At 37.7% G+C, this 70,589-nt stretch overlaps 6 protein-coding genes, 2 long non-coding RNA genes and 1 pseudogene across 16 annotated transcripts in view; 6 read left to right on the top strand and 3 right to left on the bottom strand.

The window, feature by feature from the left end:
* Window positions 1-462, top strand: part of LOC131311959 (ABC transporter A family member 7-like) — a 13,255-nt gene extending 12,793 nt beyond the window's left edge. Inside the window, exon 18 of the mRNA XM_058339628.1 lies at window positions 1-462. This exon is cut by the window's left edge and continues 113 nt beyond it. Within this exon, the coding sequence (XP_058195611.1) occupies window positions 1-187 (187 nt within the window). The 3' untranslated portion in view covers window positions 188-462.
* A 1,369-nt stretch (window positions 463-1,831) lies between these two features.
* Window positions 1,832-10,150, bottom strand: LOC131311956 (ABC transporter A family member 2-like). Of its 6 annotated transcripts, XM_058339624.1 has the most exons (15): window positions 9,567-10,145; window positions 7,042-7,273; window positions 6,752-6,921; window positions 6,485-6,670; window positions 5,985-6,359; window positions 5,670-5,829; window positions 5,351-5,577; window positions 4,967-5,084; window positions 4,794-4,870; window positions 4,595-4,684; window positions 4,359-4,502; window positions 3,978-4,280; window positions 3,816-3,896; window positions 2,937-3,113; window positions 1,832-2,518 (listed from the first exon to the last, which is right to left on the bottom strand). In XM_058339624.1, exons 1-15 carry the CDS (start codon window positions 9,933-9,935, stop codon window positions 2,243-2,245), a joined length of 2,985 nt encoding a protein of 994 aa, XP_058195607.1. In that variant the 5' UTR covers window positions 9,936-10,145; the 3' UTR covers window positions 1,832-2,242. The 6 variants fall into 6 exon arrangements, with proteins under 6 accessions (XP_058195607.1, XP_058195605.1, XP_058195604.1 ...); XM_058339622.1 differs by having other exon boundaries at window positions 3,978-4,502; window positions 9,567-10,147; XM_058339621.1 differs by having other exon boundaries at window positions 6,485-6,921; window positions 9,567-10,146.
* Window positions 10,151-21,301: 11,151 nt separating this feature from the next.
* On the top strand, window positions 21,302-31,124 carry LOC131311958 (ABC transporter A family member 7-like). Its single transcript, XM_058339626.1, has 18 exons — window positions 21,302-21,472; window positions 22,284-22,674; window positions 22,784-22,863; window positions 23,003-23,144; window positions 23,658-23,777; window positions 23,860-23,984; window positions 24,535-24,690; window positions 25,598-25,760; window positions 25,840-25,965; window positions 26,073-26,156; window positions 26,791-27,164; window positions 27,636-27,836; window positions 28,614-28,723; window positions 28,848-28,932; window positions 29,257-29,385; window positions 29,488-29,593; window positions 29,729-29,817; window positions 30,606-31,124. The coding sequence occupies exons 1-18, from the start codon at window positions 21,395-21,397 to the stop codon at window positions 30,903-30,905; spliced, it is 2,859 nt and encodes a 952-aa protein (XP_058195609.1). The 5' UTR covers window positions 21,302-21,394; the 3' UTR covers window positions 30,906-31,124.
* A 1,419-nt stretch (window positions 31,125-32,543) lies between these two features.
* LOC131309624 (ABC transporter A family member 7-like) lies at window positions 32,544-39,457 on the top strand (annotated as a pseudogene).
* A 59-nt stretch (window positions 39,458-39,516) lies between these two features.
* Window positions 39,517-41,030, bottom strand: LOC131311960 (leucine-rich repeat receptor protein kinase EMS1-like). Its single transcript, XM_058339629.1, has one exon. It carries the CDS (start codon window positions 40,952-40,954, stop codon window positions 39,878-39,880), a length of 1,077 nt encoding a protein of 358 aa, XP_058195612.1. The 5' UTR covers window positions 40,955-41,030; the 3' UTR covers window positions 39,517-39,877.
* A 6,204-nt stretch (window positions 41,031-47,234) lies between these two features.
* On the bottom strand, window positions 47,235-48,827 carry LOC131310665 (leucine-rich repeat receptor protein kinase EMS1-like). The gene has a single exon (XM_058337819.1). The coding sequence runs from the start codon at window positions 48,762-48,764 to the stop codon at window positions 47,685-47,687; it is 1,080 nt and encodes a 359-aa protein (XP_058193802.1). The 5' UTR covers window positions 48,765-48,827; the 3' UTR covers window positions 47,235-47,684.
* A 6,478-nt stretch (window positions 48,828-55,305) lies between these two features.
* Window positions 55,306-59,662, top strand: LOC131310942 (uncharacterized). 4 transcript variants are annotated; one of them, XR_009195348.1, is made up of 6 exons: window positions 55,306-55,401; window positions 55,669-55,761; window positions 56,516-56,576; window positions 57,905-57,947; window positions 58,039-58,133; window positions 58,909-59,345. It is a non-coding gene; the product is annotated as an uncharacterized LOC131310942 (long non-coding RNA). The 4 variants fall into 4 exon arrangements; XR_009195349.1 differs by having other exon boundaries at window positions 55,331-55,437; XR_009195347.1 differs by lacking the exon at window positions 55,306-55,401 and adding an exon at window positions 59,356-59,662 and having other exon boundaries at window positions 55,444-55,761; window positions 58,909-59,026.
* Window positions 59,663-59,854: 192 nt separating this feature from the next.
* LOC131311030 (uncharacterized) lies at window positions 59,855-61,785 on the top strand. The gene is made up of 2 exons (XR_009195374.1): window positions 59,855-60,099; window positions 61,421-61,785. It is a non-coding gene; the product is annotated as an uncharacterized LOC131311030 (long non-coding RNA).
* Window positions 61,786-64,514: 2,729 nt separating this feature from the next.
* LOC131311004 (uncharacterized) lies at window positions 64,515-68,136 on the top strand. Its single transcript, XM_058338304.1, has 6 exons — window positions 64,515-64,775; window positions 64,921-64,970; window positions 66,030-66,153; window positions 66,319-66,417; window positions 67,032-67,396; window positions 67,615-68,136. The coding sequence occupies exons 1-6, from the start codon at window positions 64,592-64,594 to the stop codon at window positions 67,870-67,872; spliced, it is 1,080 nt and encodes a 359-aa protein (XP_058194287.1). The 5' UTR covers window positions 64,515-64,591; the 3' UTR covers window positions 67,873-68,136.
* The last annotated feature ends 2,453 nt before the right edge of the window (window positions 68,137-70,589 follow it).

Raw genomic sequence — 70,589 nt, 5'->3', positions numbered from 1 at the left:
CCACTTGTCTGGAACCCAAAAGTTTGAGCTGCCAAAACAAGAAGTCAGAATTGCAGATGTTTTCCAGGCAGTTGAGAAGGCAAAGAGCAGGTTCACAGTTCACGCGTGGGGTCTGGCGGATACAACTTTAGAGGATGTATTTATCAAGGTTGCTCGCGGCGCCCAAGCGTCCAATGTGCTCTCTTAATTGGAAAATTTCAAGGTTAGATTGTACTGGTGGTATCTTTCCGTGTACCCTGATGATTTAATGGTGAAGAAAATGGGAGTATGTAGGCATACGTATCGATAGCTTTTCTTAACACGTTTGTAGAGCACTCCTCTTGATTTGTATAGTGTATGTTGTAAATTCCATTAGATATTGTAAGCTTGTTTCTTTAATGTCATCATAATAGCATGTTTTTATTGTCATCAGTGACTAATTGAATCTCATTTATGAAATAAATATGCAATTTTTTTTTTCAATTTTGACCTTTGTTGTCATTTCCATGGCTGGGTTTCGGAACCCTGAAACAAAGCATCTCCTTTAAGGAGATTGGATGATCTTTTCTCCTAAACCCCTGTCCACATTCTGGGCATACACGATTTGACATGTTTCAAACTACTAGTTTTTAAAATTTTTTTTTTTACGGATCAAAAAAAAAAAAAAATCTAGAATTGTTTTTTTCCAGAATTTTCGTAAATTAGAGATAAAAGTATACTGCACAACTTTATTTGGAATTACTTTCAAGTAGAAAAACGGGAAATTCCCTTGCTTCAGAAGTCCAAACTTGCTGCCAAATCTTCCTTGCACAGTGCAACAGTTCTTATTCCAGCTTTGACGTTGGTTCGAGTCATGGGAGGAGTTGCTTTCTTTTCTTGATATATAGTGGCATGAAAGTCATTCAATGGTAACCAAGGTGGTGGCGGTGGGTCTTTTGATAGGCCGCTTAGCGGTAGCAGGGATAAGATTGGTGCTGCTGTGGATTGAACAAGAAATAAGAACAATGGAGAAGAAAGGAAGAGTTTATTGATAGATCTGGAATAAGTGAAATAAGTTGACTTATTTTGCTAAAAAATGGTTATTTGTCAAAATACTTGGATAAAAGTAAAAAAATTTACTTTTCCAATTCATCTTGACGAGATGAATAATAATCCACAAAAGTTTGGCGCAAAATTAACAAATGCGAAAAAAATTCAAATAAAGACAAAACCTACTTAATTTTTTTTAAGTTTATGAGAACGCACCCCAACTAACCAACGGGCTTAACTAATTAATTTAGATTTATCTTTATCTTTAATTAAAAAGACCCAACTACATCAGCCCAACTCCTCGCACCTTAGCTACATGGCCCCACTTTAGTCCAATTGAGCCCAAAGCAGTGGATGTAGTTGTTATCTTGGTGAAGTCCAGGCCCAATGCTCGGTACCATATCAAGCGGTACAGGGAGGAAGCCGGTGGCTGCTGGGGGATCTCTTAGGGTTTGGGTGTTTTTGAGCTTTAAATGTTGGGCTTACCCCTTATATTTGGACTTTTAGACCTCACAGGTGTTTAGACTGCATTCCATTTACTCTTATTGTTCTATTTGAACTTTTAGGTCTCTTAGGTGTTGGGTTCTGCGTTTTACTATTGTTTTATATGAGCATTTAAGCCTCTTGGGGTGTCTCATTGGTTGGCATCTTGCCAACGGGGTTGGGTCTCGGATGGACACCTGTTGCCTTTCTCCTTGCTCCCGTTGGTCTTTGTTTTCTCTTTCAAAGATTAATAAAATTTTCTTTTTGCTGTTCCAAAAAAAAAAAACACCCAACCGGCAACAACATAATTATTTAAGAAATGGATCTTCTCCACCCAAAGTTTAGACGGTTGAAACTTATGTTGTATACAGAAATAATGAAGAGGTACAATTTCTTCTTACATGTAATTTCCTTCATGCTACGATCTCTCTCTTTTTGTTTATGAATATATACAGCCTTTCATTGCAAAAATAGGAAAATATCATCTGAATGATGATAATAAAAGAAAGAGAAAGAGAAAGAAACAATATACAACTCTATCTAGAAGCCAAAATCTGTATACCTTTGACGCTACAGGTGTGAGATAGCCGCAACATAATGATATCCAACTTGGTTAAACTGTTCAAAACCTATATATACCTCTTTGATTCTGAAAGCAAACTCTAACTCTCGATACCAATTTGATTAGGAACAGTATCGATTCCTAAATCCGGTTCAGGTTGACCCATGATATTTGTAGTTGAAGCAGCGGTTAATCGAAGAATTCGTTAGGTGAAAACAAGCCGGATCTGGAGAAGCTGAGGGCACCAGAATCATGTTGCTCCCAGCATACTTCCACCATAACACCTTGCTCCCAGCATACTTCCACCATAGCACCTTTAGCGTTCTCTGCAGACTCGGTTCCTGGAATCTCTGCAGACTCGGTTCCTGGAATCTCTACGTACCTCACTCCCATGGGTTTCTGCTTTAACCTTGTAAACGGAAGCAAGGGCTTCTGCGTAGACATTGCAAATGGAAGCAAGGGTTTCTGCATAAACGTTGCAAACAAAAGCAAAAACCCGAAATCAATTCATGACAACAAGTAGTTTCTGTTACAACTTCTCCAATGGCTTGCTATCTGGTTGCTACTGATATATTTGGCATGAAGTTACGAACTTTCATGCCAAACCAATATTATGCTTTTTGACCTTGTAAAGAACATTATGGTCCTACAAATATGCATTTGGTATGTCTAGGAAATAGAAAAAGTAGCATCACATCATTAGAGCAAGTTCACCTATCGCTACATTGGCTGCCAAAGCCAGTACTTTGGCAGTTTTTTTTTTTGAGGGGGGGGGGGTGCAAAACTCATGTCTACCCTTACTTGAACATGGACAAACAGATTTACTCAACTCCAACATCGGACATGCTCTTAGTACACAATTAAGATAGACCAAGCTACACACCTGAACTGAAGTTCTTGAAGTCAAAGTGAGAGTTTCTAAGGTCTCCTCAGCTGCAGCACTTTCCAGCTCTGCTTGCTTCGCTATATTCAGGAAAACTTCTTCGAGAGTTGTAAGACCGAGTTGGATGTCTTCTATGCCAAATTCTCTCTCTCTGTCTTGGAGCTCCGCGAAAAAGTTCTACAAGGATGTAATTGGCAAAAATGTGAATTGCGGATTTACATGTAAGTTCTAGGAGTGGATGTATTTTCTGACAAATAGGATTCATGTTTAACATGAACATGAAGCTCTCAATTTGAAGAAACGTGGCAATTATGAATTGCGTTGCCAATGGAATCATGAATTGCTATAAAGCAATGCCTCCCACCAGAAGAGAAGATAAGACCAAAGAGAAAATGAAAAGAAAGAGCACTAAAGAAAGAAGACGAAATCAATTTGTGAACCTTCTTTTCCCTTTTCCTCTTGTTGTTCTCTTGCCTCTGCGAATCCCGTCACAAATCCAAGACCCAACCACAACCGTAGGTCATTTTTGGATCTTGAATCCGTGGAGAGATTTGTGAAGGGAAAATTCAATGTAAAGGGCTTTTACTTAATTGTGTGTTACTTATGCAATGAAGAATGGTCCTTATCTTTTTCTTTTCCCTCAACAGATCCCTTGAAATTTCCAGATCCACATACAGCCTTAATGAATCGGGAAAGTGAGGACCAACATATGATTGGCTCAATCTGTTGAAGTTAAGTGTTGCATTAGGTTGTGTATGGTTAAACTCCATCGATTCATTTATACTCATGCAACAAAGAATCTTGAATTTCAAATAAAAGAATCTTGAATTTCAAATAAGTTGACATCGAAACTCTTAAACAGAAGTGACTAGCGTTTACCGTCAATAGCCCTTCCCTGTCATGGGGAATAACGTAGGTCAGGAATGACTTGTTTTCCTCTTTAGGTACCACATTCAATTGCTGTCAAAATGATATGCAGATCAAAACACATTTTTATGAGTCAAACAAAAATGTAAACAAAAGCTCTGTCATCGAACATACATCTTTAAAGAACTGTTTCACTGGCCTGTGATTCACGACAATCTCATCATCCCCTCTTAAAGGATTTCCATTTGTGGCTCCAGAGAAGCTTATATTGGCAACAAAACCTGTTCCGAACTTTGACTTCAACCTGATTGAGGTTCCAATACAGCGAAGCCTACCCTTTGCCATGATTCCTATGCGGTCACTTAAAATGTCAGCTTCTTCCATCGAATGGGTAGTTAAAATAATGGCACGTCCCTTCTTTGCATTCTCAATTATGTCCCAAACATGTCTTCGAGTTATTGGATCCATACCAGTTGTCTGCGAATTGAAGGAAACTTCTGGTGAGCAAATTATAAGGAGTGGACTCGTAATAAGAAGGAAGATTTTCTGACATACCGGTTCATCCAATATGACTAGCTTTGGATCACCAATAAGGGCTATTGCAACACTAAGTCGGCGTTTCATTCCTCCGCTGTAACTACCAGATGTAATTTTGGCTGCCTCAGTGAGCCTTACCTCTGCTAATGATTTCTGTGCAACCTGGCTCGGGAAAGAGGGACTCATGTTAGAAAAAAGAAAATCCAGTGATAAAACTATCAAGGAAATCAGTTCCATATTCTCATAGCATTCACCGATTCAATTAAAGCTGGGGGAAGGCCTTTGATGCTGGCAAAGAGGTGGAGGTGCTCTTGAGCAGACAAACCATCCCATAGAATATCAAACTGTGAGCAGTGAAAACACGGTCAATTTTGCTTTTGAGTTAATTGAAACAGTAGGATACTCATATCTACCAATATTGTAAAAGATTTAAAAGAATGAAGCAAGAATCACCTGGGGACAAACTCCTATGATTCTTCGAATATTTGTCATGCCAATAGAGCTCCGAACAGAATCTCCGTATATTAATGCTGTAAAAAGACATGTTATGCTTGGTAAACTTTCGTCGGCCTTTATCCAAATAAATCCAACTGATGAACATGGAAACCTGAAGCAGAAGTCATTACCATCTCCAGCCGTCACTGGTGTAATTCCAGTCAAACAGTTAATTGCAGTAGTTTTCCCAGCTCCATTGGGCCCAAGGAGACAAAATAGTTGATCTTTTGGGAAGTTAACCCATAAGCCCTGAAAGTAAGGTTCACATTATATTTGCGCAGAAGTAATTGTATGCCCACTTCTTTTAAAATTTCGTTGGAGGGGGAGGGGCTTCGTTTCAGAACCTATTAGTAGAAGCTCACAGCTCTAGCACAAAGGAGTTCTTATTTGAGCTATAAATCCTCTTCCCCATAAATGTAGCCTAAATATTTTTCAGCACATGTTTTAGAAAGACACTTTTACCTGGGGAGAACCCTAAAATAGACTAAGGACACAAGGTGAAAGGACACTGTTACCTTAAGAGCATGATAATGCGAGGTCTTTGTACATTTACAACAACCAATCTTTGTTGTACCGGGATACATCTTCACAAGACCACGTATTTGAACAGCAATATTCGTATCGACTACATCTTCACTTGCTGCTTGTTTCACAGTGTTTTCCTCTTCATATACGTCCTCGTCATCTGGAGTAACATCTTCTGGTGGGGGACCTGAACTTGTGCAACTACAAATGCCACCCTCTTAAAGAAGAACAAGAAGAAGCATTAGTTACACGAGTAACAGTCAACCAAGAAAATTAAGGAAAATAGGATTTTCGAACAAACTCAGTTACCTGCCACCTTGTTTCCACCTTTCCCTGTCCAATATCCAGGGTTTAAGAAGTAGAACACTGATTTTCTTACACCAGCAGAGTTTGGGATAATATTGTCGAAGTAGATTGCCAAAAAAAACCACACAAGGAATGTCGATATGAGCCATATATAAATATCATTCTGCCAAACACATGAAAAAATATTATAAGTGTTAACAGCAATGACCACTATTGAGCTTCGCTGGCGATGAACAAGAATGAGAAATACAGGCATGCTCATGCCCACACAATTAACGCAAACAGGAAAGGGACTTAAGTTGAAATTGTTGGACTTACTAGCGTCATAACGCACTGGGTATCGTTTGGTGCACATTTCCCTCTTTGGCTCCAACTGACTCCAGGATCGTTGGGAGTGGCAGTTGCAACAGAAAGCAATATAAGGCCTTCGGTGAGAAGGTTTGGTGGGAACAGAGACCAGACAAACCGGAAGGTACCAGAGAAGCTAGAACTGTAGGGAAATCCAACTTGTGTAACAACCTGCAAAGAAAAAGAAAAATCCATCATGCTGACTGGGTAAGTAACATTTGCTTCGAAATCCAAAAGTGGGTTACTTGCCTGAGTGAGAAAACCGATAATAAATATGGAGAAGCCCGCAACTGTCGATGACGATGACTTGCTAATAAAGGCTGAAAGCATGAAGGCATAGCTGATCTAGCGATAAGGACAGATCAGCCACCACAATTCTTAAGAATGAGGTTCCCTTTATGAGGACAAGAGGATATTGCCTAGGAAAAAATATATGTATTGAACTTTCGTATTGGTAGACAGAAGCTTACCATATTAAGTTGGAATAGAAAGAAAAGAAAAAACACAACCCCAAAGCTGTTGTGCAGGAAAAAATCAAATTGAAACATCATCCCGAAGAGAACTGTGAGAGTTGACGAAAGAACAGCGAGAATTCCTTCCCAAATGAGCCACGAGAACCAATAGGCAGTATCATAAAGACCCATCATAGACATTGCCTGTTGAGGAAACGTGACATGAGATGACTGAAAACTGTTTTGCGAGGACACGAAACTTGCACTTGAAATACAAATCAATACCTGGCGAAGTTTGAGTTCTTTCTCAGTGATCAACGAACTAATTTGAAAGACAAAGCCAAACATGGCAGTTGCAAGGAAAAAGGTTGGTCCTGCCAAACCGACAACAAGGATACTTTCCACTGCAGGGTGTGCAAATTCCTTCAGACTGACAACCCAGCTAAAGTTTGGATCTAAGGTGCAAGGAGTCAGAGTAAGTAATGCGTTTAATCAACAGGAAATATTGAGGTCACAGCACTTCAAATGCGCATTGAGATTTGCAAGGATAAAAAAAATGGTCATATATCTAATACCTCTAATCAAAGACCTTGCAATTTCACGCTCTGCTGCAAGTTGTAGAGGAATTTGGAATTTGAATGTGGGATCTTCATATTGCCCTCTTTTTTCAACACTTGTAGAATTAGTCTGTATACCATAAGTTATCACCGCAGCATTTCTCTCAGTAAAATGGAGAGCTCCAGGGCAAGTCATAGGATTGCTGAGAAGCCAGTCATCCACTTCACGTTTAGTTCTAAATGCCATAACCTGCACAAACAAGGTATAGAAGAGTGATCCTCTGATATTGTACACTTTGGAGATGTTAGGGTGCATCCAATGAGAACCTAATCCATAGGTTCGGTGGACTTTGCTTCCATTCAGACCATGTTGGCTGTGAGAGGGGTTTGTGGTGTAGGCACAGGCTCGGGGTCTTATTGAGCTGATAGAAGAAGCTCTTCTGTCAGTAGGAGACTTCGGACGAGGTTCATGGCAGAACGGAGACAGCTCTCAAAATGGCAGACAACAACAGATGTTTTGAATATCTGTGTTATGTTCGGAAAAATATCAAAGGGTGAAGAAGTTGGTACAACTTCAGGGGCTCTGGGGATACATATTTTTTTCTCACCTTTGTAGTCACTGTTTTATAGAGAATTATTTCTCCTGTCCATGAATATAAGCCGGTTTAGGCAGAACCATGCGAATTTTCTGTATGAAAACTGAAAAAATTGAAACTGGTAAGGCCTCTTTGTCTTTCAATCTCTCATTGTGTGATCAAACGCTTTCACAGTTTAAGTACCATTGCTAACATATGATCTTTGGACGCTGTTCATTGCCAGAATTTGGCTTTATCTACCCATTATGTCAAGTTAGCATTGGAGATTATCTAAGGTAATGAAATGGAACTAAATCTACCCCAAATTGAGTGAAACCCAAAAAGAAAGGTCTGACAAGCCATTCTTAATGGTTAACATATTAAGCAACCGATAACATGATTTCTTGAGCCTTAGCGTAAATTACAATTTGACTATAATCTTTCAGAGGTTACAGAACTGAAACAGTCATTCGGAGATACCAGATAAATGTTACTGTTCCAAAATTTCAGCCATTAAGTTTGGTACAGAAAAAATTTGTTGCAGAAAACTTTCTGAAAAACATTCCATGGAAGTGTTTGATAAATCGAAAGGTTAATGTCTTATTGAGTTTTTAAAGGTAACATACCAAGCAGAGTTCTACGTCTAAATCTTTAAAAAAAAGAATAAAATACTATAAAATTGAAGCCACAGAACCACAGTTAATGATTATATACATTCTTTCACATAAACTTGCAAATTTCAAAATCAACTAAAAATTCTGACTTATTTAAGGCTAAAATTAAGAAACTTAAAATTAAAGAATATTTTTTCCACCCACAGTTCAGGATGCCTAAAAAGCTTATTTTTTTCCTTTAAAATTTTTAGCCTTTAGTTGAAAACTAAGAAACTTAAAACAAATTGAACAAGGACCAAAAGAAGGCCAAACTAAAAGAAATGATATAGATATTGTACTTATATTGATCCTTTAAAGCTTAAAAAGGTAAGGAAAAACAAAAACAGAATATCCAAAAAAGCCAGTCTTTTAGCCCATCCAAAGTAAAAATTAATAAACTAAGCTTCGCAAACTCTACTATTATTCTCTTATATGACCCTCATGAGAGGCAAGACGGAACCCTCCACAATCCCGCTTGACGATTCAAATCGTGCAGTTGGAAGGCTAGATGTGCATATCATCCCTCTAAAAATTCAAGTTGATTGGCATCGTGAAGGGCTTGATTGAATCGTATATGTCGTATGAGAAATGGACAGCTAGACAAATCGACCATTCATTTCTCATGTAACAATTATGCTTTGTCTGTGGATCCACTAATGTCTGATCAATCTTATTTCTCGCATGGATGAGAAACACATTGAGACTAACAAAATGAATGGACGACTCAAATGGGAGACCGTCGTGGGTCTCATTTTGCATAACATGAATGTTACATGAGAGGGTCAAACATGAACCAAAATTGGAGTAACAATCTCCTAATTTCACCCAGTCATTGACTCAAAGTCATATGAGTTAATTACTTAAATTAAAGGAGTCTCAAATGGTCAATTTTTTTTAAGACTATCTATTCTCTCTCAAACTTACAATAAAACTATGAATCAGGCTTCAGCTCTAATTTATGCTTTAATTTTTGTTTCTCCGTTATAGTGCGCTTCGCAAATGAAACTTTTACTCAGCCAACTGGTGGCTAGTTCGGTTGGCCACCCTTTACACTTCCATAGGGGAGGTCAGGGTCGGGGTCAATCTTTGCCAAAAGCAAATGAAAGGGTTATTTGTTATGGCCTTATGGGCATTCAGTTGGTCTTAGTATGACTGTGGATTTATCTCCAATTTATGTTACCAAGATATTGATTTCTTCTACCGCTTGCAATAACAAAACAATTGAAACCACTCAAACTTGAGCGTAAGTTTGAGAAAAAACGTTACATTTCAAAAAAAAAAACAGAATCGAAACTTCAAGACCTAAAAACGTTACCTTGTCCGAAGGAATAGGCCGGCCAGGATTATTAGCCATAATCGAACTCACGATCGACGCGATCCTGGAGCTGTCATTGCCGCTCCAGACGAAGTCGAAGCAGGGGAGCTTCACGTAGAACTTGTCCTCGCACGGCGGGATCGGCGGCGACACGAGGGGCTTCGGATCGGGGACGTCGTCGTAGGTGGTGGTGGTGGCGAACTGGACCTTGAGGGACTTCTGGATGCAGAAGAGTCCGAAGATGAAGAAGAGAGAGGAGAACAGCTGGAGGAACGTGGACCGCTTGTTCCGCCATGCGAGGATGAGGTTTTTCCTGAACAGAGCTCTGAATTGCTGTGCCAGTAGTGGATATCCCCTCAACAACTCCATCAACTCTCTCTCTCTCTCTCTCTCTCTCTAGATTTTCGGAGAGAGTTGTTGCAGTTGTTTTTATTGAAACGGCTTTATATATGCTGGGGAATGAAAATCGCGCGGTTTAGTGCATGGGGATTCGCGAAATTCTATTCGCACGCTGGTATTTTCTCAGTACCCACGCATTCGAGCGGAGCCGTGAATAGTTTACGGAGTCAATCGCAACTGTTCTAAAGTATTCTCGACGGCTTGGATGTTAATAAAACTCTTCTGAGAAAAAGTTTTTTTGGAAAAAATTTATTAACATTTGAACCGTTCAGAATACTTTTAGACGATCGCGATTGATACTTTAAAAAATTTGTTTACGGCTTTCGTAAATAAGTTTCTCTCCTCTATATATAGGCACATACATAAATATACATATAGCTAGCGTGTACATACGGGTTTTGGATTCGTCTCGGATCCCACAAAAATAATCCGAGCCGCTCCTTTTATTCAAAATAGTTTGTTTAGAGTCCTTACGAAAAATCAACTCAATAGATCGTATCGGTAAAAGCGTTTACGGAACATCTAACTTTGCTTTAAAATCCAAACCAAATGAGTGAATTGGATTATTTTTGTTAGACCCAAAACAGGTCAAAAATCCGTACGTACGCGCTGTATGTAATATATGCACTCATATTCTTTCCGGAATCCTTATGTGCTCGTGAGAGCATTTTCAAGGAGAGTGGCAAAATTTTAAACCAAATGTAACTTTCTTTTTTTTTTTTGATCCGAACCAAATGTAACTTGATAGCAACTTTTTTTGTCATAGCTTCTTACTATATTTTATACATCAGAGGAGTTAGGGGGTTGAGAGTCAGTAAGTTAGTTCACCGGAGATTCAGAGGCTATCCATAGCTTTGAATCCCTCCCACGTCCCTCGCAGGGTTCGAACTCCCAACTCCAATAAGGAAGGCTTGGGATCACGCCAACTGAGCCAAGGCTCATTGGCATGTTAAATTCGAAAAAATTCTTAAATTCAACTGAGCCAAGGCTTAAATATATATATATTTTAAAAAATTCTTAAATTCGATTCTCTTTCGATAACGGCACATTTTGATCAACATAGCAGGATGAAATAAAGATTCGTTCGTATAAGAATGGTATTGCAGTGCATTTTGAGTAGTTCATGAATGAGTATTGCTGGCCACGATCAATAAAATGGATTTCGCATGATCAATAAAATGAAAACCATGGCAATGTAAATAATGTTTCACTCATCTTTTGGGTTGGCGAACGAAATTGCACTTCATTTTCTGAACGCGACACATACAAATTAAGAAGGGAATTTCTTAGCATTGTTTTTTTTTTTTACTCCCATGCATGTTTCCTCAAGTTGTACGTAAAACGGCTGCAACTCAGAGAGACTCGTCCAGATACAATGAACCAAAAAGAGGAACCTTCCGTTTGCCTCGATCGGTGGCCAACCAGTATGCCCCAGTTTCAATTCACCAATCGGTAAATTTTTCCAACAATATATTCTACTTTAAATTTGACAAGTCTCAACAAATTAAAAATCAGTATCAAGGACAACTAAATTATGCTACTCTATGTCACCAAATCAATGAAGATTTTTTTTTTTTAACTTTGAGAGTTGATTACATTATCTTAATTTGATATCCAAAGTGCAAATCTCTCAGCGCGCAAGTGATGACACACTTAGAGCATATTCCTGTTTTTTTTTTTTTGTTTTGTTTCGTAGTCGTTAGAGCATCTCCAAAGGAAGAAGTAGATTTTTAAGTCGTCAAATATCTCAAACTAACGTAGAATGTTACTCCCGTAGGAAGGATCGATCGAAATACTTATGGCCAATTCTATATATAATGCTATTATTATTGTCGCGAGAAGATTCCTTATTATTCCTTTTTGTTGACTACTGGCTCAATACTAGTTTAAATCGATTTGTATTAATATTATCATCGTACCGCTACTTATTTATTGGACTTAAAGGTCAGCACTTTATATTCTATTTAGCTAGACATGGATATATCTTGCAGACAAGTTATGTTCATAAAATAAAATAAAATTAGAATTTTTTCCCTAACAAAAGTGACATGTATAATTTGTCTCCCAATTTCATATAATTAGTGGGGGCTAAAACCTCGGTGGGAAAATTAAAAGATGTACGTCAGCCAAAAGCCTTAAGTATGGGAAAATTTTAATTTCTAACAAGCTAGCTTAGTGGATAAAATCCAACGCTATCTGGGTATGGCTTTTGGATTCGGTTGCCTACGGTGGTGGTTTTTGAGCTCTCCAATGGCGACGGTGAAATCTTCAAGGTGCCGATCTAGTGGCGATCCTCCACCTACTTCCACGAGCAAGAGGATGGGTTCAGAATCAGAGTTGCGTGGCTTTTCTTGTATTTTGTTTTTTTGTTTTTTTCCTTGCTGTGGTTGTAATTTTGTTCTTGTTTAATATATACGGGGTAATCTCCATTTCGAAATAAAAATAAAAATCTCTAAATTGGTTTGAGGAAGGGGAGTGATTTTGACACTTCTCAAATTGTTAACCACACTTCCAAAGGTAGTGCCAAAATCAACTCATATTGATTTTCTCACCCCCCAAAATTAACAATTTAGGGAGTGCAAAAATTAACCCATATTGATTTTGGCACTCCCCTGGAAATTGCAGTTAACAGTTTTTGGGGTGCCAAAATCACTTCCTTTGAGGAATTGATCCACATGATATTAGTGACCACCTAGTATGGCTGGCAATCGCATAAATAATAGCTGGTAAAAAAAAGATTGCATAAATAATAAATGTATCTCAATAATAATTTATTACTAGTGGTTATGATATCATAAGCAGCATTAATAAATTATTACTGAGATACATTTAGTATCAAAAATAATAATTTATTAAAGGTTCTAGGGTTCTATCCAACATGCCTCATCATCTACACGAGGAATAGTCCCGTCAAGAAATAAAACGTATACACGAGGCCACTCGTCAATATAATTTACATTTTTTGAGATAAATGTAGAGGATGTTTGATTGTTACTTCTTCGGAAATGGATATTGGAACAAAATTAGAATATTCGGTTATATAAATGTCAAAAAAAAGCAAACTATTCGGATTAATTAGTATAAATACGCTATTTTGTGCACGGCGATTGTGCACGGGTACATTTTAAAAGGGCGTAAAGATCAAACACAATCGTATCGAATGATTTGACCTTTGAACTCCTGCGCAATATTGATGTTTAGATATGAATACTTATAAAATAAATAAATTGACTAAACTATCAATTATTGTAACAATTTTTTATTTGATTTCTGTCAACTTGTGATCTTCTACTTTCACCCGCGATCAACTTCTATAGTATTTGACTTAATTACTATAGAGCTATAGTGACGAAACCTGGCGAGGAAAATAGATTTCGTACAAATTTATACTCTACGCAACCCAAAAAAAAAAATTATTGCCTAATGTTACACGTTTGCCCAAAAAAAATTAAAGTTGCATCACAGATGTACCCTTTCGGCAACGGAAATTGCTTGCAAAAAAAGGATATGGTCGCCAAAAGGGGTTTTTTTTTTTTTTTTTTTAAATTTTATATCAAAACACAAACATAAGATTACTATTACGTACTAAACTTGACAGATTACAAAAAAAACAAACACATTTCTTCGATCTCCACTAACTGTGTTTTATGTGGTCTTACACAGGATCTTTACTAACGGTTTGTTTTGGGCCGTTACTAGAAACATATATTAAGTTTACCAAATCGAAAATTTATTACATTCAAAAATGTATAGACCCAACGCCACATTCAGTGGTTAATCCACTAACAGTTTAATAAAAGCCGTCGCTGCAGTTCCGCTTCTAGTAACGCGTTAAACCTTATTACTTTCTGTACCGACGTTTTTTCCTCTGTGGCCAAAAAAAACCGACCGGAGGTCTTGATTAATTTTCTTGTATTTACCTTCTGGGGCAAAATATTGGGCAACGAAAACTCGCGATAATTATTTTCGTCTCCCAAGCTCATTGCGATGAAAACCAATGAATTTTCTTAATAGTGTATCTATCTCGTAGAGACATAACCGTTTCATCGCGGAAGACCCAATTTGTAACAGTGTATCTAGTAGACAAGTTGCGTGTATAAAATACGTAAATTGATTAAAATTCCAAAAACCAACTTCAATATTTTAGAGGGTGTTTCTACTAGTGAAAATCAGGGCAGAAAAATATTTGCGGTCGAAAAGCTGTTAGGTGCTTTCGGTAGTGAATAAATTGTTGAGAAATATTAAGTTATTTCCGGTAGTGAATAAGTTGTTGATTTGTGAGTAGAGTTACTGTAACAAAAATAATTTTTCTGACGGGAATGACTTCGGTGTCCCCGGTCATTTTGGGGACACCGTAACTTTTGGCATAACAAAACCATTATGAGTATAACCAAAACCTATTATGAGCATAACCAAAACCATTATAAGCATAACAGAACCATAGCAAAACATAACTTATTTGTTATGTCTTGGTTGGGTTTGGTTATGCCTTGGTTGATTTTTTGGATATTCCTTGGTTATACCTTATTTGGGTTCGGTTATGCTTGTAACAGGTTTTAGTTATGCTCATAATGGTGAAGTTATGCCAAAAATTACGGTGTCCCCAAAATGACCGGGGACACCATAGCATATATCATCATTGGGAATGACTTCGGTGTCCCCGGTCATTTTGGGGACACCGTAACTTTTGACATAACAAAACTATTATGAGTATAACCAAAACCCATTATGAGCGTAACTAAAACCATTATGAGTATAACAGAACCATAGCAAGGCATAACTTGTTTGTTATGCCTTGGTTGGGTTTTGTTATGCTTTGATTGGTTTTTTGGATATTCTTTGGTTATGCCTTGTTTGGGTTCTGTTATGCTTGTAATGGATTTTAGTTATGCTTATAATGGTAAAGTTATGCCAAAAATTACTGTAACGCCCCGAGCAGACCACTGACCCAGTACCCTGATTTTGATCCACAAGCCACACCACATGGCCCAAAAGCTTAAGCACAAGGTACTAGTAGTAGCCCACAAGGTTTGTTATATGCCCAAGATCATCCATGTAGACTTCTGATGTGGGACGGGGTATTACAATCTCCCCAACTTTATAGCCTCGCGCCCTCGCGAGGGGTTAAGGGCTATAATCACCGACACTAATCAAACCAATAACCAAATCCAACTAAACACCAAAGGCTCACACGGTCGTGTACATGGATGGCTCTGATACCAAGTTGTAATGCCCCGATTTTCGGACACGTTATTTAAATCATTTTCAACTGATTTAAAAACTCATAAAAACCGAGATATAAGAAAGGAAATTTTATTAAATAGAGTTTAGCAGCGGAAACCTCAAATACCAAATTCAAACCTACTTAATAGTCTTACAAACTAACAAAATGAAATAGAGTTTGACAAATGTGATACCACTTATGAAAAATTTAAATAAAAATACTTCAAATTAACAGAGCTTCTAAGGGTATGGCCTCCAAGGCTCAACAAACTCCCCTTCCTCAGTTGGGAGGTCCTCATTCTGGTACGGATCATCTTGCAGCGGATTCTGCTCTTCGGTCTCCTGATTACCTGGCATGAAACGCCAGCGCAACGGCACTATGATGAGTTTTGAAACTCAGTAGATAATCCCAACCCTACTACCCCCTTACCTTACAATTAGCAGATCAACAATATAATAATTCATAATATACAGAAAGTATGGAACAATAGCACATCGTCTTTTTCTTTACTATCCATCATCTTACATGAAATCTAAGGATCATCTCCACGTGACCCTTTCCTCCCACATCCACTAACTACAACCGTCTCATGGGTCCACCCTTCCTCTTGCTTATCCTGCACCAGGGTCCTAGGTGAGCGCATCTAAGTTATGTACCGAGTATGTTCTCACTTAAGACCATAACAGGAGGATCGAGTCATCCCATGACGTATCGTACATTAGGGTCGGACATCCACTACCCCACGCTAACTATAACCGTCTCATGGGACCCATTCTCTTTCTCCAAGAGAAACTTCCCATGACGTATCATACATTAACGTCTCACTAACTATAACCGTCTCATGGAACCCATTCTCTTCCTCAAAGAGAAACTTTCCATGACGTATCATACGTTAGCGTCACAACACCGGGCCCCGCAGGTAACCCATTTCAACACAGGGCCCCATAGGTTACCCTCGCCATCACCATGGCTCAAATCACAATTCACATACTCACACTTTCAACACTTTACCAATTTCCATTTACTTAACATTGTCTATGTGAGTCACTACTCGTAACCACCCTGTGAAACCTATTTGTCCAATCTACAACCACAACAATAATACTTCATAATAGCTTAATCAACAAACAACATGTATCTTAAAATGAAAGCAAGCATAGCAATTGGTATTGTGCAAGTATGTAAACACATAATATTTTATGATTGGCCGATGCCCTTAAGGTTCGTTGACAAGTAAATTGATATTAGTTTTTATTAATCTCTTTTTAGGGTTGTTAACAATAAAAATAATAATACCAAAAATAATTTTATTCTTTTCTAAACCTAATACTTTTAGTTACTAAATCCTTTCGAAGTTAACATATATCGCAGATCCCAAAGAAATAGTCATAGGTGTATCCTAAAAGTTTAAAACTTTAGCACAAGTGGTAAAATAATTAATTTCACATAATTTAGGATCATATTTTAGTACAAACCAAGACACAGGGGGTAAACTGTAATTCTGAGAGATGGAATTCATATTACGTCAGTGTCTTCCACCTGGTACTGTACGCACGCAGTTATATATATAACGTATATATATGGTTTAAATCCGGAATTTCAAACGGGTCGTGTGATCAATCCCGACATCGAAAATGGGCTTATTATACCTTTCCGGAATCGTCTCGACAAGACGAACAAGATGAACGGATCAGATTTTCCATTTGAATAGTTTCACAAAAAAAACAGATCTGAACAGAAAACGGGAATTTTCGATTTCTTCAACGCACAATGCATGGATTTGTTTCTTTTCAATTTCTATCATTACAACTAATATAATAGCACATTTATATACTTAGGAGAAAGTAGGGAAGCGATTATACTACCTTAAATCCGGCCGAAAAAGCAAGTAAAATGGAACTAACGAAGGCAGGAAAAAGGCAAACAGAAATTTAGAGAAGAAAAAGAAGAACAGCCTGGGAACCGAACTGTTGTGTTTTTTTTTTTGTTGTCTTTATAAGGAAGTGAGAGAGAGTGCAAGTGTAGAGATAGTAGGAGTGTAGGGGATAAGTACAGGAGTGATGGAATGAAATAGGATAGTAACGTACGGAAGAGATAAGAGCAGAAGCCATAATTTGTGGGTTACTGATGGCTTTCAAAAAAAAAAAGTCCCAGTGTACATGGACACGTTCGGGAATGATTAGTATGACAGCGCTGGTTAATCTCTTCTTGAGTTCTTGGAACGATTTCTCACATGCTTCGTTCCATTCGAACTTAACCCCTTTCTGGGTTAGTCGCGTCATTGGTTTTCCCAAAATCGAGAAATTTTATTGGCCCAAACCTTTGAACAAGAGTGCGATTTCATCAGATACCAACTGTCAACTGGAAAAGCATCAGCCGGATGGGCAATTCACTCCGACAAGAGTCTCCGTTTCCAAGAGCGAATTTTTGTACCTGACATTGGTACACTTCGAGAAGCCGTACTGAAGGAGTTTCACCATTCCAACTTTGCCGTACATCCAGGAAGTACAAAGATGTACCAAGATCTTCGTCGTCAGTACTGGTGGAGCGGAATCAAGAAGGATGTAGCAGCATATGTATCCACATGTCTCACTTGTCAGCAAGTTAAAGCTGAATACCAGAAACCTGGAGGAACACTTCAACCATTACCGATACCTGGATGGAAGTGGGAGCACATTACTATGGACTTTGTCACAGGACTACCTCGATCACCTAAATCCAACACCGCCATCTGGGTAATTGTGGACTGATTGACTAAGTCAGCACACTTCCTCCCTGTACGCATGACGGATACTATGGAGTCATTCAGTAGACTTTATATTCAAGAGATTGTACGACTGCATGGGGTACCGGTATCAATTGTATCCGATCGCGACCCGCGCTTCACGTCAAATTTCTGGCAAAGTCTACAGAAAGCATTGGGAATAGATCTTCGTTTGAATACAGCCTTTCACCCTCAAACAGACGGACAAACCGAAAGGACGATTCAGACCCTTGAGGATATGCTTCGTGCCTGTACTTTAGACTTTACGGGAAATTGGGAACGTCACTTACCGCTAGTCGAATTTGCTTACAACAACAGTTATCAGGCCAGCATTGAGATGGCTCCGTACGAAGCCCTATACGGATGACCCTGCCGATCCCCTATCTGTTGGACCGAGCTAGGAGAAGCAAGTCTATTGGGACCAGAACTTGTTAGAGAGACAACAGAAAAAGTCAGAATCATCCGCCAACGACTTTTGACTGCTCAGAGCCGACAGAAAAGCTACGCTGACAAGAGGACTAGACCACTATCCTTTCAAGCTGGGGAGCATGTATTTGTTAAAATCAAACCACGACGAGGAGTTATCCGGTTTGGAAAGAAGGGGAAGCTATCACCCCGGTATATCGGACCATTTGAGATTTTGGAGAAGATTGAAGAGGTGGCCTACCGCTTAGACCTGCCACCTCAAATTGACAGAGTTCACAACGTTTTTCATGTGTCCATGCTTCGCAAGTATATGTCACATCCCTCCCACATACTCAACTGGGAAGAGGTCACACTTAACGAAGATACGACTTTCGACGAACAACCTGTCGAGATACAAGATTATAGTGAGAAGAATATCAGGGGTAAGACAATCAAACTCGTCAGGATTTTATGGCGACATCGGGGTATAGAGGAGTCAACTTGGGAGAGAGCCGATACTATGCGCACCAACTACCCGTATCTGTTTCCACCAGAAGGTATACTTTAATTTTGAGGACGAAATTTTTTTTAAGGGGGATAGGTTGTAACACTCCTAAAATTTGTAAATAAAAAAAAAATTGGAAATGCTAATTTCTAATCCGATAATTAATTAACTAAGTTAATCAATCTAAATGTATGATTAGGTTTATAGTAGTAGTAGTAAAAAAAAAAAAAGAAAAGGAAGTCAGTGCTTAATTAATTGTGCATATACATTATGCATACCTTAAATATATATAAATAGGTGAAGAATATATCTTTACTTTTTCCCCTTTACCATACCTACCCGTCCATGTACACTGGGACTTTTTTTTTTTGAAAGCCATCAGTAACCCACAAATTATGGCTTCTGCTCTTATCTCTTCCGTACGTTACTATCCTATTTCATTCCATCACTCCTGTACTTATCCCCTACACTCCTACTATCTCTACACTTGCACTCTCTCTCACTTCCTTATAAAGACAACAAAAAAAAAAAAAAGTCCCAGTATACATGGACGGGTAGGTATGGTAAAGGGGAAAAAGTAAAGATATATTCTTCACCTATTTATATATATTTAAGGTATGCATAATGTATATGCACAATTAATTAAGCACTGACTTCCTTTTCTTTTTCTTTTTTTTACTACTACTACTATAAACCTAATCATACATTTAGATTGATTAACTTAGTTAATTAATTATCGGATTAGAAATTAGCATTTCCAATTTTTTTTTTATTTACAAATTTTAGGAGTGTTACAATTACGGTGTCTCCAAAATGACCGGGGACACTATAGCATCATCCTCTCCTTTACTGACAACTCTTTTGTTAGTGAAAACGAGATGATAAAATATAGAAACTTTTTGTTTGTGGAAATGAGATGCGTTGAGGTTTTTTTGTTTTGTTAGTGGAAACAGGGCCTAATCTTCTATCGTAGAGTACTCCCTCCATCCCATAATGTTTATTCGGTCCGCAAAATGAGGACATAAAAATTTTTGCAAGAAAAATTTAATTTTTTTCAACAATTCATTAGATATCGATGAGTACTTATAATTTATAAGAAAAACTTGAATTTTTTATTGAAAAAAATGCATTAATTTTGAGTTCTCATTTGCGGATCAGACAAATATTTTGGGACAGATGTAGTATTTGACAATTAAACCTTCTTCTTTTTTTGGCACTAAAACATAGTCGCATAACACATGCTCTTTTATATTGATTAGAATGTTGGAATATTCCTAGAAACTACGTTTTATGTGTCATTGTCAAAAGACTCAAAACCATTACATTAAAATAAAAAATGTGCTGACACAAATATGTAGATCTTCGCATCGCGCGAATGAATACTCAACGTTGGAGCTATTTCTAAATAATTCAAATCTTATTGACCGAACAATTTTCAATTTGTTAGAATTACAAGACTGAATGAAAATTTTATCGTGATACCGTGAATGAAACATCCCACTCACGGCTTTCGAAATGAACATCGTCATTGATAGTGAGTGTTGAGATAAACTAGGTTTGAGAAAGAATAAGCAAAATTATTTGAACTCTAGAATTTTTTGAGCAAAAATATGTCCACGTGGCATGCGCCAACTCCCTTCTCCACTACCACAGCGTTTGAAATCGAATTTGCTTTCATTGGTGCATCTTCATCAATTGCTAAGAAACCTTGCAATGGATCAAAGTTTTTAGGAGACAAACTTTCCATATATTGATTGGTTTTCCAATGAGAGAAATAAGGAAGGAAGAGGATTGAAGGATAAGAGTGGTTTGTATTGTAGGGCTTGCTGCGAGCGTAGATCATTTATGCAAAAAAATCAGCTTCATCGGTCATCAATAAGTATATCAAAAATTGAATTTTGTATTATAAAATAGATAGTCATGGACAGTTTAATTTTTAAAATCATTACCTTCCTTTATATAAAACAAAATTTAAGTTTTGATGTATCTATCGATATTCGATTAAGCTGATTTTTTAAAAGAATGATATATTCGGCGAGTCCTAAAACATGAACGGTCCAGATTACTTTAATAACTGCACCAAGGCCCATGATGGTCGCGACGCCGAAACGAATTTAGTATGTGAGTTCTAGGTAGAAATTATAGGGAAAGTATAGTCATTACACACTAGGACATATTTGTATGTGAATTGTCAAGAATTTTAATGGGTGTATGAAGTAAATTGTGGAATGCAAATAGAATTTGCCCATAGTTGTATGGAGTAAATTGTGTCATGCAAATAGAATTGCCCATTTCTAGTTCTGCATAAGAGAGAGAGAGAGAGAGAGAGAGAGAGAGAGAGAGAGAGAGAGAGAACCACCCGACGTTTGCTTGGAGAGAGAGAGAGAGAGAGAGAGAGAGAGAGAGAGAGAGAGAGAGAGAGAGAGAGAGAGAGAGAGAACCACCCGACGTTTGCTTGGCTCGAATTTTGGTTTCAACGGTCACATTTCAAGAGAGAGAGAGAGAGAGAGAGAGAGAGACTGAGAGTATCAATGGCGGATAAATCACGTGGTCGTGCGAGCTTCTGGACACGAGCCGACGCTTTGCTCAGGAAAAACTTGACCTTCCAGGTCTCTCTCTCTCTCTCTCTCTCTCTCTCTCTCTCTCTCTCTCTCTCTATATATATATATATATATATGTATGTATGTGTGTGTGTGTGTAGTCGATTTGTTGGTGACTGGATACTTGAGTCAGATGCCCGTTGTTGTATGTTTCGATGCTTGAACTCAGCAATTAAACTTGAACTTTGAATTTGATGCAAATTAAACTCAACTCAATTTGATCCATGTCCTCAGAGTCGTATCCTTTCCAATTTGGGAGAAAAGCTATATATGGTGCACATGGTGTCTACCGTAGCGGTGTTTTATATTTGCTTAGGAGAAAGCTATATATGGTGCATATGGTGGGTGGATGCAATGTGTGGTTAATGTATGCAATGTGTGTTGTGGATAAAAAAAGGTTTAGTTACCGGTACAACTTGATGAACCTACGGTTTCACATACATACACAACTTAACGAGGAACTCCTTGAGGATATGAGGTCTAGGAATAACAATTTTTCGAAGTTCAAATCTCTAAAAGAGGGTTTACTATTGCATATGTTTGAGAAGGCAGTATTGTGTATGTTGCCTAATTAATTACCTTAGATTAAAATTGCCTTGTTTATTGGAGCCGTGGATGTTTTCCTCGTTGATCTCGCATCAAATTTGGGCCTGATGGAAAATTACCTATGTTCAATGTAGTTATTGCTTGTACAGCTATTGGATGTAGAATTTAATTTCTTGCAAATGGAATTTCTGGGCTTCAGAAGTATTTCTTTTAGACTTCTGCAGTGATATTCTCGTGCTTACTATTTTTTTTTGTTTTTCTTTCGCTTTTGCAGAAACGGAATATACAGACAAATATTAGGCTCATCTTATTCCCAATTTTACTTTGCTTGATACTTATTTTCGTGCAAATATTGATTAACCATGTACTGGATAGTGACAAATTCAAGTGTGGCTGCACTTGTCTTGATAGTAATGGTAATGGTCAATGTGATAGCACTGAGAAGGTTTGTGGGATTCAGTACTCAACCTTGGATCAAGCGAGCAGCTGTCCCGTTCCTAGTCCCCCAGAGTGGCCTCCCCTTTTGCAAATACCAGCTCCTGAGTATCGTGCTGTAAGAACTGATTTTCTTTCATTCACAGACTTACCGGATCAGTCATGCAGGAATACTGGTTCCTGCCCTGCAAGTATTCTTCTTACTGGGAATAACCAAACTCTCGGAGAAAGTACTCTCTCTCTCTCTCTCTCTCTCTCTCTCTCTCTCTCTCTCTCCTTTTTTGTTTTATCTAATTTTTGCATTACTAAATGGTTTATTTGTTGTTTAAATGTTAATAGGGCTGGCTGGGAATTTGTTCACTAGCTCTTCCACTTTGAATTCCTCCGATATTTTGGATAGCTTAGCCTATTATGCCTTAGTAAGTTGCCTTCCTTCTTTTGGTGTTCCTGTTCTTCCGAAGCCATAACATTTAGTTATGACGATATCTGACATTATCCTCCTTGATTTTCATGTCTTTGTTTTCTTTTTGCTGCTAATGTAGTTTTGAAACTTCTCAGGGATCAGACACAGAGACTGCAGATACCAATTTTCTTGAACCAGCTTTCTTTTCAAATCAACCACTCTATCGTCTCCAATCTCAGTGCTCTGCAAATTCTGCGATTCCTGTTTCCATCCAGTTTGCTCCCGGTGCTACACAGGGTATTGTTCAAGCAATATGAGCTGTAATTTAATTGGTCTTATTATAATTTTTGTAGCTCAAATCAGGTTTGCATCACATGTATACTGAACCCGTTTAGAAGTTAAGAGTCACACTGAACTGCATATTCAGAGTGTATAGAACAAGAACTAAGCTAACCTTCACATAGTAGGGAAAGCTTTCCATTCTATGGGCCCTACGTTGAGGTCTCTATTCATGGTTCCATCCTTCCCTTTTGAATGCCCAACTATTCCAAAATCTTCTAGATGACTGACATACCTCTGGGAGGCACAAATTAAAAAAAAATATTAAAAAGCAAAAATACCACTTTTTATTGATTTCTATAACCTACCTGTGGAACTCATCTGATCTATGGACTATGTCACATAGGAGAGTACATCTTGTTCATCAAAGTTTTGTCCTATTGATGATCCCTTTTCTCTTTGATTGTATTGTTGAGTATAATCTTCATAACATTTTCTTTGCTTATTATTATTTTTTTGTCTTCAATCTAGAGGCTATATGTGTTCAAGGTCAAAATCTGTGGCGCAATAGTTCTTCTGAAGTTAATGATGAGCTATATAAGGGCTACCGGAAAGGGAATTCAGAAGGGAAGACAAATGAGATTGTAGCAGGTTCGTCTACTAGATATTTCTTACTAAATGGTTTTAGGGTTTTATACAAGTGAACTACATGCAGTTTTATTTATTTTTGCAGCTTATGATTTCTTGAACTCCGATTTTAATAACTTCAACTTGAGTATATGGTACAATTCTACATATAACAATAACACTGGCAATGCCCCTCTTGCATTGATGCGGGTTCCTCGCTCAGTGAATTTGGTATGTATTCTGAACTTCATAACTGTGCTACTTTCGACTACTTTGTAATCCTTGCCTTAGTATATATATCGTTTTTATCTCCACTTGACCAGTCTAAACTTCTGTACTTGATATGACCATTACATATCGGAAATTTTGAAGGAACAAAGTTCAGGAAGCACCAAGCGGAAGGCTAGTACAATACATATGTAATGAATAATGATATGAATAATAGTGATACTCTTATGATTGAGATGCAACAATTATTTTGGGTTGGTTTTCGTGAGGAATAACAATGGCTTCACACCTTTGCAACATTACCCAAACAAACTGTGGTCTTTATTGTATGGTTCCTAATCAATTTGTGATCCATGAATGCAAAGAGGGAATTAATAGCACTTCTGCATTTTGTTATTTGTTTCTCTCAGACTAAAAATTCAGTGGATCTCCTTAACTGTTCACAGATGTTTTACCAGAAATTGTCTTAACAACATCAAGTAAATGTTAAGTAGTGGTGCATTGAATGACAAACAATGAGACTGATTGATTTATCCACTTCATTCATTTACAGGTATCAAATGCCTATCTCCAATACGTTAAGCCTGGTGCAAAAATAATATTTGAGTTTGTCAAAGAAATGCCCAAGCCTGCAACCAAACTCACCTTGGATTTCTCTTCCATACTTGGACCAGTTTTCTTTACGTGGGTCATTCTCCAATTATTTCCTGTGAGTAATCTGTTTTTCGATTTCACAATATTGGTGTTGGTTTGTAGTACAATATCTTATGCATGTATATTCTTCCAATATCCTCAGCCACATTTACTCAAAATTATTCTTCGTTTCCGGTGAAGCATGAACATTGTTGGGAAACGATGCGACATGATAGAAACTCGAACCATACCGCTGATTTCACTCCCTCAAATTGTTTCTGTTGGTTTTCTATCTGTGTATTTTAGGATTGAACAACGATTTGGATCTTCTAGTTTTTAAATAAATGACATTTCGTGGACTAGAAGAGAGCCTAATGGATAGATATTCTAGAAATGCCAGATCCGTATATACTTGACTTCTTTTCTTGTGCCTATCATGTTGAAATTTATGTGCTTGCTTTCCTAAAGATATGTGTGTGTGTGTGTGTGTGTGTATATATGTATGTATGTGTGTATGTATAACTAAATATATCTGCATTGCCGTGAAAGACTGTTCTGCATAGTAAAAATACGTTTGGTTGTGGTGGCAAATTCCTTGATCTCTATATTGCACATGATCTTTTACTTTGTATCTATGGAGCTACGGAGCTATTCCTCCACAAAACTCAAATTTACTTCTCATGTTTTCTTCATAATTTGTCTGGGTTAAAGATACAAAGTGCTATATTTCTTCAGTCCAAGATTTATTTTCTAATTACGGGTTTAGAGTACTACAATTCTGATCACAGAATATTCTTTTAATCTGGATCAGTTACTGTGCAATATATATGACTATGGTGACCCTTCTGACAAAAAACTTTCATGTACTTCAGTAAGATCATTTTATTTGCTGGTCCAAATATCAAGAAGAAGCTCATTTTTCAGTTAAATTGCTGAAGCTCAAATATAATTACTGCTTTTAAGAAAATTCCCTTTCTATGCAGGTCATATTGACATCTTTGGTTTACGATAAGCAACAAAAGATAAGAATCATGATGAAAATGCATGGGCTTGGCGATGGTCCTTATTGGATGATTACTTATGCTTATTTTCTTGCTCTGTCTTTGGCCTACATGTTATGTTTTGTGATATTTGGCTCTGTTATAGGTAATAAGACAGCAAATGAACTGCTTTCTTCCTTCCGACTTTGAATCAAGCCCCTCTAAGGCAATAGATTTGTATGCAGGTTTAAAATTCTTCACACTCAATGACTACAGCATCCAGTTTGTGTTTTATTTCTTGTGCATAAACTTGCAAATTTCAATGGCTTTTCTAATTGCTTCCGTCTTCTCAGACGTGAAGACTGCTGCAGGTTTGGTCTCAACTCTTCTTGGTAATCGTTAGAGTGGTCAAATTATTTTCATTTTAAGATTTGTTGAACAACTAGAGATGATGATGAATTGAATTTCATGATCACAGTAATTGGGTATGTCGTGGTTTTTGCAACTGGCCTCTTTGGAGCGTTCCTTTTCCAGTACTTCATTCAGGATACATCATTCCCAAGTAAGTTGAAGAAATCTTAACTACATTTAGTGGTATACTTGGTCCCTACTTTTCCTTCAATCTGAGTAAATATCATTTTCTAAAGGTTCATATTGTAGCTGGACATGTTAACTTTTGAAAAAATGCAACTAGTCTCATTGAAGATGTTTCTGAAATTTCACTAACTTCTCAAAAAGTATTGCAGTAAAAATAAATTTAAATCGCTACTGCTATCCTGCGGAATAAGAAGTCGTGCATAAAAAATTTCTTAATGAAGATTTGAATGAACTTTCTGGTTGTGTTTGTGCCAAAGCACTCCAATGCTAATGTGGATCCAGACAGGTGAATTTTCCAAGGCCACAAATGCATTTTCATCTTTGAAGAAAATGTGATGCTCCAAATTACATGTGGTGGACACAACCTAAGAGATGTGCCTTGCATGGAACTTTTGCTTCAAATATCCAAATGAATTTGACAGATGGGATGAGCATGATCATCTGGTCATGTTTAGTTTCTGGTTTAAGTATAACTGGGGGGTACACCTTTTCTAGGATCTGTTGGTATTTCAGATTTTTTTCCTTTGCTTGTTTGTCCTTTTCGTTTTAGTTTCGCTGGATACCATTTTAGTAATTTTATTTATCTTTCAATATTGTAGGAGGATGGGTTATTGTTATGGAGTTATACCCTGGCTTTTCTCTATATCGGGGTTTATATGAGTTTTCACAGTATGCTTTCTCGGGGAGCACTATGGGGACTCATGGGATGCAATGGGGAGACTTAAGTGATAACAATAATGGGATGAAAGATGCTTTAATAATCATGTCTGAGGAGTGGTTGGTGGTTCTTTCTGTTGCGTACTACATTGATCTAGTCATATCCTCAGGAAGTGGGGTTGGAAGAAGTCCACTTTTTTTCCTGAAAAACTTCCGAAAGAAGCTGTTATCATCCTCATCCCTTAGGAAACCTAGTTTCGGATTGCAGGGACCTAAAGTTCTCATTGAAATGGACAAACCTGATGTTGCCCAAGAGGTAGAGTGTTTCTTGGTTATCGTTTATCTATCTTTAGTTAGTAAAAGGTCTTTGCAAATGGAATGATAATTACTGTACCAAACATATTGCGGTCAATTCATATAACTTGCATGGTGTTGGACAAGGTGCTCTCATCACTTTCAGATCTTTGACATATAAATTGTGGACCTTTGAGCTATCTCTACCAATTTAAAAGCATTCTTCATGTTATATTATTTGTTACTGAACCACCTTTTTTTCTGCAATCTGAAACTAGTCTTCACAGTCCAAAACTGCATGAGATGATGGTTTTTGTACTATTCGTTCATCCAATAAGTGATCTCTTGGTGTTGCTTTTCTAAATTCCATCTGAATGTTTTTTTCATCTCATGTATCTGTACATTTGCCCCTTGATTTTTCCCTTTAGGATGTACGTAGGTTTGTTAATAACTTCATCTTATTCTTATATACAATTCATCTTTTCTTTCTCAGAGGGAGAAGGTTGAGCAGTTGCTACTTGAACCAAAAACATACCATTCTATCATATGCGATAACCTCAAAAAGGTGTATCCAAAAAGGGATGGAAACCCTGAGAAATTTGCAGTGAGGGGGATGTCACTTGCTTTGCCTCAAGGGGAGTGCTTTGGTATGCTTGGTCCCAATGGTGCTGGCAAAACCTCTTTTATTAATATGGTATAAAATGGTCTTCTGTCTTAAACTGATGCATACATTACTTCTCGTCTTATTTAGGGACCATTGAGTGTTTCTAGTTGTATTTTTATTTTACCACATGGATGTTGGAAAAATGGTTTGATGAACCATTATGTGAATGGAAATTATAGAGTTTGATTAGTTATTTTGAAGAGTTACCATTGTCGAGAGTTGTGTCCGTGCGGCGACGTCTAGTCGGATGAATAGTTGTGTTACTTCTTCCACGAAGAGTCATGAACAACTATATATATGAGGTTCCATTTTCATTTTAGAGAGGAGTTTTAATAAGAAAATTAGAGAGTAGGTTCTTGGATTGGTTTTCCATATCCTTTTGAGTCTTGAGTCTTCATATTTGAGTGTACTGGGAGATAGACGTCCAAAGATTCCGTAAGCCCCATAGCACGGACAAATCTATCTTAGGGACATAGTGTGAAATGCTAGCCCTGATCATCTGCATGTGAGTTTCAGGTTCTATCCATATATGATTTTTCCGTTTGCAATTCCATGATTTTAGTATCACAATAGCACAAAAAGTACACATATTTTTTAACAATGGATTCAAAATTAGTCATTAAAGATGCGGTGTCTTGAATTTGTCAGTCCTGCTTCGTTTGTGTTCCTAAATTTTGGTATTAACCATGTTTCATTGCATGGAATCTTTCTTGAAGGCAATATCTGGTTATTTGATTGTTTTCTTCTTGCAATACCATAAAAAATCTTGGTGCTAAGAATCTCACAGTCATGTATTTGTGTGAGCAGATGATTGGGCTCATTAAGCCAAGCTCGGGCACGGCATATGTTGGAGGGCTGGACATAAGAACCCAGATGGATGAAATCTACACCAGCATGGGTGTATGCCCGCAACATGAGTAAGTGTAGATGTTCCTCAATGTAAACAAAACAAAACAGTTTTACTGGTCTTCATTTTTTTCAGTTGCAGAATTCTTGGTAATTTTTCTGCCCTGTTTTCCATTTCTTTTGATAACTATGCAGCCTACTCTGGGAAACCCTGACAGGAAGGGAGCACTTGCTTTTTTATGGAAGGCTTAAGAACCTTAAAGGGTCTGCATTATCCCAGGTAAGTTATTATTTATCTTTGAAGTTGCTAATTTGATTCTATTTTCCCTTATGATGAAAAATGATAAAAAATAAAAAATAAAAATCTGCTGCTACTTAAAGGAACATGTTGTTGGAAAGTAGTGCCATGCATGATGTATCTCCACAAGACACTGCACTTCGTAACCTCAAGAAAGATGTCATTGAACTACCAATGCTGATATGAGCTAAAAATTGTATGACTTGAGTAACATCAACCTACACTAGCACAATATCTGAGATTTAGCTCATGTTTGAATTTCACCCCCCCCCCCCCCCCCCCCACTGTTGTATACTTTTGCTGCAGGCAGTGGAAGAATCTCTTAAGAGTGTGAACCTATTTGATGGAGGAGTTGCCGACAAAAAAGCTGGGACATACAGTGGAGGTATGAAAAGGAGGCTCAGTGTTGCCATTTCACTGATTGGGGATCCCAAAGTATGTCTTTAATCTACATAGCTTCCTCCATGCTCTTGCCCTTTTTTGGTGCAAACGATCTTATGTGTTGATAATTGTCTAATTCTTGAAAATCTTGTACAGGTTGTATATATGGACGAGCCAAGTACTGGACTGGATCCAGCTTCAAGAAAAAATTTATGGGACGTTGTGAAGCAAGCAAAACAGAATCGGGCAATCATTCTAACCAGTAATCAACTTTCGTACCCAATAAACATTCAATTCATTCTACAAGTGTTATTTGATCCAATTACACTAGTAACAGTTTTGCACTTGCCCTTTTCCTTCGCAATCCCATTGATTAAGCTTTCTGAAATGCTTTCAGCACATTCAATGGAGGAGGCAGAGCAGTTGTGTGATCGACTAGGAATTTTTGTGGATGGCAGCTTGCAGTGCATTGGGAACCCCAAAGAGGTAATTTTGTTTGAATGTACTCGCAGCTTGGCTCCACAATGTGCATGATTTTTCCACACCTTTTAGAATATATGCCATACAGCACGAACACCTTGATGGTCAATCACTCTTTGTCGAAATGAATCCTGAATAGCTGCTTAAAATTTGCATTACTGTATATGTACGGCTGTACCAAAGGCTTCAGCAAAATTTTTGAAATCACGTTGATCTATTGAATGTATGTCTCCCTTTTTACTTGCATGGTTACATATAATACGTTAGTCCAAGAATATTACAAAATTGATAGCAAGCTGCCATACGGCTCTCAATTTTAAGGACGTTGCAGAATGCAAAAGTGAGTTATTTTTTTGGTTCTTGATGCACCCTCTCCATCATCTCTGTCAGGAAAGCAAGCAGCACACAATTATGCTTGAAATATATATCTTGTGTATGGTCTTGTGTTCAAAAGCTACCACAAGTTTGGTCTCCTTAATTGCGGCTATGGGAGAGGTAGATGGGTGGTAAGCTTACCTTCGGCTTTATCTGCACAAAGTGACTTTCCTCAGATTTGAACCTAAACCTCAAGGTCAATAGGCTGGTTTTTAATCATGGAGCCAGTGGCCTCCTACCCTTTCCTGTTGTTCTCAATGCCCCAAAATTTGAATTTCCTGTTGCTGAAGCGCAGCTTCTAATAAGCCGGTAGAATATGAAATTTGTTAGCAACTTAGTAAGCACTATAAGCAAGAATTGCCTCTTACTTTTTCGTTAAAATCTTACGAAAATTCCATATTTTTATTTCTGAGTGACAGCTGAAGGCTAGGTATGGCGGTTCTTATGTGTTTACAATGACAACATCATCGAATCACGAAGAAGAAGTTGAGAGGTTGGTGAAGAATCTGACCCGGAATGCTAACAAGATATACCATTTATCCGGAACCCAAAAGTTTGAGCTGCCAAAACAAGAAGTCAGAATTGCAGAAGTTTTCCAAGCAGTTGAGAAGGCAAAGAGAAGGTTCACAGTTCAAGCTTGGGGTCTGGCAGATACAACTTTAGAGGATGTCTTTATCAAGGTTGCTCGCGGTGCTCAATCGTCCAACGAGCTCTATTAATTGTCAGATACACACACACACCCTAGCTTTTCTAAATGGGAATTGATATTCACACTCCTTTTTTTTTGTTATTCATACTCTTTTTTGTCTTTTTAGAAAAAACTACAAACACTTTCATACTTCGATTGTGTTTTGCCTGACTTTTCTTTAGCCTTAATGTAATAGGCTCCAATTGAGATACTTAAAATTTTGCGTCTTAAAAACTTTTTTTAAAAGTAAGCATAGTTGGTTGATATTATTAGGTATATCTACTTTTTAATTATATATTAATTATGATTAACGTTTGTGGGCAACGTGTCCTGAAAAATAGGCGGATCGAGGGAGCGCTAGCGGGACGAGTGCTCAATTTAGAGTTGCCACTTGGGTTTGAAGGTCCGACACCCAAGGAACCGAACTTGAAACACTCACTGCACTGTTTGATTTGAAAAAGGTGAAGGCACCAGTCGGTCATAACCATATCTAGGTTGCCACATTACGAGAGGGAAAGAGTTTTAAGGCACCCCTCTCGCCCAATCCGGAGATCAGTCTCTACTTAGGTATTTGCGAAAACGTTTGCGATTCTGTTTGATTAATCAATTCTTTAGCCATTTAGGGCGGGAGAACAGTTTAATGGGGATTAAAACTGTAACACTTTGCAAGATGTGATCGATAGTATGGATGCGAAAGCAATAAATGGATAGAACCTGGTTCTATCCAAAAGAGCAAACCCAGTGCACAGTTCCAAACTTGACATGCGCAAGAAGAAACTCACATACACTGACCAAAGCCACTGCACGCGCTTCCGACCTGCGTGCGCCAATATGCAATACGCGCGCGCGGATGTGCCTTTCTTACAGGCTTTGTTTTTATCCTCCTCTAGGCTTTGGAAAGATCAGTGCTCACTCAGGACAAACCAAACAGTTATTGTAGTTACACTACACAGTTTAAAGACTGAAAAGCCCTACAAATTAATAAAACACCCCACCACATAGACAGTGTGGGGATAAAAATAGATACCAAGGGTCTAGTTACCTATGTAAGGCCAGCCACTGGTCAGAGACAGACCTGCGCGCGCGGGTATGAACCACTTAACCAGTGTTTGGTTTAGATATTTCTGGGTTTTGGGATATGTCCAGAAAGACCCCAGGAGTACTCCACAGCAGTAGGTATGAATATTAAACACAAACTAACAGTTTTATCTAAGGAAAGCAGCAAACTGGTTGTTAGCATGCTTACAGTGACTTATATACAAAGTAGAACACAAAACAATAAGGCACCAATCTCCACGCAAGACCTCCGCGCTCCGCCACAGAGTGGCGCACGCGTACTAATGATCGGCGCGCGCTGGTCCTTGCCACTACGGTTTTTGAAACCTTGTCAGCTTTAGGGTAAGGACTAGTATTGATTACTGGTCTTGACTCTGTCAGCCTCCCTCAGGGATCAGAACAGAGTAATACAAAGGTGTTATACCTTTGGTTTTTGAGGTTTGAAGAGTGTTTGAGCTTTGAGTTGAGGTTTGATGGTGGATGGATGTATGTTGCTAGGTGTGTTGCTTGCTAATGTGTCTTTGTTTGGCAAAGAAAAGATGAACAATAAACTAGGGTTAGAACTTTGTGCTTGGAGCTTTTCAACTTGGTCACCTTTGGAAGAACAAAGGAGATGGGTATTTATAAGAGAAGGATAGGTACAACCAACCAAGTAATGGTTGGCTTGGCTTGGTGGCCAAATTTCATGTTTTGGAAAGGTTGGTGGGAGATATGTGGAATGTGGACACCTTTTGTCCGAATACTGCTTTTCAGGCAAAATGGAAGCTTCCAACGTGGTGCTGTACTCTACTGATAATGACTTCTGCATCCTGAATAAAACAAGTTTGACCAGACGCTGACTAGCGCGCGCGAGTCTGGGACTTGCGCATGTGAGTCAACGCGTTGACCAGCGTGCGCGAGTCCAAGCCACCCTGTGCTGGTCCACGGTCAAACCTGACCAATTGACCAATACCTGTCACTTTGACCCATGCGCGTTGGATCCCAACCAACGCGTGTTAGTAGGGTTTTTTTTTTTTTTTTTTTTTGGGGGGGGGGGGGGGGGGCGGGTTTAAAAGGCTTAGGCTAGGTTTAAGGGTTCAAAAAGGGTATCAACACTCGAAGCTCAAACACTTAACATTTCCAGGGTGTTCTTGATCCGTTTCATCATCGGAGAATCAAGAACCGAAAGTAAACTAATCTAGAAGCCCAAATTGGGGTGTCTACAACATTGTTGAAGCATAGACTAAGTTTAGTACTTTTTCACAAGAAAGTTAACTCCAAATAAGTCCAATTGTCAAAACCCAAAATGGAAGATATTATTAAAAATATATAAATATTTAGTTTTTAGAAACTCTAAAATATCTAGTTAATCCTTTTGAAATATTTAGAGTTTTTTGTGAGAATTAATTAGTCACATGTTATTCTAGAATTATCTCAAAATTTATTTTATATGAAAAATTATCCAAAGTTTATCTTATATGAAAATATATTTGTATTAGAGCCTTCTATGGAATAGTATATATAGGGATATGTACTAGCCATTTTATACCAAGCAAAAAAAAAAGTTTGAATTCAAGTGCACATAAATTGATTTGGGTCTCTAGGCGCCTCTCTGATGCCATTTGGCTTTGATTTGGGGGCATGGTTCTACAACAAAACGTCTCTGTAGCTCCTCGGTTCTTGGAGGTTTAGGGGGGCCACTGTTTCAGTGGTATTCTGAAAGTAGCCACTTTGTGCATATATTGCCAAAGGTTAGGTCTGTCTCCAATCATCAATCATCTTCCGCCCATAGCCTCAATGATCGGAGACTAGATGGGTTCTGTTATTTTGTTGTTGTTGTTGTTTTAGTTTAAGTGTAATACAAATACTCTCATCCTCCGCTCTTATTTTATTTTATTTTAGTAGTATTCTCTTCTTCCAAAAATCTTGAGCCTCGATGAACCTTCGTCACCAATCTGGTCCCGAATGAACAGATAGCGTAAAATACCCATTACCCATTTACTGGGTTATTGTCAGTGTTGACGTAATGGCTGTAGACAGCCGATGGAAACACGGTTTTCGTCATAAATTGGTTCTTCACACTAACCTTAGCAATCAAGGACCTCCGCAGATTATGAACCACCTGCTCACCAAATGCAATGTTTAATTTATAATAATTTAAAAAGGTGGCTGCGAAAGGAAAGAACGCTCAGTTATAATAATTTATGCAATGTTTTTGTTGACTAGAAGGTGCAATGCAACAGCCAAGAAAAGTTATGACATTAAGAGAAATGCAAGGGGAGGGAAAGCCTAAATTAACATGGGATGATGTGGTTCGAAAAGATTATTATGTGTTCTGTGTAATTTTCATGGAATATGTATGTAGCTCTCCTGCTATAGCAAAACACGAAATTTTTTAAGGTAGCCGACCTCAATTGATTGGATGCAAGGCTTCATTTTGTTTGGTTTTCGTGGAGTAATAACGAGGGCTTTGCAGAGTAACACCTTTGCGACATTATCCCAGCGAACTGCAGTCTTTATTGTATGCATCCTTATCGATTTGCTGGCACTTCTCCATTTGGTACTTGTTTCCCTCAAAATAAAGTTCAGTTGATCTCCTTCACTGTCCGCAGATGTTGTAGGCTTGTGGCGAATATTGGCTTAAGAACATCAATGAGGCAGGTAATCAGGCAAAATGTTAAGTAGTGCTGCATCGCATCGTATGCCAGACAATCGGACCGATTGATTTATCTGCTGCATTTCATTTACAGGTTTCAAAAGCTTATCTCCAATATTTTCTTGGGCCTGCTACAAAAATGCTATTTGAGAGTTTGTCAAAGAAATGCCCAAGCCTGCAACTAGACGCACGTTGGATTTCGCTTCTGTACTTGGACCACTTCTCATCGCTTTATATGGGTCATTCTCCAATTATTGCCAGTGAGCGATCTTTTTTTCCATTTCACCCATATTCGTGTTCGTATGAGTTAGAATATTCAAGGCATGTATGTTCGTCCAATATCTACAACCACAGTTACTCCTAAATTCCTAATTTTTGGCCGTTTCCGGTGAAGCATGAATACGGTTGGGATATAATGTGAAATGATAGATACTCATACCAACACCGGAGATTACACTCCATCAATTTCATATCTGTTCTTTTCCTATGTAAGAGTTTCAGAAGAGCTATTGAACAATGATTTTTTCAAAATAAATGAGAATTCGTGGACTGGACGAGAGCCCAATGGTAGATATTATAAGAATGCCCGATGGGTTAACAGTAGACATTTTATGCACCGATCATGTTAGAGTATATGCATTTGCTTTCCTACAGATATATATATTGCCGGTTCCCACCTTCGTGGAAGCCCAATATTTTGTTAGCCCAATAATATTTTGTTTGGCCTAAAAGAGTTATATTTGTATGGACTAGTATTTGGGTAGAATATTCTACACAAGTTGGCACATGCTCATGCTTGGTAAGCATCTCTGGGAAGCTAAATTGGTCTTCATCTGTTTTGGGGAAAATCAATCAGAAAAGTTAGTAGCCTTTGGAAAGAAAAAAAAAAAGCTCAGTGCACTGTGTGTTAGTCTTTCGGTGGGTAAGAGAACCGATTGGGGCAGCCATTCTCTCTTTCTCTTGAAGCAATATTCAGCATCCTCTCCGCCAACATTTGGGGCTGGTTTGTTCTCTGTTTCCCGCTCTCGATTTCCAGCAACTATTGGAGGGTTTTGTTCATCTATTTGGTGAGGTCTTTCCTCTTTGCATTTGGAGTTTGTTAGATTCACCTTAGGGTGTTTGTGAGATCTTGTATCTCTTGCAAACCCATTTGTAAGAACATTTGTTGATAGTGGAATCGGACTTAGATCACGTGGACGTACCTCACACTTTGGGGGAACCACATAAAAATTCCTTGTGTTCGTTTGGTTTGTGGTTTGCGCATTTGGATTACGTTCACTGTAGTTTTATTATTTCCTTTGTGATTTACTTGTGAGAAATTCCACATATTTTTCCCAACAACATATATTTGCATTGCCTTGAAAATTGTTCTGCACAGCAACAATATATGTATTTATGGTGACAAATTCCTTGTTCTCCATCTTGCACATGATCTTCGCTTTATATGTATGGAGCCATTCTTCTATAGAACTCGATTTCATTGCTCATGCTTTCTTCAGGAACTGGAGTTGGAAGAAGTCCACATTTTTTTTTCCTGAAAAACTTCTGAAAGAAGCCGCTATCATCCTCATCCCATCCCTCAGGAGACCTAGTTTTGGAAGGCAGGGACCTAATGTTTTCATTGAAATGGGCATACCTGATGTTGCCCAAGAGGTGGGTGTTTCTTGGTTATCATTTCTATGTTTATCTTTGATTAAGAAAAGGTCTTTGAGAAAGAAATGATAATTCCTTCATCATAAATATATTTACGTTTGCCTCCTTGATTTTTTCTCTTGGGGATGTGCGTCAGGTTTGTTAGTACTTTCATCATATATATGATACATCTTTTGTTTCTCAGAGGGAGAAGGTTGAACAGTTGCTACTTGAATCAAGCACAAATCATTCTATCATCTGCGATAACCTCAAAAAGGTGTATCCAAAAAGAGATGGAAACCCTCAAGGGGAGTGCTTAATTTGGTATGCTTGGTCCCAATTAGTCATTGTCTTGTTTTGTCAATCATGTTTCATTGCGTGGAATCTTTCTTTTAGGAAATATCTGGTTATTTGTTTCCGTTTTCTTCTTTTAATACCATAGAAAAATGTTGGTGCTCTTTTGCAAAGAAGCTCACGCAGTCTCACACAGTCGCGTATGTTTGTCAAGAGATGATTGGGCTCAATGAGCCAAGCTCGGGCATGGCATATGTTCAGGGCTGGACATACGAACCCAGATGGATGAAATCTATACCAGCATGGGTGTGTGCCCGCAACATGAGTAAGCATAGATGTTCCTCAATGTCACTAAAACAGTTTTACTGATCTTCCTTTCCTTAAATTTTGGAATTTTTACAGTAACTTTTCTGTCTTTTCATTCTCAATTTCTTGGACAACTATACAGCCTACTCTGGGAAACCCTGACAGGAAGGGAGCACTTGCTTTTGCAAGGAAGGCTTAAGAACCTTAAAGGGTCTGCGTAATCCCAAGTTGACGATATTACCTATTGAAGTTGTCAATTTGATTCTATTTGCCCTTTTGAACTAGTGCTGCTTAAAGGAACTTGTAGTTGGAAGGTAGTACCATGCATGACGCATCTCCACATCGATCGCGCTGCACTTTGTAACATCTAGAAAGATGTCATTGAACTACCAATGAGCTAAATGACCTGATTTCAACGTCAATCTATACTAGTACAATATCCAAGATTTTAGCTCATGTTTGAACTGTTTCCCACCATTGTTTACTTTTGCTTCAGGCAGTGGAAGAATCTCTTAAGAGTGTGAAGTGTGAACCTATTTCATGGAGGAGTTGCTGACAAAAAGGCTGGGAAGTACAGTGGAGGTATGAAAAGGAGGCTCAGTGTCGCCATTTCACTGATTGGGGATCCCAAAGTACGTCTTTAATCTCCATACCATACCTTTTTTGGGTGCTCAAGTCTCCTATGTGTTCATAATTTTCTAATTCTTGCAGATCTTGTAAAGGTAGTGTATATGGACGAGCCAAGCACTGGACTGGATCCAGCTTCAAGAAACAATTTATGGAGTGTCGTGAAGCGAGCACAGCAAAATCGGGCAATCATTCTAACCAGTAATGTCTCTCATCAATTTTCGTACCTGATATCCAATACTATTCACTCTACTAGTGCTATATGATCCAGTAAAAGAAGTACAGTAACAGTTTAGCACTTGCCTTTTCCCTTTGTAATCCCATTGATTGAGCTTTTACGAAATGCTTTCAGCACATTCAATGGAGGAGGCAGAGCATTTGTGTGATCGACTAGGAATTTTCGTGGATGGCAGCTTGCAGTGCATTGGAAAATCCCAAAGAGGTAATGTTGTCTGAATGTAAATCTTGTCTCCACAATATGCATGATTTTTCCACACCTTTGCAATATATGCCATACAGTAATAACACGTTAATGGTCAATCAGTTTTTGTCGTAATGGATCCTGCTAGCTGCTTCGGCAAATCATGTCTGCTTTTTTTGAATGCGTCTCCCTTTTTACTTGCATAGTTGCATATAATATGTTAGTCCAAGAATATTACAAAATCGATAACAAGCTTTCTGTCATACAACTCTCAATTTTAAATCAGTTTCAGAATGCAAAAGTGAGTTGTTTTTTTTCTCTGCGCACCCTCTCCATCATCTCTATCAGGAAAGCAAGCAGCATCTAGCATTGCTTTCCTTCACATTCACAATTCTGCTTGACATATACATCTCGTGCAAGGTCTCGTGTTCAATTGCCCATGATGTGCATTAGTATATCGGCTCCTATACCCTTTCCTGGTACTCTAAAGGGGAGAGGTAGATTGGGTGGTAAGCTAACCTTCGGCTTTTTTTTTGCACAAATTGGTTTTCCTCAGAATTGACCCTAGAACCTCAAGGACAATAGGCTGAGTTTTAATCATGGAGCCAGTGGCCTCCACCCTTTCCTGTTCTCACTGCCCAAAATTCGAATTTCCTGTTGCTGAAGTACAGTTTCTAATAAGCCAGTAGAATATGAAATTAGTTAGCACTAAGTAGCATGAATTGCCTTGTGCATTTTCATTAACATGTTACGATAATCAATAAAAAAAAGCTTTTGAATGAAGCTGAAGGCTAGACACGGAGGTTCTTATGTGTTTACAATGATGACATCATCAAATCACGAAGAAGTTGAGAGCTTGGTGAAGAATCTGTCCTGGAATGCTAACAAGATATACCATTTATCTGGAACCCAAAAGTTTGAGCTCCCAAAACAAGAAGTCAGAATTGCAGAGGTTTTCCAAGCAGTTGAGAAGGCAAAGAGAAGGTTCACGGTTCAAGCATGGGTTTGGGCCGTTTGGCAGATACGACTTTAGAGGATGTCTTCATCAAGGTTGCTCACGGCACCTAATAAGCGTTCAATGTGCTATCTTAATTGCCAGATTACAACGTTATACATTTACTTGAAGTATCTTTCTGTGCAACCGAGTGAACTCATGTGCATTTGCACTGTTTTCTCTGCTTTTGAAAGCTTGATTTCTGTGGGCTTTAGTTGAAGTATAGGTCTTCGATTTAGTAAAATGGCGAAGAAAAATGGAAATTTATCTGCACAGTCGTAAGATTTTCTGCATAAGTATATTCATATATAGAGCGCAACTTGTCACGAATGGTGACCTCTCAACTTAGCCTTTCTATTTCTTTTCCTGTTCCTGAAAACTTGACCAATCTTCTCCTGTTGATTTGTATACTGCATTTTTGTAAAGTCAGTTAGTTATTGTAAGCTTGTTTCTCTTATGTCATTATATTGGCATGTCGTTGTTGTTGTTATTGTTGTCGAGCGACTAATTGAATAGCATCTATCTGACCCAGAGTGCTGTTTCCATTTTGAATTCTATTGTAATTTCCATGGCTGAGTTTTGAATGCCAGACGCAAAGCATTTCCTGTAACTTGCCGAGCAAAAAAAAAAAGCATTTCCTGTAACTACGTCTTACTTGTGCTTGTTGACAATAAGTATGCACAAGATAATAGTGATTAAGCATTCCTCCTCGATTATTATCTTAAATGATTTGATAAATGAAACTATCTAGAGATCAACCTATCTACATATTAAACACGGATACGATTTACAACATATCCTAATACGGGAAATATTCCAGCTTATTAAGTTTACCTAAGTGGCTTGGCTCCGTAAGCTATGTACATCCACTTCCGTGCCCTCATTTGGTTAGGACCATGAGCAGAACGAACACCGCAGGTCCGCAGCAAACTCATTGCCCTCACTCTTCATCAAATTTAGGCAACACCACCCACCCATACAAGCATTAAGCAACAACACCACTCACACAACCGGCGAAAAGTAGCCAAAAGTGCGATTTCAAACCGAAATCCGATTCAGCAACTCCACCACCTCCATCATAGGAGGCCTGTCTTTGGACGAGTCACTAGTACACAAGATAGCAATCCGGAGGAACTCAACAACCGCGGATTCCTTCAACCCTTCCCTTGAGATATTAGCATCAAGAATATCCATGTGCCGGTCTTGAGCCACCTTTTTTTTAGCCCATTCAACCAACCTCACTTCCTTCCCATCCCCCTCCTCCTCCTCCACCTTAAACGGCAGATTCGGTCGAATCCCAGTCGCGATTTCCAGCATAAGTATCCCAAAACTGTAAACATCCCCCATGGCTGTCGCCATGGTAGCGCCCTGGATGTACTCTGGTGGCATGTACCCCATTGTCCCGGCGACTTGGGTCGACACGTGGGAATGGGTGCCCTCGATCCTCCTAGCCAAACCGAAATCGGCAATGTGTGGCTCAAAGACATTATCCAACAAAACATTGCTAGCTTTAATGTCCCTGTGAATGATGGGTGTTTCCAAATTATGCATGTGGGCCAACCCACTGGCAACCCCTCTAGTAATATTAACTCTAGTTTCCCAAGACAGAGGCAGCCTCAATCTGGCTGCCTCGGATGTGGTGTCCAGCAGCCACTGGTCGAGGCTGCCTTTCTCTATGTACTCGTAAATAAGTACGCGGTCAGAACCAGTGGCGCAGTAACCGAGTATGGTGACGATGTTGGGGTGTCGAAGCTTGCTTAGGGTTTCCATCTCGGCCTGGAACTCGCGGAACCCTTGGAAGGCGTCCGGGCTGAGCTTCTTGACGGCGACAGTGGCGTTGGGAAGGCGGGCCTTATAGACCAGGCCGAAGCTGCCGTCGCCGATGATGAGGTCCGGGGAGAAGTTGCGGGTCGCCTTGACGAGCTCCGGCATGGAGACCGGGTTCAGGGACGAGGGGTAGAACGTGGAGGACCGCTCCGTTGGGGCTGGGGTTCTGCTAGTGATAGGGAGTCCGCCGCGATTGTTCTTGCGGGCGGCGCATACGGCGGCGAGTAAGACCATGGCGAGGAAGAAGCCGCCGGTGGCGGCGAGGATGGATTGGAGGACTGGGTCCATCGGGAAAGGGGGATAGAGAGAGGAACGGATACTTGTTGAGAGAGAGAGAGAGAGTATTTGACTGACGGATGAGTCGTGGGTGACTTTGAAATATGGAAAGCGGACAAAAGTGTTGATTGCTTGCGCGTTGAATAGTACGGAGAACAATTCAAACTACAGTACAATTCAAGTCTAAAGAATACTTATAATTCTTCGGGTGGGTCCATCCTATATTATATTATAGTATTAGAGCATCTGAGGTTCTCTGCATTTTGAACTAATGTAAATAAAAATAAGTATTTAATTTACATTTTCAAATTTAAAAATAATATAAATAAAAAATAATTTTTAAATTTTTTTTGCATTGTATTAAAGATCTCAATGAGATCTATGAGATCTTTCAAACAAGATTCATATTGCATATTTTTAGATTTCAATAAGCTCATCGTTTTTTAGGTTGAAATTGCATTTTTAAAAAATAAGTACTTATTTTGCGTTCCGGAATGGGACCTAATTTATATATTAAAAAGTTACTTTATTGTATTAATTAATTATTTTTAAAATTTCTATTGTATCATATTCTTTATATTAAAATTATTCTATTAAAAGTATTATTGTCTATTCTAAAAAAAAAAAGCACATAACTATCTCGTTCGGAGCAATTGTTCGCTTGTTATTTATTATTTTTTAATTTATAAATTGTCTAAAAAAATTAAGTGCTTTAATTTTCAATCAATTTAAATTGATGCGAATATTTTATTTTTTCGGTCATTTTATCCTAAAGGATCATAATTTATATTTGTCCCTAGAACTTTCATATAAGACCCCTAAGAGAGTCGTAAAACCAAATAAAGTATAAAAAAAATATTAAGCCGAGTCATTGTAGCAGTGAATAGTGAATAAAAATATTAAAATAATAAGTAACAAGTGAATAGTGACTATTGGAAAATAAAGAGTTACTATAGCAAAGTTAAAAATCTTTCAACTTGAGCTCGATCATTCCTGAATTCGCGGCAAACGACGCCACCGTTGTCGCCGAATCGCTCAAAAATCATTGACAAAGCCAAACGAACCATTTCGAAATATTTACTTATATAAATAAAAGGTCTAACCAATTTTTTTTGAAAAAAAAAATGTACTTATCAAGCTTTTAGAAGATTCGGATCAACTTGAATATTTACGTGGACAAATTTGTTTGGTGAAATTAAACTCACAATCACATTACACTTGAGTACAACTACACGATCATCAAGCCCACAACTTTAAAAATTCAATTATTTTTCAACCACACACACTTACACACATATTCACATCTTTTGGTGGAACTCACATACAGTAGAGGTGTAATGCATGTAGGCTCTAATATGAATGTGGGTGAATTTGTGCAAGTGCCTGGTTGCAGAATTGTTGTTAAAAATTTGAAAGGGTTGGCTAGTTTGAAATTGAGACTAACATCTCTCATTCATGTGCCTTTTTTGCTAAGAAAATTCGTGTGGTATTTTTTTCCGTTTGTCTAGAAAAAGAGGTTACGTTTGGTCTTTTGCAAAGAAAGTTATTTATGACGTTCCAAAGAAAATTCATGTGGTACTTTTTTTCCGTTTGGTCTTTTGCGAAGAAAATTCCAAAAGTCCCGTGTGGTGAGGTCTGGTCACCCACCGTATTCGTTCAAGTTTGTCCATTCCCGGGGACATCATCTTTGAAGTACTCTCTCTTTTCCACTTTAGTGCGCCTGTTTTTTTTTTTTTTTAAGACGTTCCAAAAAATTGTTTATATTTCACAATTTATAAAAAAATTTATGATTTCAAAAACTTCGTTCAAAAAAAAGGAATTGAGATCTATCAAACAAGATCTATATTGAATATATAAAATATTATAAATTGTGAGTTATACACAATTTTTTAGGACGTCCCAAAAAGAAAACTGGCGAAACAAAGTGGGATTGAGGGAGTACTTGTTCGCGTCTTGCCAAGTTGCCATTCAAGGCCGAGAGTTCATTCTTCTCCCATTTCACACGCTAATTAGTAGGAGTAATTAAAGAGCAACGCTATTCATCTCGCGTGTTCGGACACTATTTTCCTAAAAATATGGAATTCTAAAATACACATTTAATTTTAATTTTATTCTCATTCAATAATACACATTTATGCTAGTTTTTTTCAATGCAAAAAAAAAAAAATCAAACTAATAGTAATCAGCAGTGGCAGAGCCATTCAAGGCCACCCAAAGCCTAGTCTTTTCTTTTTCTAGAGATGTAGACTACTAATCAATACCACCATGTTTTTTTTTTTTTGTCAAAAATACAACCATGGTTTAACTCTTCCTTTTTGTCTTTCTCCTCCAAACCTTCCATTTCTAGGAGATCCTTTTTTCCTATTTATATTTGTGTGTGTGTTCGTGCGCACAAAATAAATATTTTGAGAGTGGTATATAGGTTTTCAAGCATCTTTGGAGGTAAATAATTAACTAAACACTTGTTTATCTATTTGCGACTCTGTCATGTCACCTAAAATTTAAGAGAGAAAAAAGTCTTCTTTATACTTTTATTTGATTTTGTACTCTCTCTCTAACTCTCCTTCCTTATAAAGTGCATATTAGGGGATTTCAAATACGCCATATCCATCTTGATTAATTTAGATAAGGAATGAAAATCATTGGATTATATGGTTAATTGTGAGTTGAAGGTTTTTCTTCTAGGTTTGGCCCCACCCAAAATGAAATCGTGGCTCCAACTTTGGCGATAAGTTCGAAAATGGTACCATATATTGCACCGGTACCAATGCATATCGTATCAGTAAGAAAACATGTACTTTTACGGTCTAACCAATACGATATCCAAAACTTTATTGATATGGAACACTTCATACATAATGGTATATATATTTATTATCCTTCCATTCTAACCATAAATTTTGGATCATAAAATCAAAAGCATCATGGTCAGGGACAGAGTTATGCTTTTGCTTATTAAATAATGATGCCTTTGTTTTTTTTTCCCTTTCTTAGATTTAATAATAATGTTTCTAGAACGCCTAAAAGAACTAACAACTCAATGAGAAAGGTCTGATATAGAAAATTGAGGACTGATATAGAAAATTGAGGACTCTTATCGTCCCAATGTACAGAAGATTTGTCAAAAGAAACTACTATTATCTACACTTGGAATCTTCTCACATTTTCAGTATATATCCTCTGTTTTTAGTCTCAATCGGTTACTCTCCCATCCAAGTTTTGGGCTGAACAAGATAGTCTAAATCTAGATCATATATTGGTATAATCAGAGAGTTCTGAGAGTCTGAAACACTGATCTAGATTTGAACTGTCCCTTTGATTCAAATTAAGAACCGAAGACGTTCCAACTCCCCTTAATAATAAGCAAAAAGGAAGAGTCACAACGTCCTTAGAATTCTAATCTAAGCCCTCTCCTTATGTAGTATACATCCTCATCCATATCTCTCTCCAGTGGCGTAGCCAGAAAACTATGTAAGTGGGGGCACCTTTTAAACACATTTCAACCATAAAATTTCATTTTAAGCAACGTTAAAACATTTGTGCTAAGAATTGAAAAAACTAACATAATTTTTTAATATAGTAAATTACATAGAATATAAAAACAATCGAATTACTTGAATTGTCTTAGTGGATCAAGTCTAAGAGCAATTCACTACACAATATTTAGCATTATTGCTCCCATTGTTAATAATTGCTAAAGTATAAAACATATAACCCATGGTTTATGCATTTTTGAATTTTGGACATTATGCATTAGATAGTTCCAAATAGTAAGTGGCGGCTATTTTTCACATTAGACATCTCATTTCGCCAGTATAATGACAATGTTCAAATATGTGGAAAAAAAATTGAGAATGAAATGATATTTGACTAGAGAAAATACAAAATATACATTTTAAAATCTTAAATTTAAAAAAAAAGAAAGAAATTGAGTGGGAGCGTGTGCCCCCGCTCGTCCTATTCTCCCTCCGCCACACTCTCTCTCTCTCTCTACATATATAAATTAAAGTTCTAGTGGTTTTTTTTTTCCTTGTGAGGCATTCCTATCGTTATTAAAGATCACAATGGGTAAAACATGTGTTTTGTTGCTATGTTTTGCAGAAAATCTGCTTGCACAGCAAAGGCTGCACAGCAGCCGTGCACAGACCCGTTTTGCGTCCCTCTCGGGTCTCGAAAAGATGATCGGAGCCGTTCATTTTGTTCAAAATACTTCGTTTATGGTCTCTATAAAAAATCACCTCAATCCGATATCGGGAAGGGTGTTTACGAATCATCTAATTTTGCTTTAAAATTTAGCCTAATTTTTTAAGCAAAGTTAGATGATTCGTAAACACCCTTTCCGATATCGAATTGAAGTGATTTTTTACAGGGACCATAATCGAAGTATTTTGAACAAAATGAGCGGCTCCGATCATCTTTGCGAGACCCGAGACGGACGCAAAACGAGTCTGTGCACGGCTGCTGTGCAAGTAGCAGCGTTCTATGTTTTGCTAGTTTGGTGGGGTGCGAGTACTAGTAATGGAGCAGAGAAGGAGGAAGCCGTAGCGGTTTATGAATTGAAGAGGGGAGACATCATCACTGTGAAGCTCACCAACTTTGGTGCGACTGTTCTCTCTGTTCTTCTCCCTGATAAAAATGGTACTTTCCTCTCTCCTCTCCTCTCCTCTCCTCTTTGTTTTTGTTTCTTTTTTCTTTAACCATGTTTTCTTCTTCTTCTTTTGTTGTTTCTTTTTCCCTCAATGGTCCCTTTTATTCTCTTTATTATATCTCGGTATTTATTTCGTTAATTCAGGAAAATTGGATGACTTTGTTCTCGGGTTTGAAACAATTGATGAGTACAAGGTTTGATCGACTGTCAGCTTCCTATTCTCTTTCTCTCACACGCACGCGCACACACACACTTGAATGTCATAGTCTCTAAAATTAGGAATATACAAAACCCTCGAACCATGTTTAAAATTGTAACAAGACCGTATTGGGTCAAAACCAAGTCCAAGGCTACAACCCAATATTGGCTAGAGGATTTAAAAAAAAACTAATATTGGCTTTTTATTTTTTTCTTTAATAAATGTATTTGTCATGTAACTACATATTTTAAAAAATAAAGCACTTTCGTATATAAATTTTAAGAAAATTCTCACACTAATTTAGGAGTCATATTGTCAAACGTAGCCCTACAAGCTCAAAGAATAGTACCCCCTCCGTCCCTTTTTGAATGTCCTGTATTTCATTTCGAATTGTCCCTAAATAAGTGTCCTGTTGTAAAGTTGGTAAGCACTAACAAGCATGAATTGCCGGAGGCCGACGGCTAGACACGGAGGTTCTTATGTGTTTACAAAGACGACATCATCAAATCACGAAGAAGTTGAGAGCTTGGTGAAGAATCTGTCCGGGAATGCTAACAAGATATAGTACCATTTATCTGGAATCCAAAAGTTCGAGCTACCAAAACAAGAAGTCAGAATTGCAGAGGTTTTCCAAGCGGTTGAGAAGGCAAAGAGAAGGTTCACGGTTCAAGCATGGGGTTTGGCAGATACGACTTTAGAGGATGTCTTCATCAAGGTTGCTCGCGGCGCCGAAGCGTTCAACGTGCCATCTTAATTGCCAGATTACAACGTTATACATTTACTTGAAGTATCTTTCCGTGCAACCAAGTGAAACTCACGTGCATTTGCTCTGTTTTCTCTGCTTTTGAAAGCTTGGTTTCCGTGGGCTTTAGTTGAAGTATAGGTCTTCGATTTAGTAAAATGGCGAAGAAAAATGAAAATTTATCTGCACAGTCATTAGATTTTCTGCATACGTATATTCATATATAGAGCGCATCTTGTCACGAATGGTGACCATTTCTCAACTTTTAGCTTTCCTATTTCTTTTCCTGTTCCTGAAAACTTGACCAATCTTCTCCTGTTGATTTGCATACTGCATTTTGTAAAGTCAGTTAGTTATTGTAAGCTTGTTTCTATGCCATTAGATTGGCATGTCATCGTCGTTGTTTGTTATTGTAGTCGAGTGACTAATTGAATCACATCTATCTGACCTAGATTGCTGTTTCCATTTTGAATTCTGTTGTAATTTCCATGGCTGAGTTTCGAATGCCAGCTGAAGCAAAGCATTTCCTGTAACTATGTGCTTTTTGACAATAAGGCCCCGTTCCGGAACTCCAAAAAAGCCCTTATTTTTTAAGAAGGCAATTTCAAGCTTAAAAATGAGGGACTTATTGAAATCTAAAAATATGCACTATGGATCTTGTTTGAAAGATCTCATTGAGATCTTTTATACGATGCAAAAAAAATTGAAAAATTATTTTTCATTTACATTATTTTTGAATTTGAAAATGTGAAATAAGCTGCTTATTTTTTAAGAAGATTTCTGGAACGGAGCCTAAGTATGCATAAGATAATAGTGATTAAGCATTCCTCCTCAAATTATTATCTCAAATGATCTGATAAATGAAACTATCTAGAGATCAACCTATCTACATACTACTAAACACGGATACGATTTACAGCATATCCTAATACGGGGAAATATTCCAGCTTATGAAGTTTACCTAAGCGACTTGGCTCCGGAAGCTATGTACATCCACTTCCATGCCCTCATTTGGTTAGGACCATGAGCAGAATGAACACCGCAACAAACTCACCGTCCTCACTCTTCATCAAATTTAGGCAACACCACCCATACAAGCATTAAGCAACAACACCACTCACACAACCGGCGAAAAGTAGCCAAAAGTGCGATTTCAAGCTGAAATCCGATTCAGCAACTCCACCACCTCCATCATAGGAGGCCTGTCTTTGAACGAGTTACTAGTACACAAGATAGCAATCCGGAGGAACTCGACAACCGCGGATTCCTTCAACCCTTCCCTTGAGATATTAGCATCAAGAATGTCCATGTGACGGTCTTGAGCCACCTTTTTTTTAGCCCATTCAACCAACCTCACTTCCTTCCCATCCCCCTCCTCCTCTTCCTCCACCTCAAACGGAAGATTCGGTCGAATCCCTGTCGAGATTTGCAGCATAAGTATCCCGAAACTGTAAACATCCCCCATGGCTGTCGCCATGGTAGCGCCCTGGATGTACTCTGGTGGCATGTACCCCCTTGTCCCGGCGACTTTGGTCGACACGTGGGAATGGGTGCCCTCGATCCTCCTAGCCAAACCGAAACCGGCAATGTGTGGCTCAAAGACATTATCCAACAAGACATGGCTAGCCTTAATGTCCCTGTGAATGATGGGTGTTTCCAAATTATGCATGTAGGCCAACCCACTGGCAACCCCTCTAGTAATATTTACTCTAGTTTCCCAAGACAGAGGCAGCCTCGACCTGGCTGCCACGGACGTGGTGTCCAGCAGCCACTGGTCGAGGCTGCCTTTCTCTATGTACTCGTAAATAAGTACGCGGTCAGAACCAGTGGCGCAGTAACCGAGTATGGTGACGATGTTGGGGTGTCGAAGCTTGCTTAGGGTTTCCATCTCGGCCCGGAACTCGCGGAACCCTTGGAAGGCGTCCGGGCTGAGCTTCTTGACGGCGACAGTGGCGTTGGGGAGGCGGGCCTTATAGACCAGGCCGAAGCTGCCGCCGCCGATGATGAGGTCCGGGGAGAAGTTGCGGGTCGCCTTGAGGAGCTCCGGCATGGAGACCGGGTTCAGGGCCGAGGGGTCGAACGTGGAGGACCGCTCCGTTGCGGCTGGGGTTCTGCTAGTGATCGGGAGTCCGCCGCGATTGTTCTTGCGGGCGGCGCATACGGCGGCGAGTACCATGGCGAGGAAGAAGCCAGCGGCGACGGCGGCGAGGATGGATTGGAGGACTGGTTCCATTGGGAAAGGGGGATAGAGAGAGGAACGGATACTTGTTGAGAGAGAGAGAGAGAGAGAGAGAGAATATTTGACTGATGAGTCGTGGTGACTTTGAAATATGGAAAGCGGAGTATGAGGGGACAAATGTGTTGATTGCTTGCGCGTTGAATACAATTCAAACTACGTACAGTTATCTGATAAAAAAAAAAACTACATACAGTTACAATTCAAGTCTAAAAGAATAATGAAGAAATTAAATAGGCATTCTAAATAATAAATTTATTTAAGTGTCTATTCATATGAGTTTAAATATTTATGTTCACATTCTCAAAATGTACTTTTGGCCCATTATACTCCTAGTTGTAAGTGTGTGTACATATATGCTATATATGTATTGATATTTATTCCCCATTATTCCACATTTATCGGGATTGGGCAAAATCCCAATTGAATCGTATTACTGTATGTTCCTATTTTCACGTTATGCATTCCCATAAACCTCTCCCCCATTAAACCACCTCCTCCTCTCTCTCTCCTCTATAATCGAAATTGATGCCCACCGCCTCTCTCCCCCCCCTTCGAACAACATCCTCGCCGGCAATATATATAAATAGGCTCTCTCTCCCCGAAATCAACCGAGATTGCATCAGTGATAGTTTGGTTGCTAAAGATGAATAAAATCGGCTGTGCTATAGGATGGACCAGAACACGACGGTCGTGAGGCAAGGCAACGCCTACGATCCCAGTCTTGTCCAAACCATACTACTCGAGAGGTCATCGCCAAATACTCCGGTGACGTCCGTGATCTATTTTTTTGTTCCTCCGGGCAAGGTCTATTTTTTTGGTTTGTCATCCTGATTGCCCGATCAAATTTTGGGCACCAGATTTGGCCGTGTACAAGTACTACTTATCCAAAAAAAATTTGGGGTTTACTATGTACTCTTAATGTTTATTCCTTGCCTAAACTCTTTGTCCTATATTTTATTTTTCATAATCCTTATGGAAGAGATGCTATACATCAAAAAAGTCATGAATAGTCGCTTTCGTCCTCTTAATCGCCGCCGTTACCGAATTCCATTGCCGGAATATTAGTTTTAGGTATTATATTTTTTGATTTTTGTCATGTTTGTGAATTGATGATGTTTTGTTCATTTACCTCGGATTGAAACCTACACTTCTCAAAATTTGTCATGTTTTTTGATTTTTGTCATTTTTTTATTTGATCATGTTTTGTTCATCTACCTCGATCGAAACCTACACTTCTTGAAACTTGCCATGTTTTTCAATTTTGTCATGCTTTTTAATTGATCTTGTTTTGATCATCTACGTCGATTAGGTTTTGCCATGTTTTGTGAATTGATGATGTTTTGGCATGTTTTCCAGGTTACAAATTTGTTTTTGTAAGAGTCGTGTCTGCTTTTTAGATTTTAAGGGAATGGAAATATGAGAGAGAAGATTTGAAAGAGAAAAAATTCAAAAGATTAGGTGAGAGAAATGTTTGAAATAGGAGAGAGAATTGAGATAATTAGAAAGGATAAAAAAAAGAAAGAAAGAGAGAAAGATTTGAAAAATTAGAAAGAAAGGGTAGTTGAGGATTTAATTGAATTTGAGGATGGAAAGATAAGTATTTAAACATGTTAGGATGAGCACCTAAATAAGTTGGGTATAAATGATGGCTAATTAAATTCCCCAAGAATAATATACAATTCAAAATACAACTCCGGGTGGATCCATCCTATATTATTAGAGCATCTGCATCATCACGGTCTTTTACATTTTGAATCAATTTATATATTAAAAAGTTATTTTATTACTTTAACTATTCATTTCTCAAATTTCTACTGCAACATACTCTTTATATTAAAATTATTCTATTAAAAATATTATTTCTCTAATCTAAAAAAAGCACCAAATTATCTCGTTCTGAGCAATTGTTCACTTGTTATTTATTATTTTTAAATATATAAATAGTCTCAAAAAAATTAAGCGCTTCAATTTTTAATTTGTTTAAATTGATGCGAAGATTTTATTTTTTTGATCATTTTATCTTAAAAGATCATAATTTATATTTGTCCCTATGTTTAAGACGAGTCACTGTAGCATTGAACAGTGAAATAAAAATATTAAAATAATAAGTAACAAGTGAATAGCGACTCTTGGAAAATATAGAGTTACTGTAACAAAGTCAAAAATCTTTCAAAGGAGAGAGGAAGGGAGGGAGCCTGATGTGGGGTTTTTTTTTCTTTGGCTCTTTAATTTAGTTTGAAGAGGGAAGTAAAAAGGGAGATGTGGATGCTCTTGCTAGTAAACAGATAAATAGAGAGCAGTGGCGGACCCAAAAAACCTTTAGTAGAGGCACATAATTATTCTCTTAGAAAAGGACTCGGTTTTGAATGCTCACTTTTGTTCAATTCTTCTTGAGGTACTCTCTTTTCTTTACTTCATAACTTAATAAAAGGATTTGGCTTGTATACAAGTGGAGTTTTGTCCACAGCCAAATCTCTCCTCGAAGATCCAAACTATGCATATGATAGGCCTCGTTGAATAAAATGTTCACGTAAAAAATCTATGTTGATTAGACACTCTGAACAATTTCATTGGAATATTTATTTTTCATTTTATTTTTTTACGAATAAGATCAACCCTGATATATTAATACAAAAATAAAGTACAAAAAAAAAAAAAAAAAAAACCTCCCACTACAACAAAAAAAACAAAACATAACAAAAATAAAGAAAAATCGCGTGAAATCAGACGCGGAAACTGGACTCATCAATGACACTTGTGAAAGTGGGTGGAGCAAGACCAGCAACCAACTTGAGCTCGATCATTCCTGAATTCACTGCAAACGCCGCCACGGTCTTCATCGAATCGCTCAAAAATCGTGGACAACCATTTCGAAATATTTACTTAGATAATAGAAGGTCTAACCAATTTTTTTTTTTGAAAAAAAAAATGTACTTATCAAGCTTTTAGAAGCTTCCGATCAACTTGAATTTTTATGTGGACAAATTGTTCCGTGAAATTAAACAAACTCACAATCACATTACACTTAAGTACAACTACGCGATCATCAAGCCCACAACTTAAAAATTCAATTATTTTTCAACCATAAACATTTACACACACACTCGCATCTTTTGATGAGGCCCACATACACTAGAGGTGTAGTATATGTGGGCCTTGATGTGAATGTGGATGAATTTGTGTAAATATTTGTGTTAAGTGTCTGGTTGTAGAGTGGTTGTTAAAAATTTGAAGGGTTGGCTAGTTTGAAATTGAGACTAACGTCTCTCATTCATGTGCCTTTTTTGCAAAGAAAATTCATGTGGTAGTACTTTTTTTCCGATTGTCTAGAAAAAGATTACGTACGTTTGGTCTTTTGCAAAGAAAATTCCAAAAGTCCCGTGTGGTGAGGTCTGGTCACCCACCGTATTCGTTCGAGTTTGTCCATTCCCTGGGACATTTTGAAGCATTTAGACTCTGTTTTAGAACATTTTTTTAAAAAATAAAGATTTATTTTATATTTTTAAATTTAAAAATAATGTAATTAAAAAATAAATTTAAAATTTTTTTTTTGCACTGTATAAAAGATCTCAATGAGATCTATTAAACAAGATTTATATTGATAGAAAAATTATTTGCATAAGTATATAAAATTATTTGCATAAGTATATAATTTTTTTAACTTGAAATTGTCTTATTAGAAAATAAGTACTTATTCCCCTTTCGGGAACGGAGCCTTATCCGCGTCTTGCCAAGTTGCCATTCAAGGCCGAAAATTCATTTTTCTCCCAATTTCGCACATTAATTAGTACTCCCTCCGTCCCAATTTAGTTGTCACTTTTTGGAGTTCGTGCCACTTTTCAATTGATTATATCTTGTAATTTATAATGTTTTAGGTGATTTTGAAAATATTGTATTATAGAACAAATCAAAATCTATCAAACAAGATCCATATTGGATGTAAAATTCATTACCAATTTAAAGATATAACTAGTTTTTTAATCCGGTTAGAATAGAACTGGGACAAGTAAATTGGAACGGAGGGAGTAGTAATTAAAGAGCAATGCTATTCATCTCGCGTATTCGGACACTATTTTCCTAAAAATATGGAATTCTGAAATACACATTTAATTTTAATTTTATTCCCATTCAATAATACACGTTTATGCTAGTTTTTTTCGACGTGGAAAAAATCAAACTAGTAGTGATCGACGTGGAAAAAATCAAACTAGTAGTGATCAGCAGTGTCGGAGCCATTCAAGGTCTGAAGCCGGGTCTTTTCTTTTTCTAGAGATGTAGACTATTAATTTATACCACCATGGTTTTTTTTTTTTTTTTTTTGGTAAAAAAAAAAGGGGTAAACCAGATACACCCCTTGTACTTTGGTCGTTTTTTAACTACACCCTCTCTACTTCATTTTTAATCACTCGCACTGGTTTGGAACTATTAGTATTTCCGTCTAAAGTAACGAAAAGACTGAAAAAATACTTTGTTTATTTAAGAAATAAAAATAATACTTTGTTCATTTACTAAAATCTGTCACCCTTTCTTTGAAAAATCATAACTTATTCATATAAGGTCCAAAAATACTCAAACCAGTGCCCAAACTTGCATAACATCCATGTGTATCTACTGTAAAAATTGAAAGATTAGTTATCAACCAAATATTCTCCAAATTTCAAAACAACAAGCTGTTCTACAGAAAAATAGGACAGCCAAATATGTCTTCATTGAAAATCCATAACTAATTCATTTCAACTCCAAAAATATTGAAACCAACTCTCAAAGTTTTGTAACGTAAATTATTATTCTCAGTAAAAATATCAGATTCATAACTTAATAGGATAGTTTCCAGAAATAAAAAGAAGATGGCTCTGCCCAGATTTCGAAACATGTGTATTAGTCCATATTCCAAAAATCATAACTAATTCTGTGTTGATCGGTTTTGCATGTTCTTGGTATCAAAATCTTCATCTTTAAACGTACTTTAAAAGTTATGAAGACTTCAAAAATTGAATCATAGCAGAAGGTTTCTCAAAATACGAATTTGTAATGGTCCAGAAAGCTGTCAGGAAAGTTTACGAAGTTACCAGCAAGAAAATAAGTTTTCCGACGAGAGAATGGTGACGGGAGGTGGTGCCTCATGGTGGAACTGAGGTGGGGGGTGGAAGAACACCATCCTCCTCATCTTTCTTCAAATTTCGTAGCTTCCTCCCTCAAAAATTAAAATACATATTTGACTAGTTTTTATCAAGATGATAAAAAAAAATGTTATAACCAAATATATTTACACATGCATGAGTGTAATTCTAGGTGTTAAATTGGCCATGCCATGTGTCTATAAGCGTGACATGTGTCCTTGCATGCGCAAGTGGTCCCAAACGCCCAAGTGCACGCGTAGCCGAGAAGTTGTCCAGGTTTCGGTCTCAGAAAAATATGAAATTCGCACAGTATCCTAAATAAATTATTCTAAGAATAACTCCATTCTCGAAATTTCAAGGAAAAATCCAGAACACAAAGATTTGAAATGGGTTTTGAGGGCTCTCACAGTATACATAGGATGTAAATGGGTTTTGAGGGCAATTTGGTCTTAGAAAAGATGTTTTAGAAGGGAAAATTCCCGCCAACAAGCCATTACCTGCTTTTTCGTTATTTTGGACAGAAATACTAACAGTTCCAAACCAGTCTTAAGTACAAGGGGTGCGAGTGATTAAAAATGAAGTAGAGGGAGTGTAGTTGAAAAACGACCAAAGTACAAGGGGTGTATCTGAAATTTACCCAAAAAAATACCACCATAATTTAACATTTCCTTTTTATCTTTCTCTACAAACCTTCTATTTCTAGGAGGTCATATTTTCCTATTTATATATGTGTGTGTGCGCGCACGCGTAAAATAAATATTTTGAGGGTGGTATAGGTTTTCAAGCAACTTTGGAGGTAAATAATTAACTTAAATGAACTAAACACTTGTTTATCTTTTTGCGACTCTGTCACGTCACCTAAAATTTAAGAAAGGAAAAGTCTTCTTTATATTTTTATTTGATTTTGTACTCTCTTACCTTATAAAGTGCGTATTAGGGGATTTCACATACACCATATCCATCCTGATTAATTTTAGATAGGGAAAATTACCGGCAGGTGGAGGAGACCAAGTCATATTACAAACTCATGGTCTCCACTATCAAAATTACCACCATCATGGTATCCCCAAAAGTATTGACCAACACATGGTGAGACAAATTGAGTTTACAATTTTACCCCCATATATATCCATATAACAAGGGAGGATTTGTTTTCAATATAATATTTTTTTCCAAACAAATCTCAATCCTCCATTCCGACAAATCCAACGGCTTAAATCTATCCCTCTCACAAACTAACTTTTGGATGGCAATTCAGTAAATACACCAAAGCTAAATGACTCATTTGGTCAATCCCTGGCTCAGAAGTCCAAACTCTCTACCTCTCCCACTCTAAACGTCCAAACTCTCTCTCTCTCACGCAGATGAATTCAAATTTCAAACACACACAGACGTCTCAATCCGGTGAGTCTCTCTCTCTCTCTCTCTCTCTCTCTCTCTCTCTCTCTCATTTCCGTAGTGCCAGGCTCATCGCCGACTACTCCGACCACGCCGCCGCCAACCCAACCCCGGTAACCCTCCGCCACACTGTTACCCGAATAGAACCCGTTAGTTTTTTTTTTTTTTTGTTTCTATTGAACTGTTGCGTTTCATTTCTTGGGCTTTGAGGTCTGAGATAACCGTTTGGAAGAGCTTCTTGGGTTTGATTAGGCGGGTCAATAGAGGAAGATGTCATGAAATGCAAGTCAATAGGTTTTTGACCACTGATCAATCCATGTTGAACCATCGTTTTCTTTTTAAACTTACCGTCAATTTCTTCTGTTTATTGTGTGGTGCAGATGTCTTCTTTCTTACACTGAGGTTGGGGATGACGAAAGTGGCAAAACAATTTTAAGAGAACGCCTACTAGGTGTTTGACAGAATACCTTTAGGTGATTATTATTTTCGTTTAGTTATGGTTTGTATTTTTGGTCCATTGTGTTTTCCGTTTCTGTCAGTAGTAGTTGTCAAATACTACAATGGTGTTTCTTAGGAGCTGACCTCTTAAATGAGCTCCTAATCGCATCTCCAAGCACTGCTGCTAACCCACACTTTCATTTGTCGGTGACTTCTGATTCTGTTTGAAACTCCTTCACTACAAACTTTTGTTTTGAACTTGAACTTCAACTCTCAGACCAATTGAATTCCCAGCCCTGCCCTAATTGGTCCGTGCTAGCCACCAACATGAACTTGAACCCTAGGCCCAAAAGAGTCCACTTGGAGTTTCTCCAGCATCCTTATCACCAAACAGGGGATAGTAAACTGAGACATAAAGTAAGCTTGTACGCTAGAAAGGGTGCTATTTATTATTCTTGATTGATCAGACGTCATTAATGGAGTGTTATTGCATGGTTATAGTTCCTGTTTTCTTTTGGTATCAAGCGCGCTCTCCGCATTTGTCAAATTTGACTCAGATCCAGTAACTACAAAAAAGTAATCAAATTCCTTGCAGGTTCTTGGCGTGGAAAAGATAGCATCTCAACAAGAGATAAAGAAAGCATATCATAAGTTGGCATTGAGATTACAGTCGGATAAGAATCCTGGAGATGAGGCGAGAATTGATTTCCCATGGCAAAAAACTTCAAGTTTCCATGTCATTTTTTACTCGATTTTTTCTAAAACTAACCTTCATTACATTACGTATAGGAGTCAAAATAAAAGTTCCAGTGATTGCAGGCCAGAAGGTGATATCAACACCAATGGAAGGGTGAGAACACTGATCCTCTGATTACTGTTTTCGTTTGTTTCCTCTCATTATTGGAAGGAATTTCAGTTGCATGTTGATCCATACTTTGTTTGGTTTATAAGTAGATGCAATTCGAGAGAAAAAGAAAAAGATGGCTTTTCCTGGATTAACTGAAAGATGAAATGAAAATGGTATTCATTGAACAGGAGCAAGATTTCCCATTCCTTAGCTGGAAAGATGGGTTTGTTATTTTGGAGTGATTGTGTGATGATCCGTATTTTGTTTGGTTTATTTGCCTTTTCTCTTTTTTGTTTATCTTTTCGCGCTCTTTGTACAAATGTCAAATTTGTTTTCTGAGCACTTTTGGAGCTATATATTTTTTCAATGAACTTAATACTCTTTGCACTGTCCATGTTTATGTTTATGGTTATAGAAGCTGGTGCAGCAATAGTAGTGATCTTGGCACCGGTTTGAGTAGGATAAGTACTTCTACAGTGCCGAAAAGATAGTTAGCACCGAGGTTGTACAACTGGTGTTCAAAAAGCTTTATATCCTGTGCATGAAAAACCAATTCAAAATCCTCACCGAAATCTAGATAGTGTGAATTTCAAAAAACCAATTCAAAATTCCTTTTCAGTGTTCAATTCCTTTTATGCAATCATAACAAGATTTTTTTTACCTATACAGATTCTTTAGATTGATTACTTTTTTCATGTTTTTTTTTTTTAGAAAAGGTTGTGAATAACCTAAGAAACTTGGGGCTTGGAATGGGAAATCTTGGGTAAGTCCTTTTTAAAACACATGATGCAAAGGAGTGTGGTGCTCCTCTTTCTCTCTCACATACTAGCAGAAATGATATCTTTGTCGGGGTGGGTTTAGCTTTTATGTACCTAAGAGTTGGCTTGGAGAGAAAGCAAAAATTATATTAAAATCTGTGGAGAGCTATCGTGGTTACCTTTGGGGTAACTTCATGCTTTGGGGAAAAAATCTGTGAATAGCTTACTTTGGATTCTTACCGTTCGGCATTCGCAGGTAATCAGTTAGTGCTGAATTGTTTGATTCTTAAAAAAAGCTTCAAGATAACTATCGGTAATGCATATTACATCAGTTAGTGCTGAGTTGTATGCAATTATTCACTATGAACAAAGTAACAGAGTTGGCTATTGTGTTTGTTATGTTGAAGTGCCTTTGATTCTTATGAAAGTATCAATTAATTAGGTGTTTTGCATTGGCTCCCCTCAAGCAGTAGTTGTTAATTGTATCACTTCTTTGATTATTTTATGTGTTTTATGCCACCTGTACACTATAGCTGCCATAAATTGTGTGCTTATTTATTGGATTCAATCTAGGTTGAAAATATATGGCTTACGTGGGACTACTCTGGTCAAACTGGTATGTATTCAATATATTGCTGTAACGGCCCCAATATGTTTGTTCCATTTAGCTCATTTATGAGTCTTCTAAGTGTGAATTCATTTTGTAGCGGTAAGACTTTGAAAATTGCAAGAGAGTCGGATCTCAAGTCTCTCTCCTTGCCTCAAAACGCCATGTGAGACTCTCTGTTCCACCAACCAATAGGTATGTTTCTTACTCTTGCACTGAAAAAAAAAACCGAATGACTGAATATATATTTTTGGTCCAAAGGTTTGTTAGAGAGTATCTGGATGTGGGATTATCGATCCCTAAGAGGACTGTGATGATGTAGCTTTTCATTTGCTCAATCTGAATTGAATTTTTTATTTAAACCGAAAGGATTATGAATTAGTTTGATATCAGTCGCATGCTTCTTTGCTAAATAATTGCCATTTGCAAAAGGGTGTCTCCTCGATGGAGGTACTCTATTCCCATTGATACATGGAAATTTAAAGGGGGTAAAGAATGGTGGTGGTATTGAACAAATTAAGGCATTGGAAGCTATTGTAAGCATTGGCTTGGTTTGTATATCATCTTAACTAAATATGAATAGGTTTAGTGACATGTCCATTTGTATAGCATCTTAACTAAATATGAATAGGTTTAGTGACATGTCCATTTGATGTAGGAAAGTTCATATCAATGGTGATGCAAGGCAAATGAACAGCTTGCTGGGAAATGGCTTGAACCCTTTACTGTTAGGGATATTCTTGATGATGGGGTATACAAGGGGTTTGCTGATATGAGCACTCTTTAGGAACTTTTGGTTTAATGTGAACGATATCATCTAACGGTTATTTGCAACGCTCCTCTCACATGGGTGAGACCTATATATACACAGGACTTGCTCCTATCTAATTGCAGACTTTCTGATGGAAAAAATAGTTTTTTTTTTATTTTATTTTATGGTTTTGTTGTAAGTTGTTTGCTTTCTTTGCAGTTTTTGTTGAAATGCCCATCGACCGGTACAAACAAAGAGGCTAAGTTGTGGTTGTGCCGCTAGCAAGTTGTCCTACCCATCTACCAGTACAAACATGGAGGCTAAGTTTTGGTTCAAGGTAAGAAGCCCTTAAATATCAGTTTTGTTTGCTCTACTTAATCAGTCACAAAAAGATAAGCATTCAATTCTTATGACTCATGAGCCTATTTAGATGTGTAAGTTCCTCCGCAAGATACACGATACGATACTACGCATGATTGAATGCCAAATTAGGTACTCCTTTTGATGTTGTGATCCAGATTTGTAATTTGTTTGTTGACATTATGTTGGTTCCATATGAGGTATACTTTGTTCGTATAGTTAGTCTTGCAAGTTTATCTAATGCACCAACTTCACATCCTTACATATCTTTGAACAAAGTTTTGATTCATTTTTTCTTTCTTCCAGGTGTGAGCAATTTGGAGCACAAATTAGAGCCGTATTCACTCTATCTCGATCACTATTTCAACTCTTTGCTATCTTGCTTATTTATTTGGAAAAGGTTATGGTCGAGACAGAGAGAATTCTTAGTTTAGATATGAGCAAGTTATGTTAATCAAATTACGTTTCCTATTCTCTTTTGTTTATTTGACAACTATTAATAAGTCTTTGATGGTTTGTTGTCTTTGCCAATGAATGAAATCTGTTAGAAAGTTGTTGGCTTACATGTTCATATTTTTTTCGTTAGTTGCTCCAATTATATTTGTTTCATGAATAGTTTATCAAATCTACTAGAGGTTTATAGGAGCGATGAGTAGTTCATCAAGATTTATCAAATCTACTAGAGGTTTATAGGAGCGATGAGTAGTTCATCAAGATTTATGTTGTGTTACACCGCGCTGTGCCTTCAGGCACGGGCACAATCCCTAGTATATATATATATCAAGAGAAAAAGCCCTAGTCCCCCATTCTCTCCCAATCGTTTATCTCTCATTCTCACGACACGAGGCCTCGTTCAAACGGAGAGACGGAGAGAGAGAGAGAGAGAGAGAGAGAGGGGGGGGGGGGGGGGGGGGGGGAGGAGGAGCTCGACAGGCTCGGGGGGACCACCAACAGTGGCCACCTCGACAGGTTCCGGCGCCGTACAGCTCTCGCTGCTAACCACCCACGTGCATGACTTCAACCTCCATTGCTGCCCATTACCTTCATCAGGTTTGAACTTTTTCCACCCTACCTTTAATTATTGGATAATAAGTAGGCTATACATACATCCATGTACCCAATTAGTAAACTCTAAGGTTTTTAATTTGTAAACCTTAATTAGTTCATCCATCCTTGAAAAAATTAGTGGGTCACTGTAATTAGGGAGATTGTTTTGGTAAGTTCCCTAATTTTTATAATCGGGTCCTCTAATTGTAGTTGTAAGCAACTCTTTGATGATAGGTATGTATGGATCATGCGAACTTAGTTATTTAAGACTTCAGAAAGGTTTTGTTATCTTCGAAGTAAATTGTTCGACAGTTCTTTTTTCTGTGGACTTCTGGTTATTAGTTCCCAGATCATCTTGTTGTTTGGCTCCTGAAAATTAAGGGTGGAAATATAGATCTAATTAATTTGGATTCTGATGTTTACTTATTTTGACTCTAAGGAAGGGAAACATGCGTAAAGGTTGTGATTTGAATTCGCAAGAATGGCTCCTCTATTTGGGACTGCAAGAATGGCTCCTGAAGTACCGCTAGCTAAGTCAGTCAAGGTCTATGTAGCACCGACACAGGCACGTGACACGACACCGACACTATGACACGCGAATTTTAAAAAAACGGAGGATTCGACACGTTAGGGGATACGTTTTAAAAAGCGTATATGTATACTATCACATGAAGAAAAATAAAAAAAAATTCTAATTGTAAATATGTATCACCATAGATACGTTACATTATAACCATCATCATATCATTTATAAAAGTATTTCAACTAAAAGCATTAGATCCTACTATTTTAATTAGGTCCTAATATTTTTTTTATCAACCCCGACTTGTTTTCCAAGGGTCCGAGAGTGTCTAGAGCATTTTAAAGTGTCCCTGGAGTGGCCAAATGAAAACATTGATAAAAAAAACTAGGACACTTGGAAATGATTATCGAACAAGTGTCTGGAGAGTATCCAGAGTCCGACACCGGTACGTGACCTCTGACGAAGTGTCTGTGCAACATAGGTCAGGGTAGTCACTCCCAATAGTCCCATTGAAGGTAAACATGGGATAATTTTCATACAGCATACCTATAACATGTGCAATATTTTTTATTTTTAGTAATTTTATTACAATACTTCTATTAGGAATGGTGAAAGCCCTATGTAGGGAGCCATTTGAATCCTGCATAGGACAAGAAGTTTCTACATGGAAAAAGAATGTCAAAAAGAGTGATGTTGGTTTTTTTCCTTGTGTTTGCTTCTGTTCTTGCAAATTTACTACCCATTCATGGCTCTCAGAATATATGAATGATGTCGACTAATACTTACTCCTTCAAATTGCAGGCTTACTTGCATTGACCTCGGTATTTTGCAAGAAGCGTGTACGGGGTCAATCCAGGGGAAGTACAATAAAGTCAGGAAACAACTTGGTCAATGAAGGATTTGATTTTTCATTAATTTGACACAAATTTGATGATGCATTAGACCGAATACAAGTTTGAAGTAGGGTTTCAGTGCTATGGTTGATGATATTGTGTTTTGGGCGAGTTCTAAACAAGCATTTTACTGTTTCTGTTTGTATCTCGTTTGTCAATATCAAAAAACTGAGATGAATATGTAGAAAATAACATTTTTGTAAATAAATTTTGTAATGTATGTGTTGTGTTGGTTTGGGTACGTATTCGATGAAGGATTTGGTTTTCCATTGATTCTTGGTTTTCTTTGGTTTCTTTTTTGATACAAGTCTGGCTATGTTTTGCTGCTGGATTGTTTATGATTATGTGGATATGCTAAAGCCAATTGGGATACTAAATATGGATGCTATAATTCTACTGGTGATGTGTCCAGTTGAGCCAATTGATTGCTAACTTTTGGAAACGGGCATTGTTTAAGGACACGACACAGACATGGACACGGGCGAGGACACGCAGACATGAACACAACATGAATCCATGTTTCCTGCACTTCTACACAACATTTCCATCTCCTAATTATAGTTTCAGCACCCCAAAAACTCTATTTCCAGCACCTAATTACAAATTCAGCACGCTAGGAACTCAATTTCAAACACCTAATCATGAAGCAAGAGTGTTGGCGCTTAATTTTGTTCCCCACTTATATAAACAAGATGTTGGCACTTAATTTTGTTTTCCACTTATATAAATAAGATGTTGGCGAACTTTAGGGGAAGTTGATGTAACAACCCAAAAACACCATTTTCATTATTTTTATCCGTACCTCCCATACTAAAGATGGATATATTACCCAACAAATGTATATAAAAGACCAAGTTATTAATTATAACTTTTCACACTTACCACTTGCCAAAAAAATATGACGTGGTCTTTATGCAATAAAGATATGGTCCACAAAGACATACAGTATAGTTTTTTAGCAATATGGACTTGGTCTTGAAACAATCTTCATCTAACTTTCAATGCTTACCACTTGCCAAAAAATATGACGTGCTCTTTATACAATAAACATCTGGTTCACACAGATATAAAGTGTAGTCTTTGGGCAATATGGACTTGGTCCTGGTCTTGAAAGAACCACCACTTAACTTTTCACTTATCACTTGCCAAAAAATATGACTTGCTTTTTATACAATAAACATGTGGTTCATACAGACATAGAGTGTAGTCTTTGAGCAATATGGACTTGGTCCTCTTGGTCTTGAAAGAACCACCACCTAACTTTTCACTTATCACTTGCCAAAAAATATGGCTTGCTCTTTATACAATAAATATGTGGTCCACACAGATATAGAGTGTAGTCTTTTGACAATATGGACTTGGTCGTCTTCTCTTTTCTAAAAGTTGCGTTCAGTTTCAACGGCCTTCTCTTTTCTATTCTAGAAGCTGAATGTCACAAAGCAGCCTTGAAATTAGCCCTAACAGCAAGAAAAGAGCATGGAATTGAAGACCCAGATGATAAAAATCTCATCTTTTAAACTTTTACCAAAACAGAGAAAAAGAAAGGGAGAGAAGTTTATACCGCCAATAGAAAGCAAGCAATAAGTCTCTGAGCAGCCAAAAGGATCTCCACCACCAAAGCCTCCACAACAGAGCAGAACATCATCTTCTCCAGAGAAACCACATCGGAGCTCAACCTTCCTACCTCCATTCGGACAATTAGAGCCCAAGCACCCTGTAGGAGTATAAATTTAGAGAGAGAGAGAGAGAAAAAAAAGAAGTCAGAAGAAAGAAAAAAGGGGAGAGAGAGAGAGAGAGAGAGAGAGAGAGAGAGAGAGAGAGAGAAATGGGGAGAAATCAAACCTGGAGTGAGAGAGAGCTAGGGTTTTGGTACATGGAGCAATGGAGAATGGGAGGACGATGGAAGAGGAAAACGTTTTCCATTTTCTCCTTAGGCAAAAGATGCCGTTTTACTTAAAGGGTAGGATGGTCTGCAATTATCATGGCAACCATGTTTTGGTGATTTTGATGTTATAGACCATTGAAGTGGTAATAAGACTGAGTCAACTCCTCTTTCCGGTAATTCTCCCTAGATAAGGAATGAAAATCATTGGATTATACAGTTAATTGTGAGTTGAAAGTTTTTCTTCTATAAGGTTTGGCCCCATCCAAAATGAAATGGTGGCTCTAACCTTAGCGATAAGTTCAAAAATGGTACTACCAGATATTGCACCGATACCAATGCATATCGTATCAGTAAGAAAACATGTACTTTAGCTAGTATGATATTCAAAACTTTATTCATATGGAACACTTCATTCACAATGGTATATATATTTATTATCCTTCCATTCTAACTATAAACTCTGGATCATAAAATCAAAAGCATTATGGTCAGGGACGGAGTTATGATTTTGCTTTGTAAGGATCGATATTTTGACATAAATGTGTAAATAGTAATTCAATAAAGTAGTAAATAATGATGCCTTTGTTTTTTATTCCCTTTCTTAGATTTAATAATAATGTTTGTAGAACGCCTAAAAGAACTAACAGCTCAATGAGAAAGGTCTGATATAGAAAATGGAGGACTCTTATCGTCCCAATGTACAGAAGATTTGTCAAAAGAAACTACTATTATCTACACTTGGAATCTTCTCACCTTTTCAGTATATATCCTCTGTTTTTAGTCTCAATCGGTTACTCTCCCATCCAAGTTTTGGACTGAACAAGATAGTCTAAATCTACATCATATATTGGTATAATCAGTGGTTCGGATTTTCTCAGTAAGTCTCTAAGAAAATCCAAACCGTTGATCTAGATTTGGACTGTCCCTCTTATTCAAATTAAAAACCGGAGACGATCCAATTCCCCTTAATAACAAGCAAAAAGGAAGAGTCACAACTTCCTTAGAATTCTAATCTAAGCCCTCTCTCCTTATGTAGTATACATCCTCATCCTCATCCTCATCCATATCTCTCTCCCCCCTCCCTCCCCCCCCCCCCCCCCCTCTCTCTCTCTCTCTCTCTCTACATATATAAATTAAAGTTCTAGTGGCTTTTTTTTTTCTTGTGAGGCATTCCTATCGTTATTAAAAATCACAATGGGTAAAACATACTATTTGTTTTGTTGCTATGTTTTGCTAGTTTTGTGGGGCGCGAGTACTAGTAATGGAGCAGAGAAGGAGGAAGCTGTAGGGGTTTATGAATTGAAGAGGGGAGACTTCACCGTGAAGCTCACCAACTTTGGTGCAACTGTTCTCTCTGTTTTGCTCCCTGATAAAAATGGTAACTTCCCCCTCTCCTCTCCTCTTTGTTTTTATTTCTTGTTTTTGTTGTTTCTTTTTCCCTCAATGGTACTTGGAGCCCCCTGGGCTGCCGTGAGCAAAATATACCACAATCTCACCGTTCAAAAATGTTTTTGATAATTCAGGGAAATTGGATGATGTTGTTCTTGGGTTCGAAACAATTGATGAGTACAAGGTTAGATCGATCAAGTGTCTGCTTCCTATTCTATTTCTCTCACGCGCACGCACTTGAATGTCATAGCCTCTAAAATTGCAAATATACAAAAACCCACAAAAGATGTCTAACATTGTAACAAGACCGTATTGGGTCAAAACCAAATGCCGCGCACAGATCAGTTTCACGCCCGTCTCGAGTCCTGCAAAGATGATCTGAGCCGCTCATTTGTTCAAAATGCTTCGTTTAGGGTCCCTATAAAAAATCATCTCAATCCGATATCGGGAAGAATGTTTATGAATCATCCAACTTTGCTTCAAAATTTAGCCGAAACAATCACAACTTGTGCTACAAAAGTAGAAGTCGAATTAGATACTCCCACCTTTCTATAATCTTTATTCACTGTAAATAGTCATGTCACTACATATTTTAAAAAATATAAAGCACTTTCATATTATAAATTTTCAGAATTGGGAAATGATAATGTCAAAATTATTTTTGCTAATGCCAAAATTTAGTGCATAAAACATTTATATCCTGCACATGATACAAGCTTTTTGTTTCCTGGAATTTTGGCACTAACAAAAATAGTTTCGGCATTATTACTACCTATAAAATTTCAGAAACTCCATATATCTAAGGACAAGGACCGTATATATGAGGTGGGCTGATTTTTTTTGACGTAAGATGTGTTTTAGGCTTTCTTCAATATGATCAGATTACAAAGATTTCGCCGGGTTAGCTATGGCTCAAAATCTTAACATTTCATGGCGAGTGGGCTCCCTTAGAGTCACGTCGCTAGTCGCCCTAACCCACTTTTTGACTCAGCAAAAAAAAAAAGAAGAGAGATTACGAAGATTAATTTTCGTCATTTTTTTCGATTAGTTATTGATGTTTGTACATGGATGTAGAGTGATAAAACCTACTTTGGGAACATTGTTGGTCGGGTTGCCAACAGAAGTCACGTCGCTAGTCGCCCTAACCCACTTTTTGACTCAGAAAAAAAAAAAGAGGAGATTACGAAGATTAATTTTCAGTCATTTTTTTCGATTAGTTAATGATGTTTGTACATGGATGCAGAGTGATAAAACCTACTTTGGGAACATTGTTGGTCGGGTTGCCAACAGAATTCGAGGTGCCCAGTTTACTCTCAACGGCACTCATTACCAATTAGTTCCTAACGAAGGAGACAACATGCTCCATGGTATAAAATACTCTTTACTTTTTTGTATGATTACCGAATGTCCGGGTCAGCTTACACGCACTTTTTTTCTTTCTTTCTTTCTTCTTGCTTTCTAGATTTGTTTTCGATGTCCAAATGATTTGTTCAATTAATTCAGATAGTATAGTAATTGCTCTTGAATAACAGGAGGTCCAAAGGGATTTAGTGAAGTTGTATGGAAAGTGAAAACCCACAAAGCAGACAGCCATGTTACATTCACTTATCAGAGCTTTGATGGTGAACAAGGTACTCTACACTTTGAAGTTTTTCCTTCCTTTTTTTTTTTTTTTTTTGTTGTTGTTGTTGTGGAGGGGGATTTTAATCCAACTAACCCTAACTGCAAAATCTATTGTTACCTTGTCGCGGCGGCCTATGAGATGGTCAATGTCTTCTCTAATACACGCGACAAAAGAGGCATTGTTAGTCATGTGAATTTGCGTGATAAAAACTTTTCAAGATCATAACGCGGATAATTCACATATTTAAATATCAGTTGCTACGTACATAGCATCGAAAAGAATGATTTGGCTCAATATGCATGGGCCTTAGCATCAACTTGCTCAAACCTCTCAAAAACAGATGATTACCTTGCAACCTTACGAGAGACGATGCTGATCCCAAAAAAAAAAACCCCTTATGAGACGATCTAAAAAGTCAAAATTTTAGCCACACCTAATTAAGGATTGGCTCGGTGGTAAAGGCGTTTACTTGCTGAAATATGATAGCCTTAGTTGAGTTTGTTGTTGCAAATAAGTACTACAAATTTCAATTGCCAGATTTTTCCTTAGCAGAATGGGACCTATAGCCTGGTATCAATTGACTTTCGCAATCTGATACGAACATGCTCTGAAATGATGCAGGGTTTCCAGGTGATCTTGATGTCATGGTAACATACATGCTCATAGAAACAAACAAGCTGGGCATCAAAATGGAGGCCAAGGCACTAAACAAGGCCACCCCAGTGAACCTGGCTTCCCACACTTACTGGAACCTCGGCGGCCACGGCAGCGGTGACGTCCTCTCCCATAACCTCACCTTGTTCGCCCCCGACATCACCCCGGTCAACGACGAACTCCTCCCCACTGGTCAAATCGCCTCGGTCAAAGGAACCGCGTACGATTTCCGCCGGTCTCGGCCCATCGGGAGCATGTTCAATGAGCTCACAGATGGATACGACATCAACTACGTTGTCGACACTGAGGGTGGCCACAAGCATTTGAAGAAGGTAAGCAGTGTTAGAAATTACTACTATCTTTCTAAGGCCCCGATACACTAAGTACTTATTTTCTGTTTTACGAGATATGTCATTCTCTCATAATACATCACTTTTAATTCAAAAATAAGTACTTATTAGTAGAACACACCCTAATTCATCTATCATTATATTTGATTTGGAAATTCTAATTTTTTTTTTAATACCGAAATTGTGGGACATAATTGCAGGTAGCAGTGGTGGAAGAGAGCAAATCAGGGAGGATGATGGAGCTGTGGTCAAATAAACCAGGGGTCCAGTTTTACACTAGCAATAATCTTGGACCTCTAAAGGGTAAAAATGGAATTACCTACTCAAATTATGCTGGGCTGTGTTTGGAGACTCAGGGATTTCCTGACTCAGTGAATCACCCCAATTTCCCTTCCCAAATTGTGAATCCAGGGGAGACTTACAAGCATGTTATGGTTTACAGATTTACAGCCAATTAGGTTGAATTAAGTTCGAATTAGTTGCTATATAGGAAGTACTCCAGAAATTAGGTAAAATTATACAGCACTGCTTTTGTTTTTCCTTTCATTTTTATTTGTTGAATTCACTGAAACAATTCTGTTTTGGGGTAGGAAATTTCTGTTAAATAGTCATTTCATTGGAGCTAAGGCGCCATTGCATGTGTGTTGCTAATGAATTGGTACTTTCTTCAGATTTGGATTGTGGTTAATATTATGTATCACACCCATTACAGTACATTAGGGGTGTTAAAAAGAAAATCGGAATTACCACGAACTGTAACGCCCCGATTTCTCAAGGGATTTCGGGAACATTAACCCTAAAATACACTGAATTTTACAAACTATTAGGCCCTTATTTATCCTTATACAAAATTTACAGTTTCAAAATAATACAAAAATCTATGTAACAAAAGCAACTCCAGAGCGACTCTAGTTTTGATACGAAATTCCAAGCAATGTTGGCCCAGACTCCGTTCCAGGGGGTCCCACCTGTATCAACTGCTCCACTGTGGAATCCTGCACACTCTGGCAAATTGAACGCCGAAGCAAACGATTTGCCAGGATACAAACGTATCCTGAGTGATAATTCACAAAGTAGAAATCCTAAAACCCAATACCACAATATGCAGATCAACAATATAATAATTCATAACACACCGAAGGTACAAAATAATAACACATCGTCTTTTTCTTTACTATCCATCATCTTACATGTAATCTAAGGATTCTCTCCGCGAGATCCTTTCCTCCCACATCCACTAACTACAATCGTCTCATGGGTCCACCCTTCCTCTTGCTTATCCTGCACCAGGGTCCTAGGTGAGCGCATCTAAGTTATGTACCGAGTATGTTCTCACTTAAGACCATAACAGGAGGATTGAGTCATCCCATGACGTATCGTACATTAGGGTCGGACATCCACTACCCCACGCTAACTATAACCGTCTCATGGAACCCATTCTCTTCCTCAAAGAGAAACTTTCCATGACGTATCATACATTAACGTCTCACTAACTATAATCGTCTCATGGGACCCATTCTCTTCCTCGAAGAGAAACTTCCCATGACGTATCATACATTAGCGTCACAACACCGGGCCCCTCAGGTAACCCATTTCAACACAGGGCCCCATAGGTTACCCTTGCCATCACCATGGCTCAAATCACAATCCACACAATCACACTTCCAACACTTTATCAATTTCCATTTACTTAACATCGTCTACATGAGTCACTACTCGTAACCACCCAGGGAACCTATTTGTCCAATCTACAGCCACAACAAAATATCACACGGTTCAACATTTCAACTAAAAGTACTAACAACACATAACCATGCGATAAAATTAATCATGTCATAGAATTTATCATGCGAGTAACAAAATAATATTCAGTCAAACAATTAATTACTACACTTAAAATTAAGTCTATTTCTCTCATTTAGAAATTTTATAAAACATTTCTACTATTTAAACATTTTCTTTAACTTTCATATTATTCATAGATTTTACAAACTAATTTTTTTATTGAAAAATACTTATTGCTAAATTTAGTATTTACTATCTATATTAAATATTAATATGAGATTTTTATAACAACAAAATTATGAGAGGCTATTCTAGTTAATATTTATTAAAGTTAAAGATTAACTAATATATAATCTAAAATATTTCTTGTTTACAATCTAAATAAATTTTTTACTAATAAAATATTCTTGTTAATATTTCATAAATATTTATCTACCCCAATAATTTATTAAACACGTAAACGTCCACTCAAATACAAATTAACAATGCAACATCAATAATAATTTCACAATCAAACACTTGTTAAACGATCATAAATTTTCACAGGGTATAACACTAATCATTTCAGCACAACCGGACTAAATTTTAATATAAACAAGACTAAAAATAAATTATCAATTTAACAGCAAATCATCATCTTCAATAAACTTTAAATCTAAGTAACTCCATTAAAATGCAGATAAAGGTTTTGGGTTTTCGGAAAACTACCTCAAACGCGATTCTAAGTCCGGATAAGTGTTGTACGGTGTTCGTAGATCGCCATGGTGGTTCTGAAATCTCGAGGCAGCGTTCGGCGGCACTCCGACAGGGCCCGCAGCAGCGGTGTGCACACACCTACGGCCACAACTCTCTCTCTCTCTCTCTCTCTCTCTCTCTATTCTAGACTCAACAATAAAATTGGGAGTGAAATAATATACTGGTGTTCAATTTTCGGATTATGTGGGTATGTATAATGAGAGAGAATAAAGTAGTGAGAATATGAGATGATAAGTGTAGAAGTGGTGGAATGAGGAAGGAGAGTGATACTGATAATGATAAAAAGATGGGTGACAAGTGCCACATTTGGGGGGTTTTCAATTCAAATGTATGTGGACGCATGTATGTACATGGTGAGAATGTATCTGGACGCTTTTATGTATAGGATGAGAGATAGAGAAGTGGAGAGTTAGTTTGAATAGAGTTCTACTTAGGGTTTAGATAGAAAAGATAAGAGATGAATATGGATCACTGATTCCCTGTATATCTAAAGTTTAAATACATATCTTATACAATAATGCAAATAATATCAATTGTACACATAATAATATATTTAAATTATTCAATCTAATTAATTATTGAATTAGGAATTTAACAATATAAATTTGTATTAAAAAAAATTTGGGTCAAAAAT

Source organism: Rhododendron vialii, chromosome 12a (genome assembly GCF_030253575.1).
Source record: "Rhododendron vialii isolate Sample 1 chromosome 12a, ASM3025357v1".
Lineage (NCBI taxonomy): Eukaryota > Viridiplantae > Streptophyta > Magnoliopsida > Ericales > Ericaceae > Rhododendron > Rhododendron vialii.
The sequence above is the reverse complement of the archived record's forward strand: the minus strand, read 5'-3'. Positions and strand labels throughout refer to the sequence as shown.

Coding starts and splice junctions, on each gene's coding strand:
- LOC131311958 (XM_058339626.1), top strand. CDS start 21,395: ATGGCGGATAAATCACGTGGTCGTGCGAGCTTCTGGACACGAGCCGAC. Junction 25,966..26,072: donor AGACGTGAAGACTGCTGCAG/GTTTGGTCTCAA, acceptor TCATGATCACAG/TAATTGGGTATGTCGTGGTT. Junction 26,157..26,790: donor TCAGGATACATCATTCCCAA/GTAAGTTGAAGA, acceptor TCAATATTGTAG/GAGGATGGGTTATTGTTATG.
- LOC131311956 (XM_058339619.1), bottom strand. CDS start 9,935: ATGGAGTTGTTGAGGGGATATCCACTACTGGCACAGCAATTCAGAGCT. Junction 5,830..5,984: donor CCCAGTGCGTTATGACGCTA/GTAAGTCCAACA, acceptor TGTGTTTGGCAG/AATGATATTTATATATGGCT. Junction 5,578..5,669: donor AGGTGGAAACAAGGTGGCAG/GTAACTGAGTTT, acceptor TTCTTCTTTAAG/AGGGTGGCATTTGTAGTTGC.
- LOC131311960 (XM_058339629.1), bottom strand. CDS start 40,954: ATGGACCCAGTCCTCCAATCCATCCTCGCCGCCACCGGCGGCTTCTTC.
- LOC131310665 (XM_058337819.1), bottom strand. CDS start 48,764: ATGGAACCAGTCCTCCAATCCATCCTCGCCGCCGTCGCCGCTGGCTTC.
- LOC131311004 (XM_058338304.1), top strand. CDS start 64,592: ATGGGTAAAACATACTATTTGTTTTGTTGCTATGTTTTGCTAGTTTTG. Junction 64,776..64,920: donor TTTGCTCCCTGATAAAAATG/GTAACTTCCCCC, acceptor TTGATAATTCAG/GGAAATTGGATGATGTTGTT. Junction 64,971..66,029: donor AAACAATTGATGAGTACAAG/GTTAGATCGATC, acceptor ACATGGATGCAG/AGTGATAAAACCTACTTTGG.